Below are 72089 nucleotides of genomic sequence, written 5' to 3' on the forward strand. Positions count from 1 at the left end.
AGCAATATGTTTCAAAACAAAACAAAAACCCATGCAGCTCCATGCTAAAGGAAAATGAAAAGTAAGGTAGTCAGCCTCACTGAATTAATTTCCAGGTAAACTTCCTTCAGACACCTAAATGACAGCTCCAAAGAAAAAAAAGGCTTTCACAGTCCTGTGTGTAAGAGCATCCAGACACTCAGGAGCATCTGGGAAGGTAGGCTGTTCTGCAGATGCTTACACTCTTTTTCAGCTGGGTAACACTGGAAGAATTTCAGATAAAGAATTATGATGGAATTATCTGGTTAAATACAAATATTTAGTGCAAGTACTTAATGTTTTATTTGTAACATATTCTTTCAGATTTTTACTTCCAAACCTGACTTATCTTGTAAACTACATTTTGGCTTTCTTCCACTGTTAATTTAGATCATAGGCCAATCCGCATAAAACTGGTAAACTCAGGGTATAATATCTGGATATAAAGGCAGAAACAAGAGTTCTAACAGAACTGCAAGGAGGTGCAAATGCAAACCAGCAGATAAATCAGAATCTATCTAATTTTTAATTAAGATTTTTAAAATTAAAATTAATCTTAATCTTAAAAATTAAGATTTTTGAAATCAGTATCAGGCTGTTCTATTAAAGCCATGCAATTTAAGCTTGTCTTTGGTAAAATATGGCTATAGTGACAGAAGAATAATCTATGTAATTTCCTCCACGTGCAGAACTGTAGATCTGAATACAGCATGAGAGCATACTCCTGTGGGCACTGTGCAACTTCCTTCCTCAGTAAGGCACTTAAGCACTTAAACATTAGTGTTTGTCATAGGTAAGTGCATTGCAGAAGAGCTTTTTCAGCAATAAGAATAAAGAAGGTGAATAACTTCTTTGATTCTTTTAATCCTAGCATGCCAAACCTAAATAGTAAACGAAACATTCATGAAAGATTTATGACTTACGAAATTAGTATCTTCTTATATTTCAGTGAGTGAAACTTCACCAGCGCCACCCGCTAAATGACAGGCAGGATGATATTGTGGTATGCTTCATCTTGAACCACCCAGCCTTCAGACGCTCTCCTGTATATCCAGCACCTGCAGCAGCCCTGTGAAACACCACAATGACTAAACAGGACAAGTCGACAGAAGGAAATGGTAATTGCAAAAATAATTATGCAACTTTAGCACATATTCATTTTCTGCATGTAGCTCAACAATGTGAAAATTCTATTTTCTTTTACTTCTTTTTAATATAAAGTCTTGTTGGTCACACTTCATTATCTTTTGTTCAGAAATGTGTTTTATTTGGAAGTTGATTAGTTGTAGCATAGTAGTGTGGCTTTCCATTGATTAGTAAATCAAAAGATTTTGACTACATCCGTGTTACTTGTCTTACACTTACATGTAGTTTGCAGGAAATACTAAGAAAACAGTGTTACTTTGTGTCTTCTCTAAGGTGGATAAAAAAATGCCTCTTTTTCTTACTGCTTTCCACATTTATTATGAAATGTCAAACATTTTTTATAGTAAGATTAACACTATTTCTATATTAATACTACACTGTTCTGGATGTAAAAAATGTTTTTTGTAGGATAATAATGCCTAATGGCTTATTCTGGGGATGTGCAATGCAAGTCTAATATGGGAAGAGTTTTCAGTTCTCATGAGCAGAGCTACTCTTTCTAAAGCAAAGATCTCTATTGTATGCAACAAGCATGGTGTTTCTTGTCTTCAGCATGGGAGAAAATTGCCAGGGACCTTATTCTTTAGGTCTTGCTAAGTACCAGGGCTGCTACTACTAGACAGAGCTTCCTAGATTTTTAATCCATAACTGTAACTCTCAATATTAATAAAATATGTTCTACTTAAATAGAAAACATCAGAAGGGGCTGCTGAGAATTTTGACAGAATATAACAAGCAGTTAATTTTAAAAGTCCATCCTATTTGATTTCCTTTTATTGTCTGAGATCCTCTTATTTTTCTCTGCCTCAATTTTTTTTTCTACAACACCCTTTACTGACCAGTTTAATTTTCAAGCAGTATATGTTAATGGAACTAATTTTAACACAAGAGAATCACAGAATTTAGTGTAACATAGGCAAAGTACTTAATGGATACAAAAGAATTTTTATCTCCATAAGAAACCTTATAAGCATGACCACAGAACATGCACATTTTTATAAGCATTTATAATGAACAAATTCTAAGACTAACAAGGTTCTAAATTTGCCATTAACATCTGCATTTTGCTTGAAAATACCTGACTGCATTGACTTGTATTGTGATTCGGTGATTTTGTTATTAATTTGTATTATAGGGGATATTATTCCCATGGCAAGCCAATACTGCACAATTTTTATCTGGAGAAGGTAAAGATTTTGGTTGCTGAATCATGAGCACTCTTTGGCACTTCTTTTTTTTTCCCATGAAAATTTATCTTGTATATATAATTTACAGTAAAACCTAACAATGACAGTTATGTGTGTATTTGGAGATGAGATCATGTGAGTAAGCTTAGAACTGCATTATGATTTCAGAACATTTGAAAAGGCGAACCTCCATTACAAGAACTGAGACACTTCCAGAATGTAGTTCTCCATCCACTTCTAACTTAAAAAGTCCAGGGGCTGGAGCTATATAGCACAGAGTTCAGAAGACAATCTACTTGCAGTTTCTTTACAGGAGATTTTGTATCATCACTGCTGACAGTCCTGAGGAATATTCTTGCAACAGTTTCAAATAATGCATTTTTGCTTCTTGGCATCTTTGTCTCTAGTGAAACCCTTCTTGGATTGGTGATTCTTCTTGTTTCACAGCAAGTCTGCTGCAAAGTCTAAGATAGTAGGAGATGTATGGTTCATTATGACGAGTTAATGAATGTGAATTCATTGTTCTTGGCATCTCATACAGGAAAGGACAACCTAGGTCAAAAATCTTCAGAGTGGGTTTTCAAAAAGGAGCAGTTGGAAAGTGCCTATTACCCTCTAAATACAGGAAAAAGAATATGTGGTCATGTCTAGTTATCAGCCTTAAATGACCTTTCTTCTCCTGATATAGTAAAAAATATAATTGACTTCCTATCCACTAAGAACCCTTCACTTTTAACTTGAATGTAAACTCTTTTCTCCATATATGAAAGTGTTCTTCCCATTTTAACAGCATTATAAGTGAATGACAATGAGCTAAATGCATCCAATTTCAGAAATGGAAAAGGCCAGATTGGTATGGTTTAGTGCAGTCTTAGACTTCTCAAGGTGCACTGAACACAAAATTCTGATCCTAATTCTTGCAGTAAAGCCTGCAACAAAAATGGAAAATTGCCCACCACTGTCCCATTGTATGATGAAGACCAAGTGCAAGTGTTGTGTCTTGTTGTTTCACTGCAGTAACCACAGTGCCCTGCAAGCTGCTCAGCTCTCTAGCCTTGGATGAGGAGAAGCACCTCAACGTTAGGCCTTTGTAGGGCTAAGTAGGAAAACACAGCTATATCCACAGGGATGAAGTAAGGTACAGAGGCTTGGAAACTTTTACACATTTTCCTGGAGGGAGTGAAATACTGAGGGACTTCTCACTGAACGGTCTTCCCCCTCTACATTTTGTAGGCTTTATAACAGTAATATCAGATTTTAGAATCCTTGCACTGAAATAATGCAATAAACAACTTGTTTATCCCTGAGAGGAGGATTAGCCTAGAAGAAGTCCTGACCCTCAAACTGAGAGAGAGCTACCAAACCTTGCCATGTGTAAGTACAGCCCAGAATGAAGTTGGGGAGAAAGAGGAGAGTGCAATCAGGTGATGTATCCTCTGCTAGCTACAGTGTCAACATGACCTATGCAAGCTCAGTCTCTGACCTTTCAGTAAGAAACCAGTAATTTTTTCTTAGCAATGGAGAAGATATGAGTTCTTTATGGATGTGAATTAAATGGATTACTTTGTTCTCTGTGGTCTTCAGCTGTATTTTTCAAATATTGATTTCAAACATTTAAAATATTAGGTGGGTAGATTTTCTTTACTGCAGAGAGGGAAAACCCATTGCCCCAGAGACAATTTCTGGAAATGATTCAGGCATATAGTCCTGTAGGGCAGAGCATTGTACATTAAGACCAGTAAGTCTTCCAAGACCTTGGTGTCCTTATGCCATTGATTTCATAGCATAAATTTTTATCTACTTTGGTATTTATGATATGCCAATTTAGATGGAAAAAACAAACAATATATTAACCAGTTTGTGTACAACTGAATAATAATTATTATTTTACTTTATAAATTTATAGCTATTGCTGGTCAGGATACATTTTTTTGAGTTGTGTGATTTTTATGTTTGTTCATTGGAAGTAGAATTTGTGACCCTTACTGGGAAAAACAGAGGAAAAATAAAGCATGGTCTGAAATACTGAGTGTTGTGGTTGCTCTATAAATGTAATTTTTATTTGAGGTTTCTGTGTTTCAAGCTCTCTTCTTTTATGTGCAAGGCAAGCCAAGGTGTTCTTCCCAAAGTCTGGAAAGAGACTAAGAGGATAGGGTCTCTTGTGCTAAGGTCAAAAATATTACATGTTGAAGCCTTCACTAATTCACTTTTCTAATAGACTTTCTGTGATATCTTGATGTTTTATTTCTGGTGTATTTCACAGGTGTTACTTCCAGCGATATTTATTGTTAAAGGACTGTTGTGAGATAATCTCATATATCCTAGATTAGAAAGAATAATATGGAAATGTATGTAAATATACGGAACTGAGTGTTACATAACAGTACCCTTTTTGACTAGCAATTGCCAGGCATTTATTGTCTAATACAATTTTGCATTTCTGACATTTCCTCCTGTTGAAGGCTTAGTTTATTATCTAAGCTGATGCCTTTCCAGCACTTAAAGTACATGGTCCAGTTCAGAGGAAAATATAGTACTTGCTTAAAAGGCTCTGTTGGCAGATGATCCATTTCATTGGCTTGACAGTTAATTAAGTAGAAATTTATTTTTATATCATATACAAAAAGTCAGACATAATTTTTTATATACAGGTTGCTTTGCATTCCACTGAATTTTTTTGTAGTAACAAAATGCAGAATTGCTTAGCAGCAGTCAGCTTTACACAGTAGTAGTGGGAGCACAGATATTGCAAGAGTGAGCCATATTCTATGAGTTAGTTTCAAGAATTATTATTCCTCTCACAGTGAAAGACCCATAAAACTATGTCAGTATAGAATAAGTTAAAAAAAATCCAAAGCATGGAATCTGGGTAATAGCTTCTGAGAGAAGATGTAAAACCAGCTCGGGAAATCAAGGTAAGGGTAAAACTACTCTTATGATCTGCTAAATAGACACCTGATAGAACAAATGCTACAGTGTTATGCATTTTTTTTCTGCCCTTAGTTTCCTAAGCAGCCAACATGTCAATGTTTGGAGCCCTCTCCCTGAGCTGTCTGATATTCTGCCTTTTGTCTGTAACTTGCAGGTTGGTCTAAGCCCATATTCAGGACACCTTCTTTAAGTCTTATAGTCTTATTTATGGCTATAGTCTAAATAAGACTTCGGGTAAAACGATAGCTTACTTAGATTACATTATCACTGCCCTTAATCTAGAAAGATGAGAAAGTTTCCCTTAAACTACTTGGAAAAAAAAAAGAATATTATTGGATTCCTAGACTAAAAGGAGTTATGGACTATATCTTCAAATATACTTAATGATACATATGCAAATATACAGTCATTAGGACAAGATGATGTATCCTGGAAGGTGTAGCAGTTGAGCTTTTGCTCTGGGTCAGACTAACTCAAATTAGCTGAGTCAAAGGCTGCTATTAGCCCTATGAATATTAACACTGTGAAGATAAGAGGTTCTATCATGACTTTTCTGGAAAAATTGGTAATTCTAGACAGTGCTTTTGTGACACTTAGTTGCTTTTACAGGAGGATTCATTGAACTTTTGATAAGTGGGACCATATGATCTGTTTAAAATTCCCAGTATTAGTTTACAAATTTCTCATATAGTGAAGATTTTTCTCATATAGTGAGGATCTGCAATGAATACTACAGTTTAACAAACCGAAGCATAAAAAATACATTTTGGCTCCCTGTAGGATGCAAATACAGTGCCTGAGGAACGAACTCTACTGTTTGTTGATGTTGTGGTTTACAGTAGAACATCTAAATTAAGTGCTAAACTGCATTTAGATACAGTGTCATCACAAAGTGTTATTTGTGTTTGAACATTGTTGAAATGTTTCTCCGGTAATTCATTGAGAGAGGCTTTTACACAAGCATCTGAATTGTTGCATTGTGAGCTGCCTAGCCTGTTCCTTTCCTCTTTGAAAAGTATAATGGAGTTTATAATCTGAAGTAGTTGTTTAATAATAATAATAATAATAATAATAATAATAATAATAATAACAGTAATGTCTATTTTCCTCCTGTTACTTAAATGCCCAGGCAACTATCAACACTGGTCGTTCAATAATAAGTACAAAACAATCAGACACAAAAGTTATTAATGCAGCTTGTCTGAAATACAAGTTGCCAGAGGTAGCTGCAATGTGGGTGCAGTGTGGAGTGGTTGTGTAGCTTACATGAGCCCATACATATATGTGGTTCAGCACACTTCTCAGGGGTGACAAAGCTCTTCCATTCCCTCTCCTCTGGGATTTTTTTATCTTCTAAACTGCACCAACTGCTATCACTGCTGTGACCATCAATAACTTTTAGTTCTACCTTGAGCTTCAGCAAAATGCTCTCTGCATGCACCTGTGATGTGAAAGAGGTCTCTTTTTTGTAGATGTACCAGAATGAGAAGGGCACACCTCTAACAGTCTTCATATTAACACACTTTGTCTCCATTTGAGGTTCGGTTTGGAGATACAATTTTAAATCTTTGCAGACATAAATTTTGAAGGTGCACTAGTGCTTGCTGGGCAATCTGTAATACCCATTTCTAGATGATAGTCCCATGTAATCACTGGTCTTGCTTTCTAGGTTTTGTTTTATGGCAATATCTATTTTTGCTTGATTTTAGGCTTTTTCCTTATTTTTCAAAAATTGTTCTTTATCACTCATGTTCCTGATAATTCAGATGAAAAAAACCCCATGAATTTCTGAACACCCAGAACTTAATATTCAGATACACTCATAGCAGTGTTTTCAGTGCTTTTTCCAGGGAGTCTGAAATCTGTAAATTAGATTTTTATCTCAAACTTTCAGTGTAGAGAATTTGCTATCCTTATGCTACTAGAATTAAACAGATTCCAGCAGCTGTCTTCTACCTTGTTGAAGTCTCTGTGTCTCACAATCCCTTGTCACTGTCATTGCTATGTCTATATGATGTCAACTCAAGCTTGGTAGACTTCACTGCTGATGCATGTTTTAGTATATATGAGTTGTATGGCCCCATCAGGCTGCACTGAGGCAAATCTCTAATCAGTAAAGTGCTTTCCTTGGAATTTCTGTTTGGCCGGAGATGATCAGCCACAGCATTTGTTTTGATAAGAGGCAGTGCCTTACTGTTGCATGCGAAGTATCTCTTTAGAGGTGTTTGTTTTCATCTTCACAAGCTTTCAATAGCAGCACAATGGTCTTTATCAAAGGAGATCCCGTTACTGTCAGCAGCAGAAGGCATGTGTCCAGGCAGAACAAAGGGGCACTTATTTTCACATTCCAATCATAATATCAAATGACAACATTTTTTCATAATCTTAAAATTGTGGTGCAGACACTGTAGAAGTATAGAAAGTGTTAATTACAATTAGATGCTTTGTGTAGGGAAGTTAGACTCAGTTTTAATATGCCAGTTAAATTCTGGCTAATAACACTTTGCCTGTTACTACACATAGTGAAAGAAGACCCTGGATTCCTCCTTGTTTGCAGCCTGACATTCCCTTCATTTTACTCCTTTTCTTTGATACTAGGCAAAGTCAAGAAGTTAGCCACAGCAGTCCCTAAATAAATCAATTTGTGTATAAATTTTCGATGAATTGGTAGTGGCTTAGTAAAATTTATAAAAGAAACTGGGCAACCAGGCAATATGAAGAAAGAATATAAAGAAAAAATCAGAAATGTTACAGATGATTAAAAACGGAAGATACCTGCAGTTTGTTACCTAAAAAAAATGCAACTGTAAGGATCAGCACCTATCACCTGTCCAAACTGGACAACAGGGAACATACAGATTATATGGGAGTGGAACAACTACTAGCTACTTCTACTATTTCATGGTAATCTCTATCAGTCTTGTCATTAATTTCCTATTACCACCTATTTCTATAAATACCACCAAAGTGTCTAAAGTGTTTAGCCACACACAGAAGCTCAAAAATACCTGAAAAAGGCCCATTAGAACTTGGCTTCTCAGATATTGCTTCTGAAGAAACTTTCCTAAGGAATATCAGTAGCAGTTTCAGAAGCAGTTTCACATTACTTACAAGTTATGTGTTCATACCAATGTATTCAAAGAACACATTAATTAGATACCATGATGAATATAATATGTACAAGAGTATTTTTATTATTTAGTTTATTTTCCATAAACCCATGATCATAGTTTCAAAGTGCACCAGGCAATTAAGTGGATAATTTTCTGCTTATTAATAATAGCACAGACATTGTCTCTAATTGAGCTTATTGAGAATGTTTGAGAATGAAAAATTAAGCAAGGTGTTTCTAAAGATAAGCACTACAATCTTCTTAAAATAGACTATCCCTCTAAAGCCTTTAATGTTAAAAACATCTCATGTGGTAGAGTGGTTGAATAGAACTTTTATGTGGTAGAGCATACAAGTGAGCTAGATCAAGTTTTTTCCCTGTGTTTAGAGATTTGTCTGCTGGAACTGAGAGTAGGTCTGCTCTTTCTTTGGGATTTGCACTCTTCAGGTGTGCTGCAGGTCTGGAGCTTCATGCCCTCCAGTCAAATCAGAAAATGACTCTTTTAGTATTTTTTTAATTTCAGCAAGTTATTTATATCTCATGTTTATGAAAATCTCAGAGAATTGTTTGAGAAGTGTTTCCATCCTTGTTCTCCAAATTTTAGCATCCTTCTTTCCTATATATTGCTTCCATAAGTAAGAGTTCTTCCCTTTGAGGAATATTTATTTGAGTGCTGAAGGAAAGTGTGACTGTTTTTTCTGTCTTCATCTTACCTCTTGAAAACTGTTTGCCATGTTCCAAAAGGCTGGGTTCGTAAAATATTATAAAGAGGTACAAAACAGAACCTCTTTACCAATAATTTCTTGAAACCCCTGAATTCCTAATGATTGATCTACCCTTCACATCCACTGGCCTTCTTTTTTTTCATTTGACAGGTGGCAGTGATGACAATGAAGAAGGCAGTGCAATTGAGAATGAAGAAAATGCCAAAGGAACAGGTCAGTAATGTGGATTACTTTGAGGGCAGACACAGATGCTTTCTGATTATTAGTAAGAATGAAGGAGGGGGAAAGGTCTCCTTCTAACATATACTCTCCTCTAATGTGTTTGTATGTTTTTTAATCAATCACAGATAAAGGGAGGAAGAGAGCAACACCAAGAACCAGAAGAGCACATGCCAGAGGGAGAGACAGGCATGGTGATGAGGAAGATGAGGATGATGAACATGGGATGAGGAGAGCTGGGCATCGCAGGCACAGAAGCCGTAGACGAGGACGAGCAGCTGGAAATGAGGCCAGTGATTCTGATATGGAACCTGCAAAAGCCAGGAAGAATCAAGAAAATCAGAAATCCAAGGAAGATGACGAAGAAGATGAAGATGAGAAAGAGGGTAAAAGTGGGAAAGGTAAAAATGAGAAGAAAGGGGACAAAAAGTCTGATAAAAAAGGGAAAAAAGAGAAGGCCAACAAGAAGAAAAAAGACAAAAAGAAATCAGGATCAGGGTAATTAAGTTTTTTTTTTCTTTCCTTACAATAAAACCATAGTTATCTTACATAAAACTTGTTTTCACTTGTAGCTGTGAAATACCAAGAGTCAATATGACTACCTTACTTGTGACAGTCACATTGGAGCTAGACAGATATTCTTTGTCCTGCAATGAAGAAAAGACAGCTGAGTGAAATGGAAACTTTCCAGAAAGTCATATCTAGTTATATTCCAAGTATATGAGCTGTTTTCTAGAGAAAAGGAATGAAAATGACATAGGAGAAGAGAAAGTGGTAGAGGGAAGTTATAACATGTGAGATCTGCCCCGCTCTTTTCTTTCCGCAAAACTAAAATGCCCCGAACTCCAAGCTGATTACTTTCCAAGAAAGCCAAGTTTTATTTCCAGTAAAGAACTAAAATCTTGATGCTTCTCAGAAGATCACATTATTGTTTCCCTGCCAGTTTTGAGCCAGCTCTTTAAATTTCAAGAACCTGGAACCAAAAACTAGAATGGGATTTTCCAATCTGTCTCCCACTCACTTCCTCTGAAATGTCACTTTTCAATTTTCCAAAGTACCTAATACAACCTGGGGTCTTTATAAGACTCCAGTGACAGGGAGCCCTTTAGAAAAACATTTATTTCTCTGCCATCCTAGCATTCTCTTGCTCCTTGTCCCTTCTTGTACTTCTGAAAGGAAGCAACTCCTGGGAGCTGTGTACAAGGGAGCAAATGGAGCTGTCTCAATGGAGAGGGAGAGAAAATCCCATTCCTCATTCAGCACTTGTTACAGCTGTTTTTGTTCCCAGAGGCATCACTGCACAGCAGGACTAAAAACAAAGAAAAAAACACACTAAGATATGCTGTTGTATTAATTTGTCTGTGATCCCATTTCTATATCTTTCTACTTCATTTCCCTTCCCAATGAGAATGAGAAGGCTTAGAATCTTTCTTTCTGCTGGCTTTTCACTGTGCTGGCAATTATGCTCCTGTCTGCAGTTTCCTGTACTCACAGAGCAACAGCCCTGACTGTGTAAACCTATGTTCTTTGCTTATTTTTGTCTTCATTGTAAACATTTACCCAGTGTTAATTAAAAAAGGCCACTGAAAATAGAAAATTGAACAAGGGCGCAATGTTTTTAGTTGTCTTCCAAAGTTCTTAATATTAAAATACATAATTTTGGACTACATAACTTGAAATTGCTGCCTGAACAAGACATTGATCTTAAAGTAGTAAGACTAACAACATTTGAGGAAAAACTGAAGACATTCTCAAAGATAACTCAAGAGTATTATATTTTTAGACTCACAGGACCTTCTGAAAAGACTGCAGAATCATAAGAATATTTTAAAGTATTTTCAAAAGGAAAAACAGGATAATGTAAGAATGAAGGATAGCAGACTGGTGATCAGTTTGTCTGTGATTAAGATAAAGGGTTTGCAAAGCTTCAGAATGGAAAATAAGGTTGGTGGTATAGAAATATAGCCACTCTAGCAAGTCCAGGAGGACCTATAACAACAACTCTCTAGAGTTTAGACATAGACCTTGATGATGCAGTTTTTTAATTGCCAAGGTGTTTCAGCATGAAATAGCAGGAAAAGAGCATAATCAGAAGTTGAGAAAGAAAACACAAGAAAAATTTCCCTAAATGAAAAGTGGAACTATTTGACAGAGAGATAATATTGTATTTATCGCTGTCTTGGTGGCTTTTGCTAAACTCTAGAAACATTGCCCGTTTTGGTGAGATCACAATGCAAGACAATAGAATCTGCTGCAGTTGCTGTCTTCCCCATCTGTACTTTTCATTTAAATCAGGAAAATCTCTCCATCCGCTACTTATTCTACATAAAGGACATGAGGGAATCCTAGAAGAACTCTGCATTGATTTTCTGGTTTAGTTGTTTTGTTTTTTCAAGACTTAAATATTCTGCCCTTGGTTAATTTGTGGTAGTGAGTTTCCCAGGGTAATGCCATGGTTCAAGGAGTTGTTTCTTGGTGCGTTTTAAATCTTCTGTTCTTAGATGTTAACGGTTGTTGATGAGGCTGACTGTTGCCTGTTATTGAGGGTATGAAGACAGCCTGCTCTAGTGTTTATAATCATCAACCCCAAAATATCAATGATAAATTGCTCCTTTATTCTCCCTGTGGAAGTTGGAGATGTTCATGGGTTAAAAAAATGGTTTAGTTCTTTACTCCCTTGTTTCATTTTGTCTGATTGATTTTAGAAACTCTGTGCTGTCACATGGAAAAAAAATAGGAAGGAGATCATATTCTTCCTACTATTTAGCTCTATCTGTGAGTAAATTGACTTTTGTTTAGTTCACTTGAGAGTATAAAACTTCTGTGAAAGCTTGGAGGTACATTGAAGATTAAGACACTACTTTTTTGTAACTGAATAGCATTAACTGTGAGGCAATGCTATGGGGATTATCTGTGTAAATAGAATTTACACACACAACACAAAAAAAAAAAACTAGAAAAAAAGATTTCAAATTTAGTCACATTGATTAAATTGTCATGCTATACCCTCAAAGTCATACCAGTCTTGTTGTGTAACGTCCTTGCTCAAAGAAAATATTTTCATCCTAATTTTTAATGCTACACACAGAAATAATGAGAAAAGTAGATTATATCCATAAAGAGGAGATGAAACTAAAACCAATACAGAGATGTATAGTAAGGTCATAAAACCAAACTAGAGGTTAACAGAATGAAGAAATTCATTGTGTGTTCAACTTGAAGAAGCACTTGATTTCAAGAACTCTACTGACTTAGATGTGTACTGAAATGGATCCAAGGAGGATGGGGTGTTTGCATCGAGATATTTATTGACACTTGATGCTTTATGTTAGCCTGCAGGTCACAGTGAACCCTTCTGGCCTTCAAATGTGTGAATAAAAACCTTTTATGAAAGGCTAAGACTTTTGGTTGCAGAAGACAGAATTTTGGTTTCCTGCCTTGAATAACATGGTGTTCCACCACTTGAGCTGAAGGAAAAGTCTGCTGTTACTCCGCCAAATTTGGTTGCATAGTGTAAACACATTAGAAAAATACTGCTTTCTTAAAGAAACTCTGAAATTTGGATTTTTTATTATTTTTCTGGTTCCAAAGGAAAGTGAAGAATGGAAGATGAGACATGTTTGTAAAGACAAGCCAAGCAGTAGCTGGCAAAGTGCACAAAGCCTTTATTATCCTGGCTTGACCTCTTGTGTTCTGTTAAGCCTCCTTTTCTCAGTAAGGTCATTAGCACAAAGCCCTCATGTTTCCCACTCTTTCTCTGCAGCATTCTAAACCAGGAAATTCCAACTTTGCATAACCCACCAATCTTCCATTAAAGGACACATTTAATGCCAGGCACATCACTCTGCTTAGTAAAATGGAGAACAGCTGATTGCAACAATAGACTCTGAGCTCTCTCAAATCAGACTTTTAATCCTTCTGTTCTTCATGAAGACATGACTCTCTTTGCATTTTCCCTCAAAATTTTATGCACAAATCACTTTGTTATCCTTTATCCATCTGACTTCAGTTTTCATACCATTCTCAACTTGCTATTCACAATACTGGTGTGACAATAAATAGACGTGGTTCTCAGTAGCAATTTTTCTTTATGTATCTTCCAGTTTTCTGTTTTTTTGTCATGTAATGCCCAACATGGTAAGACTGATGGGTACAACTCTCTAAGGTGACAGTCTATTCAGTATGGGCCACAATGATGCTCAGAGGTTTGAAGTATCTCTCCTACAGAGCAGGCTGAGAGAATTGGAATTGCTCAGCCTAGTGAAGAGAAGGATCTGGGGAGATCTGCCTTAGGGCAGCTTATGAAAAAGAGGGAGAAAGACTTTTAATATGGCCAGACACTCACAGAACAAGGGGCAAAGGTTTTAAACTGAAAGAGAATACATTTATATTAGATGTTAGGAAGAAATTTTTACTCAGAGTGTGGTGCAGCACTGGATCAAGTTGCTCAGAGAAGCTGTGGATGCCCCAAATCTGGGGAGTGTTCAAGGCCAGGTTGGATGGGGTCCTGAGCAACCTGATCTAGTGAATGGCATACTTGCATAAGGCAGAGAGGGTTGGAGAGAGAAGATTTTTTCCTTCCAACCCAAACCATTCTATGGCTCTACGATAATAAGTAGCATTTTAACCTTTAATGGCAGGGTGACCCACAGCCATGGAAGCCCCTTCTCTTTGCTGACTTCTGTGTGTCTGAAAGTTTTCAGCTCATCCCCTAATGTTTTGCTATAATTAAATAAAATTTATGAAGACCATAAGCAGATGATCAGTAAGAAACTTGCATTTTTCTGTGTTTCAGATAGTATTTTGCCTTTATTTTCTTTGTTTGTTTTGAATCCTGTAAGTATTCTTGCTGGTAAACTCTTGTGTCATTTATACCATTTAGATCCTAAAAAGACCTGTGTTATCTGTTTTGTTAGAAGAAAAGTTATATTTTTTAAATTATTCAGGAGATAGAACCTATACGTTAGGTAATGAATGATTCAGCATTCACATCAGATCTTGGACATCAAACTCTCAGAAAGGTGAAGTATGAGCAAAAGAGTCTGAAATCTACTTGCTTGATAAAGTCTGAATGAATTTTTCTCCAATCAAGCCAGAAACCATTAAAACCCCCCAAACAAATCTGCAGTACACTTTTAAACATTCATAAGACAAAGAAACAAGCAAGCAAATCAACAAAAGAAGCTAAAGAAAGCACAAGAAGAACAGACAGAAATGCATCAAACTGCTATCACCAAGACATCACTCAGTGGTAGTTGCCACTGTCAGCCTTTTAAGGCAGAAAGTTGAAGTCTATTGATTTCCTTTCTATAATTTTTCTGTTCACTGGCAAAAAAAGAGGAAACACTTGTTGCTGATGAACTGCTACATGCCATTATACGAGATGCAAGATTACTCACAGAAAAGGGTATCTATGCAGAGTTTAGGAAAGTGAATATTTTAATCAGCAAGTCTTTGGAAAGATGTATGGACATCAAACTGATGTATGGACAATATGTTCAGATCACAGACACTACATACCTGGAGATGCCAATACAATTGCACCTCCTTTCCTAGTATGCTTGCTGAAATATGGCTTTGAATTTTTTCCCATCTATGAAATGTTATTGCCTTGGTAAGTGCATAGGTTGTCATTTGTCTCTCTACTGTGACATACTGAGGTGAAGGAGTTTGCTTTTATGGCTGCAATTACAGCATGCTCACTTGACCATAGTACGTTTGGTGGGACTCTTAGGAGGCTGATTACAGCTGCAGAAAAAATAAGTGACTGTCAGATTTTACCCCAAGAGTGCTGTTCACTGTCCCCCAACTCTGCACTTTGTGTGCAAGCTTTGTCTTTCATGATCAAATTAATAACAAGTCTAAAGGAAGTATGTCCTCCCTTCTGTGAAAGTGTGAAGGCATTAATCTAGCCTCAAAATTAACAAAAATTAGCACAAATTATGTTTTTCTGTGGAAACTTCTATCCTATCTGAGTTTTGGTGATGTTTTTTGTTCCTGCTTTTGTTTGAAGCTCTGATTCTGAATCTGAGGAGGAGCCAATTACAGAGGAGGAATTGGCCAAGCTGAAAGAAGAGGTAGAAGAAAAAAAGAAACTGATTGCCACACTACGAAACAAGCCATGGAAGATGAAAAAGAAGTTGTCTGTCCTGAAGTATGGTTTGATTTCCATAATGAATATCTGTGGTCCTGCTTTGCACTGTTTTTCTGAATTTCCACTTTAGTTCTACACTCACAAAATTAATTTCAGACCACCTCTAATCTCTCTTCCCTAGGAGTATGCTCACTGTAAGTGGAGGTAAATGGAGTTGCAGATCACTGCTTTCTTGTCCCAGTGGAGCTGAAATCAAATATGGAAAAGCTAATATGGAAAGCTAATATATTTTCATTCTCAGAATTTCCATTCCATTCCACAACCCAGCAAAAAATCTTTTCCTTTTCTTCAGTTAGGTTGATGTTGATGAATTCTCCCATTCGTGAGATTAATATCTCATTAATATCTCTCAGAAAAATGATGAAATTGCAGGATTACCTCAAAATTGCTAGAGAGAAAGGAGAGGATTTTTCTCTCTAATTTGACTTTAAAGAAAGAAAAAAAATAGTTTATAGAAACACAAACTCTTTGGAAGCACAGCTTGTACTTTCATGCAATTTTATTTATGCCACATAGAAAACTGTATTTTTGTATAACATTCCTATCACTATATTTACTTGGAAGCCAAAAATTAAGTATTTCTTTATATTTAAATTACCACCAAGCACAGGAACTGAGTAAATAGAGAGAATTTTATTCTTTTGGCAAAACTGCTATGCTCCCCTGTTTTGGATAACTAATTTGCTGCAGCAATACCAAGAGAGCAACAAAACATATCTAGCAGAAAAGGATGGCCTGTCCTGCAGAGAGTTTTTGGTATGAACAGAAAACACAGATATGAAATATGGTGTGGAAAGTCTGTAGATTTGTCCTTTCAGAAGGTAAGGTAATTTTGGAAAGGACAAACTTGCAACCAGGTAGTGAAAAGAATTCAAGTACATAAAAGGGAATAGTATCTAGGAGATGCAGAGTAGAAGAATTGTGAAGGTAAGAGAACTTTCACAAAATATAAATGAGCAGATTAGGTTTTGGATAGTCTACAGCTGAAGGATCCCCATGTACATAAACTTAACATTTGTTTGTAGTCTTTCTATGGAGAAAGCTTCTATTTTTACAACCATTATTCTCTCCCATAATTCCTAGCAATTCCAAGGAAACTTCATGACTTATGTACCTTAGACTATTTTCCATTATTGCTTTTCCATGGGGGTGGTGATGATGCTGCAACATGTAGCTCAAGGATGATCAAGAGACACTTCTGGGCCTTGGGAAATCTGTGAGGAAAGGTGGAGCAGAAGTTATTTTTCCTGCTATACTTCCAGTTGTGAGCACTGATATTGGAGGAAACAGATGCACCCAGTCTATTAATACAGTAATTCACAGAAAAATCCTCCTAGAAACTCTGCTAAGGCTCTTGGAAGATGGGGAGGTGATTTGAGACAATAAGCAGGGAAAGAATTACCTGAACAAACCTTCTTTGATGAAGTTACTACATCAGTGGACAAAGGAAGGGCTGTGGATGTCATTTAGATGGACTTCCATAAGGCCTTTGACAGAGTACCCCACAAAATACTTCTTCCCAAATTTTAAAGATATGGATTAAATGGGTGGACTGTAAGTTTGCTAAGAAATTGTCTGAATGGTCACACCTAGGGAGCTAGTGGTCAATGCCTGCTTGGACAGACCTTTGGAGAACTTGGGGGTGCTGGTGGATGGAAAGTCAAAGGAAAGCCTACAATGTCGGTTTGCAGCCCAGAAAACCAAACCCAAAGCAGCATGGCCAGTAGGGTGAAGAAAGGGATTCTGCTCCTCTAAACCACTCTAGTGAGATGCCACCTGGAATGTGGGGTCCTCAGTAAAGGAAAGGCATGAACCTGCTTGAGCAGGTCCAGAAGAGGGCCACAGAAATGGTCAGGAGACTGGAACAGCTTTCCTATGGACACAGGCTATGAGTTGGGCTGTTCAGCCTGGAGAAGAGAAGGCCCTGGAGACACCTTATGACAGCCTTTCCATGCTTAAAGGGGGTTTTTAAGAGAGATGGGAGCAGATTTTTGCAAGAAGATGTGGTAATTAGACACTAAATAATAAAACCTTAAAGAAAAATGGTAATAAAAACTTACAGAATTTAGATTCAGACTATATATAGGGAATATATTCTCTACAGTGAAGGTAGAGGGACACTGGATGAAGTTGCCCAGAGAAGCTGTGGATGCCCCATTCTGGAAGTGTCCAAGGACAAGTTGGATGGAGCTCTGCTCAACCTGACCTAGTAAGAGGTGCTCTACTCATGGTAGGGGATCTGGAAATAAGTGATCTATAATGTTCTTTACATCCTAAACCTTAATTATTTTCTGATCCCAGGACATACATACCAAACTACAGTAATAGAGTGTGTTTTCTAGAGCCCTGCTTTTGTAATTGTTTCTTTGGAGCCTAAGTTCAACTGAATTTCAAGACAAGACCTGGAATTTTTATGTTACTTGAAGTAAAAATTTTATCCTATAAATGGGCACTCTATTACGATTATAGTTACAATAGTATCAGCATATTTTAAGGTATCTATGTTCTGTATTTTAACAAGTAATTTAAGATTTATAACCTAATCATTAGTCCAATAGATTGGCATTGCTGGCATTGCTCTTGTAGTGAAGAAAAATGGACACATGCTTGCTGTAAGTGCCTTAAACTTTTAAATCAATAATGTGACTTTTGAATAACCTTGTGTTAGCATTTCTGGCTCTTGAAACTCTTGGTGAACCGTTAGTAATATGTATTTCCTCCTGTCATCTGCTTCTTTCCCTGTGAAGGATTTAGAATATTGTGGGATTTGTGGTGAAAAAACCAAATTATCTCCTTACAGGTAGAAGAGCAAATTGCCCTATTCTTTGTCTTCCAGCTTTCACAATTGAGAGATACTTCATTGGAGGATTCTTCTCAGCCTTATGATAAATGTTATGTAATTATATAAGCCAACTCCCATTTCCATGTTTATTTCGTATTAGCATCTTTATTTCCAAGAATGGAAAAAAAGTGCTATCCAGTAATACATGACAAAACAAGACCAAAAAATACTTTTTTAATATTATTTTGAACAGTGAATATTAGTACCAGTTAGGACTTTTAATTTTAAATATAATTTTTTTAAAAGAAGTGTTGTCAAAACAAACATTTTTGGAGGAAAAATTTAATTTCCAATGAAATGTGTGTTTTTTAAAAATCAAGACATTTTAAACAATTAAAAAAAATTTAAGCATTTTCAAAGGAATCTTTTTTCATGGCTTAAACTGTATAGAGTGGGAAAGATGATTTACACTTAACTCTAGTGATTACTTTGTAAAATGGTAAGTATTTTCCTTCATTCTTTGGAAAATGCATGAATGAAGAATCATTTTAGAACACAGATGTAGAACTAGTTCTCTGCAGAAGATGCCTTCTGTCAAAAAATGGCTGAGATCTCATTGGGAAATGGCATTCTTAATAGAACTACACTGGCAATTTAGATCAACTCTAACTTCTAATTTACATCCCTGTGTCTAAAAAGATGCATTTCAAACAGCCCATGATTATTCTCTGGAGAATTTGATGAGGATACTGCTCTGATACAGTGTCCCTCTGCAGCTTGAAGTTGAGTTGTATTGATACTGTCAAACTCTAAGCTCACCTTGAGACATCATGGTCAGATCTTCACAGGTCTGGAGATGTGAAGAAAGAGAGGAAGAAGACATTGCGAGGGGTGAAAAGATGTTACAACAGCATCCCCACTCTCCTAGGCCCTAAGCAATAGACTTGTTAGGCTGTGGGCTGGGGACATGCTGGTCTGTGCTGCTGAGTATATGAGTGTGCCTAGAGTTCAGACTTTTTGTCATTTCAAAGACAAATATTTCCTTCAGAAGAGATTTCTTGATCTAGTAATTTTCCTTCTACTGGTTTACATGGCTTGTGAGTAGTGTTTCTCTGCCTTTTCTGTGAGAGATGAGAGCTTGTGACATTTCTTCTTGATGCTGCCTACTCAGGTCAGCACAAAGTTACCTGAAGATCTACCAGGTGAAAATGACCATTAATTATTATTTGCAAGACTGAAATTTAGAGAGAGGAGTAAATTGATTGATTGATTGACAGAGACCATTGGGAGTCAGTCCTGAAGGGCAAAGGAGTCCAGGAAGAATGGATATGCTTTAAAAAGTAAATTGTTAAATACTCAGGAACAGGCTGTCCCCATATGCAGGAAGACAAATCATTAGGGAAAAAGGCCAGCCTGGTTAATATTAGGCCTGATCTCAGGAAAGCAAGAGAATCTATTTTTTCTGGAAGGAGGACAGGTAATTTAGGAAGTCTACCAGGATGTCACAAGTTCATGTAGGGACAAGATTAGAACATCCAAAGCCTTATTAGAACATGATTGGCCTCTACTTTAAAGACAATAAAATTTTTCTATAAATACTTTTGAAGTAAATGGAAGGTCAAAGACCGTCTCCATTGCTTGTTGAATGTGAAGGCAAGTGTAGTGACAGGGAATGAGAGAAAGGCAGAGGTACTTAAAGCCTTCTTTGTCTCAGTCATCAATACCAAGACCAGTTTTCCTTATGATAGCCAGCTCCTTGAGCAGGAAGTTGGTGATGGGGGAGTGACACCCCCACAATCCAGGAGGAGATGGTTAGTGTCCTGCTATGCCAATTAGACGTGCACAAGTCTGTGTCCTGGTGGGATCCACCCTACAGGAATAAGAGAACAGGTGAAAGAACCAAAACATATTCGATCACCTACCAGCAGTCCTGGGTAACTGGAGAAGTTTCTGCTGACTAGAAATTAGCACATGTAACACGCGTCTACAAGAAGGATCAGAAGGATGATCTGGGGAGCTACAGGCCTGTCAGCCTAACCTCAGTTCCGGGCAATTTATGGAAAATGTTATCCTGAGTGCCTTTATCCAGGACAATCAGCAGATCAAGCCCAGATGACATGGATTGATGAAATACAGGTTGTGGCTGGCCAAATTGACCACCTTCTATGACAAAGTGACCCGCTTAGTATATGAAGGGAAGCCTGTGGATGTCATTTATCTAGACTTCAATAAAGCATTTGATAGAGTCTCCCAAAGCATCCTTCCAGAAAAACTGGCTTGGATGGGAGCACTAGGGTAAAAACTAGCTGTTTTTCTGGGTCCCGAGAGTGGTGGTGAGTGGAGCTAAATCCAGCTGATGGCCAGTCACTAGTAGTGCCCCCCACAGCTGTGTTTTGGGGTCAGGATTGTCTAACATTTTTATTGATGATCTGGGCATGGGAATTGACTGCACCCTCATTAAATTTGCAGATGATATCGAGTTGGGTGGGAATGTTGGTCTGCTTGAGGGCAGGAAGGCTCTGTAGAGGGACAGGCAAAATCAGTGGCCTGAGGACAGCTACAGGAGGTTCAACGAGGCCAAGTGCTGCACTGGAGTTGCAGCAGCCCAGTGAGGGGTGAGGTCGCTCAAGAGCTGTTCTTCAGAAAGGAACTTGTGTGTTGCTGATTGAACATGAGCCAGCGGTGTGCCCAGGGGGCCAAGAAGGCCAGTGGCATCCTGGCCTGTGTCTAGAACAGCGTGGCCAGCAGTTCAAGGGCAGTGATGGTGCCCCTGTACCGGGCACTGGGGAGGCCTCACCTCAAGCCCGTGCTCAGTTCTGGGCCCCTCACTTTAAAAGGGACATTGAGGGGCTGGAGCCTGTCTAGCGAAGGGCAGTGAGGCTCCTGAAAGGACTGAAGAGCATCTCTCATGAGGGACAGCTGAGGGAGCTGGGCTTGTTTAGTCTCAAGAAGAGGAGGCTCAGGGGGCACCTCATTGCTTTTTGCAGCTCCCTGTAAGGAGCTGAGGTGAGTCGGGGCCGTATCCGCTACAGTGCCTGCAGTGAGAGGACAAGAGGAATGGCCTCAGGCCGAGACAAGGAGAGTCAGATTAGTCACTAGAAAAGAATTGTCACTGTTAGGGTGGTCATGCATTGGAATTGGTTGCCCAGGGAGGTGGTGGAGTCATGATCCTTGGTGTTCAAGAGGCATCTGGATCTGGTGTTTGGTGATGTGGTTTAGTGTTTTTGGGGGTTGTTCATAAGGTCTCTTAAAGGTCTCTCCCAACCTTGACCATTCTATGATCCTGTGATTTTTGGATTAGAAGAAGGTACAAAAAACCCCCAAACCAACAATGAATGGGCCAGAGGTTCAGCTGTTGCAAACTGGAAAACCTTCAAGGAAAGCTATCACAGTTTAAGCCTGAGGATTGGATTTTGAGAACGGCATTCTTGTTTGTGCATTTTTCTGCCTGAGTTTTGCACTAATATTAAGAAAAGTGAAGGGTTTAAATGCTGTACTACTGTGTTTGCCTCTGGTATGCTCATCTCACTTATGAGTGCTCATAGCACTTTAGATAGACAAAATTCTGTGCTATAAAAGCACAAATTCCATTAGTAACTGAGCAATTTGTATCCAACAGCAATGCTTATTATGGTAACATATAATTAGAGAACCAAGCTCAAGAACCCAGAGATGGGCCAACTGTGTTCTCTAAAGTTACACCACAAGACAGTACACTATGAAAACAAGTGAAATAGCAAGTTGTATTAAAAAAAGATAGTAAAACATCAAGTTTAGGCTTTTTGAAGGACTTCCAATTAAACACACATCATAAAGAAAGACTTGAGAACTATTTTTTTTCCCCCTAGAAAAATCAGAGCAGTGCAGAATCTGCTCTTCACTTAGAGTCATAGAACAGTTTTGGTTGGAAGGGGCCTTAAAATTAAATTTATTCCAACCCACCTGACATTGGAAGGGACACCTTTCCCTAGACCAGGTTGCTCAGAGCCTCATCCAGCCTGGCCACAAGCACTTCCAGGAGCAGGGCATCCACAACTTCTCTAGACAACCTGTGACAGCACTTCACCACCTTCATAGTAAAGAATTTCTTCCTAATATCTAATACAAACTTATTCTTTCTCAGTTGGAAGACTTTCCCCCATGGTCCGTCACTACAACCTCTCATAAGAAGTCCCTCCTTTTCTTGCAGGTCCCCTTCAGGTACTAGAGGGCTGTAATTAGGTCACCTTGAAATATTTTCTTTTCCAGGCTATGCAAACCCAGTTCTTTCAGGCTTTCCTTGTAGGAGGCTGGCTCCATCCTTCTAACCAAGTTACTCTAAGAACAACTTGGTGGCTTTCCTATGTACTAGCTCCACCAGGTTGATTTGCTTCCCTTTTCCACTGATGTGGTCACTCCATCATAGCAGATCACATGCTAAGGACAGGATACCCTATGGTAGTTTTTTAGTATTTTTCTATCATAATTAATTTTATTACAGGACTTAGACTTCCCATCAAGACAACTGAATTGGAAATATAAGAAATGGGAAAAATAAGAAATTTTATAAACATATAAACCCAAAGATGTATAAGGCGCTTATGTGAGATGGTGGAAATTTCTCATCTTTTGTTGCACTCTTTGTACTCCCATCAATCAGTTTTTCATCTCTCTTACTGTGGATATACTGACGGTCCTGGAGGCCAGACTGGCTGTCTTGGAGGCCAACTGGGTATTAAATAACAATATAATTTGCCCACTATTATTGTTGAACTGCTTTTCAAGTGAGCTCTGCCCGACAATATTTGTTTTGAAGTCTGTTTTCAACCAATCTTCTAAGACTTACAAAAGCCCTGGATGATCAACATTTCTTTTTATTGAGCTTTTAGTTCTTAGAGTCTGAAACCTTCCTGAAATATTACTGAAAAATGTGATCAATCCACTCAAATCCTATTCATTAGCAACAAGCTCTAAGAGCTGTAACGCATCCCCTCTGCAGCACCGAAGTGCCTGAGGTACTGTACACCTAGCACTCTGGAAGCTGTAACTCCACACCTTGTATTAATAATTAACTCGGGCTTCTCTGGACAATAATGCCTGGCCCCTGAATAATTTATTAGTTCTTGCATCTGTAATTCAATTAATAAGCTTTCTCTAAAGCTTCTTTAAATTCACAGTTAGCTAGTGGGGGACACTTTGGCCTATCTTGTGATACAGATAATTTACCTCTAACACATGATACCAGTGATTACAAAGCTTGGTTTTGTTGGTCTGCGTTGTTTTTGACACATCCTCATGTTTGTGAAATCGCAATACTTCCAAGTGGGCATGAATATGTATATATGTACTTTTAGTTTTTGTTGTGGTTTCTAAAGTATTTCTAAGACTTGCCCATTCTTCCTGCTATTTATAGCACAAAAGAAATGGAGGAGAGGACAAAATTTGACAGAAATTCACAGGGATGTACAAATAGAGGTATTTCATTTAGATAGTTTAGACATCAAGGTAGAAACCTTAATTAAGTAATCTGTTAAACTATATTTAACAAGAGCATGTGTCACAGACATGGAAAGGACATAGCAAACCTGGTCCCTGACTGAATGGTGCCAAGTTGATGCTGAACTTTTAAGGCCAGGATGTTTAAGTAACTTACAAACAGAAGTCAGGAGTAAGTACTCAGTGGAGTAATTAGTTAGTGGAATAATCTGCCGCAGAGCTGGTGGGGGAAGAAAAGCTGAGGAGAGAATGAACGCATATTCTGTTTGATGGCTCCAGTATTCATAAGCAAAATGAAAATGTTATTTAGAATGATATTGGTAAAACTACCAAAATGTAAGATATGCCTGTGGAACATCAAAGGTAACTTGATTTCTTTTATTCCAACAGTGAAAGAATACTTCCACTATTCTTTCACAAAGTAATTTATTTTCTTTTTTTTTCTTTTTTTTTTTTTAAATTTTGCAATTTCATAACAATAATACAAAACAATTTAGATTGGAAAAGAACCTTATGATCATAGAGTCCAGCCATTAACACAGCACTGTCAAGTCCATCCCTAGTTCAAGTGCCTCATCATGACATTTACACATTTTTTCAAAGCCTCCACTTCCCTGGGCAGCCTGCTCCAATGCTTGACAACCTTTTGGTGAAAAAATTTTTTGTATTATCCAATCTAAACCTTCCCTGGAACAATTTGAGACTGTTTCTTGTCCTGTCACTTGTGCCTGGAAGAAGAGACTGATTCCCTCTTCACTGCAACCTCCTTTGAGGAGATAAACTGACAGAGGGTGCCCTTGATCCCCTCCTCCAGATCATCAATAGAGCAAGACTGTCCTCAGTACTGAGCCCTGGGGAGCACCACTGCAACTGGATGACAGATGGATTTAACTTTATTCACCACTACTCTTTTGGCCATATAGCATGTGCTACTCTTTTACTAACTATGAGATGATTTTGGCCATTACTTCACAAGAATTGGAAACATTATTGCCACCATTTTTAATGCATGTTTGAAATATCTTCTTGTCATGGTCAGTGTGCATTAATGGTCAAAGCATTAATGCCAGCAATTCTATTAATAAAAAAAAAAAAATTAAAGTGTGTTGTTATTAGACCAGAGTAAAATTTGGTGCAAATGAAAATGAAAATGATGCTGCAAGTCCACCATTTGGACTTAGCATTTATACAACAAACATGTTAGTATGTGAAAGCAATCTACTAAAAAAGTGAAAGGAGTTGCTTCATGCTTCTATGATGAAACACGAGAATATCTTTATAAATGTTGTGCACATGCGGATCTAACAGTTTTTTTGGTCCAGTCTTTCTATTGCCACTCAGTTGACTGCACTTGTAACCACTCAGTAAGAAATAGTTGCTCTTGATGCAATAATGAACTTAGTCCAATGCAGGGAAACCAGTGACATGGAAATGAAATTAAATTTCCAGAGAAATGAAAATAAGTGAAAATTAGGTTATTAAAACATTTAGAAATGATGGGGTGCAAGGAGAGAGGAAATTTCAGCCACTGCCAAAGCAGAATGCAGGGAAACATTCACGAGCATCAGCAGCATAAGATCTGTAGGTCCAGAACACCACCTTCAAAAAGTAATTTTTTGGTTTGTCCTGGAGAAGAAGCTTAAATACTGGTAACACTTGAAAGATTGCTTGATAGGGGTCCAGGAGGCAGATGAGGATAAGAAAAACTAGTTTTAGTAGAAAACCTTAGATAATTAATTTAAAACAAGTGAAAAATGGGTTTAAGATAAAGATTTTTTTAGGAATTTGATAGTGGAAGTTTCCTTCCTGTTTCAGCAAAATTTTATTTTATCAGAACAAGTTTGTGGAGAGCTTGAGAGTTTCACCTATAGATGTAAAAATTACTCATATATGCTATCAAGGATTCTAAAATGTATTTATTACTGTTTTCGCATTATGTTCTTAAATGTCTAACTTATTGCTTCACTCTGAAAAGAAGCCCCAACTTAAAATGTGAAAATTTCATATTCTGCAGCATACATAATTAGTGACTGAAAACACAAGTTTTCTACTCTGTAGGTTTTGATTTCAGAAAATTTTCATTAATAAACCTGAATTAACCAGTGATAGAAGTGACAATAGAATATAGTATGCTAACCTTGGAGATTGACAGGTATGCAGTTTATTGAGTCTTCCTGCTTTTATGGCACCCTTCCAGCACTCTCTGCTGAATTTAGGAGGAAGCTGCCATCTGCTGTCAGGATACCCTTATATCTGTTGAAAGAGCAGTAAGATTTTGGATCCTGAGGTTTGGGTTTAAAGGTGACCCTTGGACACAGGTTTCCTGAAGCTGAACTAATCTGTTCTCTTTGACTTACTTGGAAGGGATGAAATTTAATTGTAGATTTTTCTGAGAATCAAAAGGATAAAATGATATGTGAGCAGTGTGTTGTAAAATCTCTGGAGGACTCAGAGTGGCTTGGAAAATAAAGAATCCCCAATCAGTGTCAGTGCTAGCTAAATACAGAAAGATCAGACTTAAAAATTCAGTATACAAATGTGATCTAGAAGCACAGGACTGGAAATAAAGGATCTATACCCTTAAAAGGACACTGACTTGATCCTCAGGAAACATGTTTGATGTGATGAATAGGTGGGCTCTGTGGCTGTGGGGGTGGCGGGCTATTTTTTATCTTTTCTAATCTGAATCTTTGTTTTACTTGTGCTATAGAGAGAAAAAAAGTCATTAGATTAACATTCATAATTTCAAATATTGGGAAAAGGTATGCAGAAGTCCTGAGAAGGTCAGGTGAACTTGCATTGGCCCTGATGTTTCATCAGCTGGGTTCGGGTGAAAGCACCAAAGGGAAGGAGAAAGTGCTCAGAGGACTCTCAGATAAGGAAAGCTGAAAATTAAATGACTGAAAATTAAATGACTGAAAAATTAAAAGAATAACTGAAAATTAAATTCAATAACTCAATTTTGCACTTATGGGCACTTATTTGGATCCTTGGTACTGCAAGCTAAAGCAGTTGTTGCAGTGCATGTCTAAGCTGTGAAAGGCTTTGGTAGATCTTCAGACTGAAGATTACCCTAAGCATTTGCAGTTACTAAAAATACACAGTTACTTTTATAGATGTTGAGATTTTTAACCATTAAATGAGAAGAGTTATGTCATGGTTAATGACCACACGTAATTTTAATTCTCCTTTATCTCAACTACCTTGCTATACTGTCATTAGTGCTGCCAGATTTTGCTGTTTAACACTATGTTTTTCCTTCCATATAAAATACATGAGCAAAAAATATAAGCACAATAATTAATTTCACTCGGTAAACTTGTTTGTAACAGTCCTGGAAAAAAAGAAAAGTACATCAACATCAATATGCATCACAATTAGTATTTTCCCAGTAGTCTACTTTCTCCCAGGTGCTTTGTGCGATACAATATAATAATAATAATAAACATAATATAGAGTGCTTTGAAGAGATATAGTATAACAACAGTTTAAAAACAGTATAAAAACAGTTTCCACTGAGAATTAAGAATTCTTAGTCTATTTTCCAGTGGTTTAGGACATTTAGCCTTTAGGGCACATTTTCTCAGGAGAGACATAGTGGAATGTCATACATGGAAATTGGATTAAATGGAGGAAACATTAGAATGCACACGATCTCATCTCTTTATTGTTTTAATCCATGGACTTTATGCATTTTAAAAATAGTTTAAAATTCTTCCTTTCATCTTTATATTATTTAACTTATATATCTCTATAGGAAAAATTTTAGCCTTTTGGGGACCAGTGAAGCTGTGTTTCAAAGAAATTACTCTGGGAATGGTACAGCTAGAGAAGATGTATGCAAAAATTCAGAAGGGCTAAATTAAATCTAGTATTGAGAAGGGTGGGCAAAGGGAACCAAAGCTCTAGTGTACACATCTCTCTCCCAACCTGGGAATGCATCCTAAGTTGAGAACACAGAGGGGAGAGGTTCAAAGGTATCCAGAGCATGACTATGACACAAAAGAGATCAAATGTTGGTAATTAAAATGATGATTCACTTTTATTCAGTGTCAAAGAAGAGAGCAAGGAAGAAATTAGAAGAGTAGGAAAAGCAGAGGATTACAGAAAGCAAGAAAGGTGATCACCACCAAGAGCCTTCAGTGTCCCACGAAGATCCTTCTTCTGTTGGGATACCTGTCAGAATAACAAGAGCAGAATAACAAGAAGTTTGTGCATCACATAAATGGGCAGTAGCTGAACTGCAAAAGTCAGTTTACTGACTTACTGTGATTAAACGTATTTAGTAATCTTGACTGATTAGGCAAATCTGAGCACTCCAAATATGTTTGTATTAGATCAGATGAATGCAGTTGCTTGTATTTTTACATGACATATACATTACATATATAGTCTTCTGCAAAATGCAAAAACTCTGAGCTTTTATTTTCAAACATTACTAAGGTAACAAGATTTTAGAAAACTCTATGAGGAGTAAAAAAATTACATTAATATGACAGAGACAATATAAAATTGACAAGACCACAATCTATATCTCTCTTTTGCCTTCATTTTCCAGGGAAGCACAACTTTTTGTTGAGAAGTTTGAAGGTGCTCTTGGAAAAGGAAAAGGAAAAAAATTCTATGCATACAAAGTGATGATGACCAAGGTAAATGGATTGTTTCACTATCTTCCTGTAAAGTAAATGGGAAGCCTTATGGAGATTATTGCCAAGGGTACTCATCTTCCACAGTGCATTCCTTGTCTTTTTATGGATTTTAAGCTTTTATTTTCACTGCTCTTGCATGAAAATATTTCTAATAAAAACTTATGGTTTGATTTTTGAAACTTATCAAAACAAAAATCATCTGTTTTACAGGAGCTTGCAAGAGTTCAATATCTTGTCAATGTTGATTTGTCTTGATGTAGATTGGGTATTTGTGTGGACTGAATCCAAAGTTCAGTTTTTCCTTTGAGACAGCCCTCTGTAAAACACAAGAGAAAGAGAAAGAGAAAGAGAAAGAGAAGAAAGAAGGAGAAAAAAAGGAGAAAAAAGAAAAAGAAAAAGAAAAAGAAAAAGAAAAAGAAAAAGAAAAAGAAAAAGAAAAAGAGAAAAAAAGAAAAAAGGCATGAAAGGAAGTGATTAGCTAATAATTCTCCTTGTGATAGACAGAGGAACTTCACACAAATCCAGTAGAAGACATATTAAAATAAACAAAAGGAGTTGGCTCTTCACAAACAATTACTTTGTAGACTCTGCCAATGGATTTTGTGGATGATTAAGGGGTTATATTAACTCAAGGAAGAACTGAGCACTGGGCACTGAGATGATGGTTTTTTTTTTTTTTTTTTCTTCTTTTCTGTGGCTCTTTCCAGAAATGGATGAAATTTCAAAGAGATTTTGAAAATTTTAAGACAGCCTGCATACCCTGGGAAATGAAAATTAAGGAGATTGAAAGTAAGTACGTAAGAATAGGATCTAGCATAATATTTCTGATGTCTGCCAAATGATAATTTTTTTTTAGTATATGCATCTGTATTCAATGCATAGTTTAAAATCAATGAGTATTTTTTCATTAATATTTGTTGACCTTGATAATATAACTAATTGAAAATTTTCTTCAGACAGTATCACTTTGCAGATAAAAATTGTTACTATACAGGTAGCAGTAAAGACCCAGTGTTGAAATTAATCCCAGAAAAGTGTAATTGGGATTTAGCCATTCACTTTATTCACCTTCACTTTATTTTGTCTGTATTTATTTTATACAGATTATACTATATAGGTTATACTGCAATTATTTGAATTATTTCAGCCACTTTTTCATTATCTTGAGCTTCATGTAAGTTGTCTTTCTCTCATTGTCAGCCACATAATAAAACACAGAGAGAGCAGTATTGGTCTTGGATGTCCCATATATAAATGAGACAGTGTAGTTAGTACTATGGGTGCATTTGAGAGTAGGGGTCTGTCACAATTCAGTTTTGTGCTGAAGTTCCAGTGACAAACTTAAACTGCCCTTTATTTGAGGGAGATTTGACTTAAGTGCATGGTTACCTGAATGAAGGTCTGCTGCTTAGATTCCCTTTTCAACAAATGCTTCCCACTACAACATAAAGAGCCTTTCTCAGTTGAGTCTGACTCTTCCAGTCCTCCAGCTATCTAGAAAGATCAAGTGATAGTTTGTAGCACTGGGCTTCAGGTAGGCTCTCTTCTTCAAGATGTGAGTCCCTTCTAGCACAGGGAGACTGGTTTCAGAACACAGAGCATCAAGCTCTACTGTGCTGTACCCTCATGTGGACAATAGGTGAATCTGATGCTGGGGTTTCATGTTTAAAAGAGAAGTTGACTAATAGATGAAGTATTTCTATTTACAAAATACAAATGATTCTTTTGTTTACAGAACAGATATTCAGTATTATCTGTGCAAATGGACTTTATGGGAATCACTCAGACCTTTGTTGGGACAGGGTGACTCCTATGCCACTGATGAAATTTATAAAATGCACACCAATCTTCATGCCAATGTCTTGTGTGGTGAGGCTGTGGATGCAGAAACAATGGCTAAAGTCTACTTAGAACTCTTTCATCAATACCCAGAACATGTTGTACCTCAGAGTGGGTTCAAAATACTGGTGAAACTTGGACTGGTTTAGTTCACAGCTAGTGCAGTCCATTTGTGACATTTTCTGTGTTCCCTGTTGCAGGCCCCTGTTTGCACCTGCCCACTCTGAAAATGCAGCTGACAGCAGTCATGGCTAAATTGTCCTCATACATAGTTAAGCTTTTTACTTACCAGAGGGGTCTGTTCTTGCCTGATTGGTGAAAAAGAATAAAGCACATGAGCGGTCTGTGCATTGGCTAGCAATAAATATACTGATGCAGGTAATTCCAGTGCATTGCCTCACTGCAGATGTTCCAGATGCATGCATAGGAGAGGTTTCATCGGGATAACTTATACAAGAACTATAACTCAGTGCATGAAAAGAAGGTACTCCCAATACAACGGGGATATTAGAATTTGAGCACAAGAAATAATGGGGCATGAAGAGGTCTACAAAAGTAACCTGAAATCAGAAATATTCGTAATTTCCTGCTATGTATTTTTGTAGTATCCGCCAAGGCCTGTAGTTTGGTTATAATTGGGTGCTCTGCATCTCACAACCAGATAGACTAACTCAAAGTTTCTTGATTTATACCTCTCCCCAGACTTCCCAGTATGTTTACTTCCCAGCTGCTACTAAGATTGGCCACTTCACATAAAATTTCAAAATGCTTGATTAATTCTGAACCATGAATAAAGCAGATTCAAAATGCTGAAATCCTTGACAGAATGGCTTGTTCCACACTTCACACACCTGTGATAAATGTCTCTTACTTGGTCTTTTTTTTATATTTCGGATTATACATATTTAAGTGTATTAAATTTTCTACTGACTGAGCTGTTACAGTAAAATATGAATATATGCATCCCAAATAATACAAGATATATTAACTTCATAATACAGACTGAAAGAATGTGCTACATGTCTGCAAAGGAGTTTGGAAATAATGACATAAATAAGTCTCTCAACAGAGAGATTTACTTTTCATTTGCTATTATTGCGCTCCAGGCTGCCAAGCTAGACTGCGTATGAAAAATCTATTGAAAGATCATTTTTTCCCCTGCAAATGAATGATAATGGAACTGAAACCTAGTACTTTTATAACTGACAGCTCTCCTGTAGTCAGCAGAACTGTGCTGAAGCAAGCTGGGGTTGAATCTGAGCTTTTATTTTTGTTTGCCCTGACTTGCAGAGTATGGATCAAAGCAGGCTCTTGGTTCTCAGTGCTTCCCCTGCAGCCTCTAATCTGTGCACAGGTCTGGGTCAGGGTCTGGAGTGCGTGAGGTCAAATCCTTCACCTAGAGATGGGACTGCCTGTACACCTGGCTACAGATGGAGCACATAGACAGAAGAGTGAGAGAAAGAAAGGGTAAAAACACTTGCAGATAGTGTTTTTCATCTCTTGTGAAAAAATCTGGTCAGCACTCTTATACCAGCACTGACAAGTGTTTTATCATGGAAAGACTTTCCCCGCTGGCTAATTCTGTGCTGCTTCCCATTAAAATTGGGCTGGTTCTGATTTAGCATGTCAAGAGTGCTTAAAATCCACTTCAGATAGAAAAAAAAAAAAAAATTGAAAAATACTTCTAGAGATTACTTAATAATAGCAAGCATCACAGGTTTTGTATGACCCTAGAAACTCTATTTAACTAATACTTTCATATTTTTGTTCTTGTTTTTTCAGCCAGCTCAAGATATACTAGTATGCAATATGCAAAAAATTTATTAGAATTATGGTAATAAAGAAAAAAATTAAATTTAGACTTAATTAGAATTTTAAATTAATTAAAATTAGAATCAATCAAATGTGTAAAAGCCTCTCCTGATTTTACTTCTTTTTAATAAATTTTGTGCATCCTTCAATAAAATAACTTCAAAGGACCAGCTTATCTGCCTTTTAATTACATCTCATGTTTTCACAGGTCACTTTGGATCATCAGTAGCTTCTTATTTCATATTCTTGCGTTGGATGTATGGAATAAATATGATTCTCTTTGGATTAACCTTTGGTCTTGTAATGGTGCCTGAGGTGGGAATCTCTTAAATTATCTTTGAGGATTGCCATATGGATTTCTGTCTTTGCAGTGAGATTTCATAGGACTGCAGCTTTAAACAGGTTTTTAGTCTCCTTATGCTCCATTTGCAAGTATTAGACTGTACTAAGCCTGTAAAAATGAGCTTCCTCTGTGGACAGTTGTCTCTACAGAGAGATGTCTTGAATTAAACAGAACAGGAAAATGTAAAATATATTTAGGGTTGTCTTCTGAAATGGTTTTTGAAGTCTGGAATTACGTAGATGTGGGAATTTTCTTGTCTGGGGGAGTGGACTTGTTTGTGTGTTTGTTTCTTTGTTTGTTTGTTTTTGGTGGTTCTGTGCATAACAAAGTAGAGGAACTGAGACTAAGAAAATGCCAGGGCCACTATTTGGACTAAATGTGCATTGCAATGGAAAGATGAATTTTCATGAGGCTCAGAGGATCCTTTCAGATGTAACACTCACATGCTGATAAGGCATAACAGGGTTGTTAAGTCATGAGAGACCGCTCATATTTCGCACTGTGCAATATCTCTGTTAAGAGTGGTACTTAGAGTAGATATTGGACTCAGACATACATTACTTCTATGAAACGTAATAGTTCCTGGGTTTCTTTGAGCCATCATATTGCCCTTCTAAAAGCAGGGCTTTTATGAAAGTAAAATTACTGTGCCATCTCCCAGATTTCCATATCCCATATTCCTCTTATCTTTCTTGTTTTGTAGTAAGCAGATTAGAAAGAACTAGGAATTTCCAAAAACTTCCCAGCCCAGCATTTCAGTAGCATGATCTCTCCAGCTAGATCAGTACAAATCTATAGGGTTTGATGGGATTCATTATCTGATGTCATTGCAAAAACTTCTCTCAATGATTTTTGAGTGGTTTTGGGAGTTAGGAGATGTCCCAGCTGACTGGATGCTGACAAGTGTTCCGATTTTCAAGAAGGGCAAGAAGGAGAACCCTGGAAACTACAGGCCTGTCAGTCTCGCTCCAGTGCCTGGTAAAGTTAATGGGAAGTTTTTTATGAGAGGTATTGAAAAACAGCTGAAGAGCAACTTGACTGTTCGTTGCCACCATGGCTTCATAAGAGGAAGTCCTGCTCTTCAAACCTCTGATCCTTTTATGACAAAGTAACCCAACCAGCTGATCAAAGGACGTCAGTGCATGCACTCTTTTTGGACTTCAAAAAAGCTTTCAGTATTGTCCCTCCCAGTATCCTTCTGGACAAAATGTGCAGCACACAGCTGCATAAAACCATCATGGGGTGAGTGAGCGACTGGCTCAGGGGTTTGGCACAAATGGTGCTAGTGAATGGGGTGACATCAGACTGGTGATCTGTCACCAGTGGGGTTCCACAGGGCTCCGTTCTTGGCCCTGTTCTCTTCAATATCTCCATAAATTAACTCAGGAGTGGAAGGGATACTAAGCAACTTCACAGACTGAGAGGAATTTCACAAAACTGAGAGGACTTGTTGACTCCCTCAAAGGCCCTGCAGGGAGATCTCAGCAAATTAGAGGAATGAGAAATCACTAGCCATATGAAGTTCAACAGGGGAAAGTGCCAGATTCTGCTCCTGGGGTAGGGCAACCCTGGCTGTACACACAGACTGGGGAATGAGATGCTGGAAAGCAGCGCCAAGGAAAGGGACCTGGAGGTTCTCATCAGCGGCAAGCTGGACATAGCCAGCAGTGCCCTGGCAGCCAGGAGGGCCAAGTGTGTCCTGGGGGGCATCACAGACAGCATCACCTGCTGGGCAAGGGAGGGGATTGTCCCGATCCAGTCTGCTCTAGGGTAACCTCACCTCAAGTGCTGGGGGCAGTTTTGGATGCCACAATATAAAACAGACATCAGGCTGTTGATATTGTGAGAGTATCCAAAGGATCCTGAAGAACCTCCAGGAGAAGCTGTATGAGAAGAAGCTGAGGTAACTTGGTCTGCTCAGCCTAAAGAAGAGATTGAGGAGAGACATCATCACAGTCTACAACTTCCTCATGAGGGGAAAAGGAGGGGCAGCATCTCTGCTCTGTGGTGACAGTGACAGGGCCCTTGGGAATGGCCTGAAGTTGTGTCAGGTGAGGTTGAGGTTACATATCAGAAAAAGGTTCTTGCCCCAGAGGATGGCTGGGCACTGGAACAGGCTCCCCAGAGAAATGGTCACGGCTCTAAGTCTCACAGCATTCAATAAGTTTTTCAAGTGCTGGGGGCAGTTTTGGATGCCACAATATAAAACAGACATCAGGCTGTTGATATTGTGAGAGTATCCAAAGGATCCTGAAGAACCTCCAGGAGAAGCTGTATGAGAAGAAGCTGAGGTAACTTGGTCTGCTCAGCCTAAAGAAGAGATTGAGGAGAGACATCATCACAGTCTACAACTTCCTCATGAGGGGAAAAGGAGGGGCAGCATCTCTGCTCTGTGGTGACAGTGACAGGGCCCTTGGGAATGGCCTGAAGTTGTGTCAGGTGAGGTTGAGGTTACATATCAGAAAAAGGTTCTTGCCCCAGAGGATGGCTGGGCACTGGAACAGGCTCCCCAGAGAAATGGTCACGGCTCTAAGTCTCACAGCATTCAATAAGTTTTTGGACAATACTTTCAGGCACATGATGTGACTCTTTGAGATGATCTTTTGCAGGGCCAGGAGTTGGACTTGATAATCTTTGTGGATCTGTTTCAACTCAGCATATTCTGTTATTCTGTGATCTTCCTTAGAAGCCAAAACAGAATAAACCAATAGTTTTCAGGGTGAGCCTGGAAAGGACCCCATGAGGAGATGTACTGTGCCTGAACAAGCATCTTGCCAGCAGAAGGGAAATTGTCAGAATCGAAAAACTGATTCCCTAGCATCTTCCCATACTTTTCATTTAAAATATCCCAATAAAATCCATAGTGCAAGTAAAAAAAAATATTTTTGTTTTTTTTTAAGATAAACACCACTCATTAGAGAAATATGGATGAACTTCTGTGTTGCCTTTGAATGTAAGAAGCACAGTTAGCAATCCATTGTTACTAATGGAACTTAAAATTTAGAACACACCCCAGAATGCATATGCTAAGCACATTTGCAATCAGTAACGTGAGGAGCAGTGAAAGGAATTGTAGAAGTAGGTCTTTCTCATTAGGGAGTTAGGAACATAAAACCTGTCTTTCAAAGTAATTACAATTCACTGTCCATTTTCTTTGCTGCTTTTTTGCTTTAAAATATAAATGACTCTCATTTTTTGGTTTCAGGCTTTGATGGGTAAGCCGTATGGCTCTTTGCCTAGAAAAACTGTCCCAAGAGCTGAAGAAGCAACTGCTATGAATTTTGCTACCCTCTGGGATTTTAGTGTAAGTGCATAATTGCATATCCACATGACTTTTATTCACAATTACTTCATTATTTAATGCTCAGTTATTTAATATTAAGTGTTTCAGGAGATAATTCACAAGAAAATTAATTTCTTGTGAATTATCTCCTGAATAAAATAGTTCATATTAAATGTTAAAAAATATTTTTTCACAAGCTCTTTGTACAGATGTTTCTTTCAGACAAAACACACAATGAAGCTTGATATTCACAAGCATGTCCCAATATATGTAGCAATCCAAAGACACATGGAGAAATATTTCATAGCTGTTTTGTCATTCTGGGCTACTGGGTTTCCATTTCTGAAGTGTGAATTTGGTCTTCTGCTTTTATATGATTAAGATCCTGAATTTTAAAATGCAGTATGAATTAGGAAAAAAAAGATAAGAAAATACATTAAAAATAAGAGTGAGCTCCACACATTTTATCCCTTTGATTACATACAGTGCCAGTGATGGATTTTCCTTGGATAAAAAAAGGGTTGGAAGATCTTTCTAAAAATATATGTATGTAATATTTTGCAATGACTACTTCATGAAATGTTATTTCATCTAGTGCATTAGAGGTTGTATATTTGAGTGACAGTAAGAATATATCTAAACATGTGGCTGGGGACTTGGATAATGATACTGAAATTATAAAATGAGAAATAAAAATATCAGGGAAATATTGGAGAAAAAAGGAATTACAGCAACTTGAAGCTTTTGCCAGGAGAATAGGCTAGAAGAGCTTTATATAGAAGATCAGAACAAAGCTTGTAAAATAAATATGTTCCAGAGAAGATGGATGAAGGCATGGTGGAAAGACAAGAAAAGTTGTTAATAATTGTCAGAAACAGACAGGTGTGAAGAAGGAAGTACAATAAGTAACAATGTAGCAGTTAACAAAAGGAACAAATGCAAACATAATAAACATAGAATAAGGCAATGAAAGAGATGGATCCCTTGAAAGAGTGAGGGGAAAAAAATTTTCTTGAGGCATGTCAGATTATCAAATATTGCCTGAAGACAATGACATTATTGTTTAAACAGCACAGGAAATGGTACCTTTCATCTTCTAGCAACACTTGTACCAGGTAGTTTAGAAATAAATGATCACACATCACCAATCAATATTTTATCCTAAGTAAAACTCCAACAAAATCCAAGAACTCCAAGCCCTACGTAAGGACTTAAAAAATGCAGCAGGAAACACTGTCCCCATAAAATAAGCCAACATAATGGAACCTGAGATAAGCACAGATGCTGCAGTAGTTAATTCCAGGTCTAACAGGGGTGAAGGCTTGGTTAGCATCTGGACAAAATTCCCACTGTGGCAAATTGTGAGAAAGGAAGCAAGTGCTTATCCACATGCCATCTCAAGTCACGGGAACCTTGTGGACACCTGGAACTTGGACTGTATAAAGGTGATACCACAGAAGAAAATCTTGGGACTCCTCCACTGAGAAGACCAGGGTGAAAAAGGACTGACAGGATGCCTCATGAATCCACGCCATGATAGTGATATCTTCATCTTTCTACTTAACCTCTCTGTCTCTCCATCTTTCTCCCTCTCTGTCTCTTACACCCTCTCACTCCCATTTCTTCCTCTCTCACCCTCTGTGTCTCTCTCCCCCTCACACATACCATTAAGCAAAATCTGTGCTGTTGAATTCAGAGTGTGGTCTCTTATGGTCACCTTATTTTGGGCAGAGACATCTCTTTATAAATGGATCATAACACCTAACTACTCTCTAAGACAAGAAAAGATGAGCTCAACATGCCCATTCTGCTTTCTTTTGTGCTTGATTCACATTACTGACATGGCAAAAGGAAGCATATTTGGATTTTGATATAATCTACTTGGAATTCACTTTGAACATATAGCTTTCAGATTATAATCCAGTCATAAAATATTAGATCTAGTCTCAAGTCTTATTGCAATAACACATTCAATCAGTAATCTTATATGTTAGGCTCAGAAAGGAGTGAAAGACATCTTCTATGCACACCTACTTCTACAAAGTTGAAGTTATTTCTGATCTTATGGTGAAGTGCTGTGGAATCAACAAACTGAATCATAGTGCAGGAATTACCCCTGACTTGCAGAACACAGGGACTAAAAAGGCATTTAAATAATTTTGGGGACCCAAAAGGCTTTCCAGAGCTTCATTAAGCTGTATTGAAACCTGGGCTAAAATAGGATGGTATAGGTGACCAAAAATATGCAATATAAATTCTGTTGAATTTGAATGTGTCTTGAATGGTGTAGATGCTTTACTTAGCAAGAAATGTGCTCCATTAGAATACTTGTCTTATTAGAGATGAGCATATTTTTATCCCTCATGCATAAGCACATATCTCAAATCTAGTCAGAGATGAAGAAAAATGAGATATGTGGATCAAGATATTTAAAATAATATTTATGTGTGCCATATATTAATATTTGATTTTCAGCTTGGAATTGTGAATTAGGTTCTTCAAATAAGCCTGTGACTCATTTCACATATAGTAAAAGCTCCAATAAATCAAGTGCATGTTTTGAAAAAATAAACAAGAGAAAGATGTTATTAATTTTAAGGAAAGTGGGCAACTGAAAAACACAAAGGTAGCAAATGGTTTTTTAACTCACCAACCCTTTGTATTATTGTATTACTGTCAAAATTACGCATGGTTTATCCTCCAGCTACACGGTGAAATACTATATATTGCACTTGGAATTCTTACATCTGGCTGGAGGTTTGCTACTGCTGTGCATGCACTGAGCTGTCCTGGTAAAGGCTCTGGCTTTGGCCTTCTAGGAGATGAGTCCTTGCACTAACCTGAGAATTACCAGGCAGATTTAACTGTTTGATGCCTGCAGACACCAACAATTTCTTACAGTTAATAAGGTACTGTTGAAAAATCATCTGTTGACCAGTAAAAGAGAGGGTAATTCATATTAAGACATTTAGAAAAGAAGATAGACTTTGAATTGCAGAGAAAGACAGTGAATTTAAACTGCATTTATTACAGCCTTGGAATCGAGTCTAAGTGTGCAAAATATTTATGCACTGAATAATCTCCTGTAAAATGCCCCTGCCAATTGGTTGTCATATATACTGAATGATCACCCAATGAACAGCAGACAGTTGTTATTAGACAAAGAAGGCATATGAGATTTTCATATCAAATTCAAGAAAATGAATTTTAGAAAGGTGAAAATTAAGTTAAAAATATGGGATTTTATCTGCATGTAACCTGAAAAACAATTTTTGTAAGAAAATGTGCTTCTTTCTTTACAAGAAGTGTGATGATGAAGTTTTGACTCACTTAATCATAGAGGGATTGTTAATGACCAGTTTTAAAAGATTTTGAAGTGGCTATGAAATATTCTATGTATTTTTAAAATAAAGGTACACATTTTCTATCCTGTGAGCTTTATTACAGTGATACTTGCAATTAATTTGAATTCATTGAAATGAATGTTTTAATATATTGCTATTGACACACTTACTGATTATTAAGAAAGTAACCATATAATTTTTTTCTGACTTTTCAGGGCTTTGCACAGTATTCTGTACTCTTTTATGGTTATTACAATAACCAGAGGACAATCGGGTGGCTCAAGTTCAGGATGCCTCTTTCATATTTCCTTGTTGGAGTTGGGTCTATTGGCTATAGCTTTATGATTGTCACTCGAACGTAAGTTCTCCTTGGCTCTGGAAAAAAGTACTTTCAAAAAGGCAGGTAATTCCACTGAAGACTGTCTTTTTAAAAAATGCACTAATTCTAAGTACGGGACAATGCAAGATCAAGTTCAAGGTCAAAGTTATGTAAGACTTATTCAACCTGTATTTGTTTATTGTTCTTCTGCACCAGAAGTTGTTACAGCTGTTACAGTGTTGTGAAAGTGGGAATAAATCTTTACTGCAATAACAAAACACTTCTCTCCAGAACTTCAAAATTAAAAATGAAAGTGTTAAGTGAGGAAGAGATCTGCCAGCCACTCTTTCCATAATACTTGGCATCCAGTAGATTTTCAGCTAAAATCCACAAAATTCCATAATTCTACCTTCAGTGGTACTTTATGTGACTTAAACTCCTTTATGAGGGAAGAACACAAGGAAGAAGCATATAGCAAATAATTCTGCATGTAGCTCACAGTCCACAGTAAATGTTGATTAATATAATCTTTAAAACCCTTGGTTCAAGCAAGATGACCGCCTAACACAATAGTACACCTCTAGCAGTGGTTTTATAAAAAACCTGTAGAGAAAAAAATCAGAAGCTTGCAGCTCAAGACTCAAAGTCACTTTTAAACATAGAGAAAAATGCAGTTATGTATTTCCATTGTTTTGTTCTGAAGTGTTTTTCACTTGCATGAGCACTAGATTAATTCATGTTCTGTTTTCAAAATGGCTTCCTGCATAAGGCAGCAATCATTTGAGAAAAAAAAAATGTCTTCAGTCATTACATATATGTAATTTTGGAGAGGAAATAAACTAGTGCAATAAAATAGCAATTGATTTAGTTCAAAAATAGATTTTAAAATATTTTTGATAAAACAACTACCAAGATTAGAAAAGTCTTAGTCTCAGACAATTTTATTTCAACGACTCTCAGTCAGACAAAAAAATATTCCTGACAACAGGAAAACCCTGTAGCTCAAAACAAAGGAATATCTTTAAGAAAAAAAAAATACATTGTATATGCCAACTTTCCATCTAGCCATATGACACTAACGATGACCAATATTTAGGTAATCATATGAGAGTTCTTGCTGTCTTCCCCTCTTTTCTGTTTCTCCAAAAATAAGCACAGTGAGCACAGAAACTAAAAGCAATGTATCAGGAGGCACTGTCATTTTTCTGCTGTTGACTGAGAACTGAGAAAGGTCTATGTGAAAGAGATAGTGAGGATTACAAGAACTGTTATTTTATTTAGGGGAAATATTTAGATGTAGGGCTCCTGTCTTCGGCTCTTGCAGTGTATAACATAAAACTGAAACATTTTTGATTGCAAAGAAATTATATTCTTATCACAATGTTCATTATTTCATTAGAAACTCTTGAGAAGGAAATGTCTTAGTTTATAAATCAGAAGCAGGGCAGACTAACAAAAACCTTTTGTGATGTCTGACTCTTATGGGTAAGACCAACCCTGGTATTGATTTTTGGCATCTCAGAAAGGTTTTCTGTATTTACTCACTATTCTCATCCTAGATTTCAGAGCATGTATTTTACTGGACTTTTAAAAATGTGACACATAGAATGCATTAATATTAATAACATAGCTCTTCTGGATTATTGAAATTTAAAATAAGTGTTACCTTTTCCTGACCAGAAATACTGATGACTAAGTTATTTGTGTCTTATCAGTGCACTCTTTCCTTGTGTTTAATGACTTCTTGAATTAGGTGACAAAGTATGCAAAGTAATACCACGGTTTTTACATGAATGGAACCCCTTTAAAACAGAGAACTTTGAAGACAAGATTAAGTTTAATCTGAAGAAATATTTCTCTGAAGAAATAATCTGATGTTTCTGGACACTGTAATAAACATTCTTGTATATGCATAGGAGATGACAGGAAAGATAGTTGTATGAGTGCTATTTTATGTGTTTAAACCACTTTTTCTTCTGTCTTGTCTTATTTTAATTATATTTTATATTTATATTTATACTTCTAATTATACTTATATTTACAATTCTATATTTATTTTTATTTATTATATTTTATTTATTATTTATTTTATTTCTTATATTGTTTGTTATATGTTTTGTTTTATTTATGCATTTATTTTGTTTATTGTTATTTTAGAATATTTTGCTTATTGGATTTTTCTTCTTTTTCTATTTGTGAACTCTCTAATAAAGTCTATTGCTGTTCAGGATGCCCTGCACCTTTCTATTTAAGAAATGTTCTCAATATTGTTTTTCTATTAAGCTTCTTATCCAGCAGAGTTTCTCTGAGAGGTTAATGAAATACATTCGTTCTTCTCACCAAAATGTTTGCAGTGAGCTCATAAAGTATCTAAATATGAAAATCTCCATATTGTTCACTTGTTTCAGAAATAAAGATTTAGTGAAGCATAACTTGACAGCAGTAATGATGTAGAGTTTTTTCAGGAAAAAAGTTAGAAATTAGGAACCATTTAAAAGTCATGCTCACAAAGCAGAACTAGTGTTAACAAGGTCTTCCTGTATCTTTGTGTTTTCTGTAGAATGGCAAAGAATGCAAATGATGACGGTGGTGGGGATGACACTAGTTTTAATTTCAGCTGGAAAATGTTCACAAGCTGGGACTACCTGATTGGCAATCCTGAGACAGCAGATAATAAGTTTGCTTCCATTACAACAAGCTTTAAGGTAAAACAGAGTTTACTGAGGAGAGGCAACACAATTTGACTTCCACACTGGTGTGAATCAGGTGGAATTAAGGTCAAGAGTAAGGTGTGCTGAGGCTGAGAAATATGTACTCAAATTGGCATCTGTACGCACTTCTGGGTCTCTGTGTCTTGCCATCAGATTTTTTTCTTTCTAATTGTGAAAGAAATAACACTAGCATCTTTTGTGTCCTCTCTGCTGACAGTACCAGTTTTAGAAAACTGATTCTATTGTAAAAATAATATTTTCCTTTTTTCTCATCTTTGACGGCTTCCAGTTTCTATGGTATTTGTCTGAAAAACTTTTTTTTAAAATGTTGCTCCCCTTTTGGGAAACTCACATTGTCAACTTCTTTTGTTACAGAGAAGAGATATCATAAGACAAAATAATAGAATAATCTGTATTGGGCTATTTATCAGAAGAACTGACCTCAGAATTTTGAGTTTATACTTTTTTTTTTCAGTAAGAAAATGTCTCACATTCAAATTAATTATAAAATATAGCCCAATATGCAAGGCAATGTTCTTAGGTCTCTTTCCAGCGTATAGGGTATATTGATTTCAAGAGTAGTAGTGTAAGGAATCTGGGGCAAGACGTAAAATGCAGGGCTGTGAAAACAGTGGAGGGATATATTCTATATGTTGAATGTTAAAGAATGTATTTGTGCTGTAGGTGGCTGGGACACACTAGTGTAGCATGCAAAGGAAGATTTAATTTTCAATGTAATAATGTGCAGGGAACACATAGGCGCAGTGTTGTAAGACAATGAAGAAGATGCCAGTCTCGCAGTCACACTGACAAGTGTGACACTGTGAGCACTGGCTGCTCTGCTCAGGTGCACTTTTCCTGTCCACAGTAGTGCCACAGCCACCACACCCCCTTCACCCTGCCCACCTCCTCAGCTGCAGGCATAACAGAGAACTGCCTTCAAGTGCAAGTCATCAAGAGAAGATTCCAATAAAGCAATTACGGGAGAAATACTGATTGAAAGCACTGAATCTGTAAGAGCTCCTCTGCCTGTCAACTAAGAGCAGATTCTGAAAGCTATTTGGGAAAGAATACAACTCTGTAGAGAAAATGGCTTAATTTAGAGAAATAAACTCATGAAGCTTTACTGTAATTGCTGTAAACAAGCAAGGAACCTCGGAAAGAAAGGGAGAAGTCTTGGCTTGGCTGAGGTCATGGGAGTTTTGTTTGAAAGCTGTTGCAGTCTCCTGTCATTTATGTGACAAACACATGCTGTAAAAGGAGCAGAGCCATGAAAGGCAATTATTACAAAGCTGTTCAGCTTCCCCTCGGGGCAACAGATCTCTAAACAAAGTCAGAAGCTGTAGCAAAACTTCCTTTCATGAGGACACTCCAGACAAAAAGCTCTTTCACCTGGCAAGAGTAAAAAATGAAGGTTATAGTTGCCTCAGAGTCTTAATATTTACTAGTTAGTATCAAGGGTAAATGTGGGGCAAATATTTTACATTTTGTTGTGCAGTCTGAAACTCTGCACTGTCCAATTTTTTTTTTTTTTGGATTCCCACGTCTCAACTATCTTTGCATTCTTTCTGAGTTGCTGACTTCCAGAGTAAAACATTTTCCTCTTTTCTCACAAATGCACATTTTAAAAACATGACATTTCCTTTTCTGACAGACAATCACACATTTTTTTCTGCTGTATCACTTAACCTTGTACCATGTTGCAAGCTGAAAGAACATGCTAGGTTTTTTTTCACACATGAGTACAAGTGTGACAAGACTCATTGTGGGCACACTCAACAGGGGCAAAGGAAACCCTGGGGAGTCAAAACCCCAGAATCTTCCAGGACCTGAACAGGATTTTATGAGAGAATATACATTCATCTCAAAACATGAACCCCAGATGTCCATTTGCATCTTTGCAATTTATTTAACTGACTTCTGACAATTGAAGCAATGTCGGGCCTTGACCATTACAGTATTGATAATATTCTTTTCTTTCTAACAAGTGCAGGAAGCAATTGTGGAGGAGCAGGAGAGCCGAAAAGAAGAAAATATTCATTTGACTCGATTCCTAAGGGTTCTTGCTAACTTCTTAGCCCTATGCACACTTGCTGGAAGTGGCTACCTCATCTTTTTTGTTGTCAGAAGATCCCAGCAATTTGCCTTGGAAGGTCTGGAGAACTACGGGTGGTGGGAAAGAAATGAAGTTCGTGCTATTTCTATAATAGATGTGGTTTGAAATTGTGTTCCTCTGCTTTGCATGTTGCCTTTTCCCCCCCAGTAGTTTAAATACTCTGTCTAACATTTTCTGGGTGGAAAATGTCTAACATAAGAATTGCATAGGTCTCTCTGCTTCCTACTTCACCAAATTTCTACTTTGCTTCTTTCAAATATCCCTCAGTATTTAGCTTTCATTTAAGGCCTTCACATTTCCTCCTCTGTGCTCTTAGATTGTTTTCCAGACGCTCTGTGGATTCATGAGATCTCTTCAAGGAACCCACTCTCTTCTTGCTTTTCTCCTGTGACTGGCCCAAGCAGAGTGATGGAACTGTGGGCACAGAGAAAGTTATTTGAGACCTCATGGATGCAACTCTGCAGTGTAGCAACAGGTTGAAATGGAAGCCTTCCAGTTCCATGTGCCCTGTCCAAGTGTCCCATGCAATTCTTTTTGTGCCTAATCTGTGCCTAATCCTTTCCTCAACAGGAGATGCACCCTACCTGATAGAGGTGTATAGTGAAGAGAGTGATTTTGTTTGCTACGATAGTGTGCATATGCACCTGAAGTCAGAGTGCTGTTTGAAAACCTGGGAAGGTTTTACTTTCTTAGCAAAAATGCTACTGTGTGTGTTGTAAAACTAGTTTGTTATTTCAAACTTATCTTCTGAGCTGGAGTGTAAAGTGCATACCTGACTTAAGTACAGCAAAAAGCTGTTTGCCTCACTAGGCTGATAAGATAGGTGATGATGGAACAAGGAAAATCAATTCAGAATTTTCAACACCAAAGGCTGACTGAGAAAGAGACACTAAAATATCAAATAATCCACTTCTGGAATCCAGAGAAATAGGGCTCTTGAGAGTGGATTAAGTTACTTGTTGTCGCATTTTAGTTTGATAGGAAAGGAAAAATTGTGTACAAAATGTCTTGATTTAAGGCAACACAAGTTCTGAGACAATAGAGCTTGGAGGAATTCAGCTTTCTCTCAGTTTAAAGGTGTGGTAACAGATTTGTACTAACAAGAACTGAGCTACCAAAGGCTGTTATATTAGTTTATGCTCTAATCTGGAAAGTAGGTAACATTTGTCTTTATGTTCATAGATTTGCTTTTGTTTCTGTAATAAAAATATACTTCAAAGGTGACAGAACTAAGATTTGGAGCAGGTGTGTCTATAAAGCAGAGTGGGTAAAGCAATACTGACATTATTTGGCTAAAATTTTTTCCTATTGACAGGTAATAAACATATTTGTTGAGTACAAAACATTACCCTTGATTGGGTATTAATATTTAATTCCATAAATATATTTGGCTTCTGAGTGACATTTTTCTTATTCTATAAATCAAATTTTCTTATGTTTGCATCATTAATATATGAACTGAGGATTTGATCAGAAAAAAATCCCAACACCTAATGTAGAATTTTGAGTAAACAAAAGTGCAGCTCCTATGTGCAAGGAAGAAGCAAGATCTAAAAATTTACATTCTTCGTGAGAGTATTAAGCTGCTTTTGTAGAAAATTTCATTACACTAGAGTCATTAAGGAATTGAACAGTTTATATGTGATGGAGAAATCCCAGGTAAATATATTTTTTGTCTTGTGTTCCTGAAGTTCACAGCATAATAAAGGAATGCTGATGACTTTGTGGAAAATATATTTTTCTCTCTGGCTACCCTTCTCTCTCTTTAATGTTGTAAATTTTTAATCTCCCTCTCCATATCAGCAGTTTCTAGTTCTGTCAGAACACAGTTCAGATAAAATTGTCTAGTGTATCATGGAAGGGGGAAATTAGTGGAAAGAGGCAGATTGGGACTGTGTATGGATTTCATCAAGTTGTGATACTTAGAGTGGATTTTGGTTTTTATTAAATCTAATACCAAATAAAAAGTAGTAATGGAAATACATTTTTCACCCAAATCAGAATTAATAGAATAATTTGTCTCTAACTTCACTGTAAACCTGTAAACTTTTTTCCCTATCTTCAGGTGAACACGGTTATGTCACTTTTAGGAATGTTCTGTCCAACTTTATTTGATGTAATCAGTTCTCTGGAAAATTACCACCCTCGAATAGCTCTAAGATGGCAGCTGGGAAGAATATTTGCTCTTTTTCTTGGCAATCTCTACACTTTCATTATTGCCCTAATGGATGAAATCAACCTCAAGGCAAGATATTTTCTTCCTTTCACTATGTTTGACAGGTTGCTAGGCAACACTGAGGCACTCCCATCAGTCACAGATATATCAGTGAAAGACATTCTTTTATTTCTGTTCTGCAAATTACACTTACCTAAGCTAGTAATGGGTATCTTTGAATAGACAAGCTTGAGGGTTCATAACAAGCTCATGTTGATTTTTAACCCCTGATTCATTTCTTTACTTAGTTGGAAGAAGAAAAGATAGTCAAATATAACATGACAATATGGGAAGCCAGTCTGTACAATGGTACTATTCCAGAGAATTCAACTGCTCCTCCAATACAGGTGGATCCTGCTGATGTCCCCAGAGGACCATGTTGGGAAACAATGGTAGGACAGGTAATGTAGCTGCTTGGAGCTCAGATTTGAAAATAGGTCATACAATCTCTTACAGGATATGACATCTAAATCCTCTTTATTGTGGCTAACAAGTGAGACAATGTGAGGAGAAGCAGGCAGGGGACTTTCTCTTGAACTAAAAGTTTTTCAAAGATTATTTTATTTTCTTTGAATCTTGTCGAACAGGAAATTCTTTCTCCTGTCAGTTGACAGAATTGAAAGCATTAATTTTTTCTCTCTCCTGTCCTCTATCCTCTTAATTTGTTTTCATCTTCCTGATGCCATCTTTGCCTTGCTTGTCTACTAATTTTGGAAAAATAAAGGAGTAGCTCAAAAAGGACATGTATGTAAAACAGCTCTTACAGCAGTATGCTTTTCATAAGGCATCTCTGTCTTTGGCCAAGCAAAATAATGCCAAAGGAGAATAAAAGTTTGGTGGAAAATTTGCTCAAATATTTTATTGGATTCAGTTGAACATTCATTCTTATTGACCCACTAGTATAAAATGTGGTTTCCAAACAATTTTCTAACATATCCTTTCCCCCTATTTGATCCTACTTCATTGTTGTTGATTTGTCCATGACAACAAATTCAATGTTGAAACAATTTTGCTGTTTCTCCATCATTCTGACAATCTGTCCTCCTGAATGAATAAATCTCTAGCAGGGACCATATGGGCAGAAAAATTAACCCCTCTCTTTTCATTGATGCTGAAATAAGAAGCTAAGAACACCAAAAGCTCATAACTGAAATAATTTTACCCTTAATTTCATATAAGGGAGAGTAATAGCTTTCTGGGCTCTCGGGTTAAGGTCTGAGGTTTTAGTGAAACATAAAAAGTCTAAAATAAAAGTAGAAGCATGAGCATTTGCATTTGGATTTTCTTCCTTCCTCTCCATATCCAGTGGTTGTTGAAACTCCTTGAGAAACAAGCCATTCACTTTTTTTTATTTTTAATCTTCTCAAAGTCAAAGAGGTCAAAAGCAGTTTAAGAACTCTAGGAAATGAGGGGCAGTAGTTCTAGTTCTAGCATATTACAGAATCAGTGAATGTAGAAAGGTCTAGAGTTTTATCCATGTTGAAGCAGGATAAGCATAATTACAGATCTACAGTATTTAATTATTATTGTAACTATTTATTGCTTAAAAGTATTCTTAAAAGAGAATATTGCTCTAACAGGAATTTGTGCGCCTGACAGTCTCCGACATGATGACAACATACATCACAATTTTAATCGGCGATTTTTTGAGAGCCGTCTTTGTTAGGTTTTTCAATTATTGCTGGTGCTGGGATTTGGAGTACGGATTTGTAAGTATCTGATTTCAAATGTCTTTGCTATCCATCACTTCACAATTTGGTAACAAAGTTAATTTTCTTTTCAATGCTACAGAGTTAACCTTTGGTTAAATACACCAAATTCAAAATCCCTGAGCTACATGGTGTTAGTTTTTCTTGCATTTTGCTTATGTCTAATTATCTTTCTTCTTCTTTAGACTTTGGTAACTTTAGGACTTTAATTTATTTTATTTTGTAAGAGTAAATTTTATTTTCTTTTTAAGAACACACATTTTACACACATTTACTATTTCAAAATGTCACAGAATAGAATCTCATTGATTGGATAGGGTCTTCAAGCACATAGTTCTTGTGGAGAACAACATGAACGATCCTGTTCTAGAAGTATTTATATATATATATATAAATATATTTATGTATAAATATATATAAATATGTATGTGTGTGTGACTTTGTGTGTGTGTGTATGTATGTATATATATATGTGCGTGCATATATGTATGTATGCATGCATATATATATATATATATATATTTATATGTGTGTATAAATGTATATATCTGTATTTCATTACAGTTAGTTTAGCTGATGTAAAATTAGTAAGGCCCATAACATAAGCAGGCATAGAACTCTTCACTTGGGAGTTAAGACTTGCAGCCTCACGCTGACCTGATCCAAGTTAAATTTGCCAGCTACTTATGCTTTCAGGGGTCTGACGCTGTTTTTCATATTTTAAGTAATAGTCATGATATTGTCAAAGCTTATGAAGCTCCCGAAGCCTCTTTTGTACTTACTGTGAAGTACAGAAAAGGGCTATGCAATTTAAGACTATCAAGAGTACCTCTGCATAAGCAGTCATTATAGCTGTAATTTTCGCCTTCTTTTGTCAAAATTTTATCTTCATACACATAACAATTTCTTGCATTGCTAAGAACTACATCTTGGGAAATCCCAGTTTTCCAGAGGAAGTGAAAGTTTTCATGTTTTCTGTTAAAAAACTCTTGTTTCTGGTGCAGCAATCTCATTTTTACTTGCTGATTCCCATGAAATTTCAGCATTATTTTTACATTTTACCTTCTAACAGGACTAGTGTGGGGATAGAGACAAAGACTATCTGTTAGTCAGTTTGTGGTCAAACAGGTAATAACTATTACAATATCAAAATCAAATGGAGGAGTTTGAATATAGCATGAGCAGAAAAATTAGCAACAACATACCTGCTTGTAGGGGATCCTGAAACCATTTTATAATTGACATTTTAATTTGGCAGTATATAGGAATGTCTGTAATGGTCTGGTCCATTGTAACCCCCAGGTCCAGTAAGCTGCCTGAAACAACAGGTGGAAGTGGAAGTTGAAACTGGAAATCACTGAATTTCTGGAAATAGCTCATTTGAAAACCTTCCTTAGGAAATAGCTATACCTATGTCTCTGTGGTTAGTCGCCATGGATATATATCCATTAATTTTTAGCCTTTTGCTACAAGAAAAATATTTTTGATGATCAAGATGTCCTTTGGTGAAGAATGCCAGAGATTAACATTCATGTTGTGTGGGAAGAACTTGTTTTTATTTGTTTAAAAATTGGATTGCAAATTATTTAATCTATTAGTGCTAGCACCTATGTTAGAAAAAGCAGTCATACATTATTTGTTTCTGTATGATCTTGCTAATATCTCCATGTTTCTTTTGATATTCTAACCTATACAGTGTAAGTGATTAATGATTTGAAAAATCAGAATGAAGGGTCAAATTATTAGTCCAGAAATAAAAGACTATTAAACTATTTTTGTGGTATTTATGCATCCACACTGGAAATAAAAATGTATGATACAGGGCTTTCTTCAGCAAAGAAAGAGGTAATGAGACCCCATGAAATTCTTAAAGTTCTGAATCTTAAAGGAAAAATTAGAATCAAACACTTTAATTAGAAATAAGATATTCATATTTAAAAAAAGAAAATGATTGGCAACTTCTATCAGTGTTAAAAGGAAAACTAAAAGTACAATAGCTGGAATAGGAAAAAAATGGAAAAATAGTGCAAGAGTTCCATTGGGTGTTAAATCAATTAAATCACATTCATTACATGAAATTTCACTGCTGCTGCTGTACTGGAGTACAAAATATTTTGACAACCAAAGTACACTCCAACGGAAATTTTCTGAATTGTTGTTTTGAAATTTACCCAGTATCCAGAATGATTTTTAATTTTCTATTAGCATCTGCCTCTGAAAAAATGTCAGAAAGATTTTCAGTAAAATGTTGCAAACTATATTAGAGACTACCTTGTAGCCTTGAGCTACATAATTTATTTCATGATTCCCTCATAAGATGCAACAAGAGGCCTTGTAACACAATGCCAGTGTACTGCTACTCCTCAAAGTGAGAGTTTTCTTCTACTCATTTAAGAACCCTTTGTGCAAACCTAATGAAAACATCTGTATCATTTCTTTCAGCCATCATATTCTGAGTTTGATATAAGTGGAAATGTGCTGGGATTGATCTTTAACCAAGGCATGATCTGGTAGGTGTGGAAAAGCATGTTGTATCTGCAGGATGGTGGGATTTACCTGTATCTGTGAAGGATTTTTCTGAAATCCTGATCATGTCCCATGTCTTTAATTTGATAGAAGTATATGCAATATATACCAAACTCTGGTACGCTGCAATCAGTTGGAAAAATTCAAAACTAGTTATGGACTGAAATTATTGCACCACATACATCAGGATTTTCCACTGAGTTGATAAGACCAACCAGTAAAAATCTGCAGAGATTATATTTATGCTTTTGGTCACTGACTGCTTGCTGTAGTGTTTTGCTTTGAAATTTAGCCTTTCAGTGAATCTTACCATTCTTTTCCCATGTTCCTGTGCAAAAAGGCCTTTTTGCCTTAAAGCAAATGTATTTATATTTATCTGTGCAGTCACATTCATGTGACTGCACAGATAAATATAAAAAAAACAATTAAAAAACTTTAAAACATTTAAAATATTTAAAAAACAATACTACTGCTTCATCATTAGTCCTTAGATGCAGAGGAGGAAAGGTATATTTCATTCTATTTTTGAACTTCACATGACTGGTAAAGAACACCAGCATGCAGAGTCCTCATGCAACACACTCAGTCTTCCTCAGGAACTCATCTCGGCAAGCACTTGACTTCTCAGTTCTTGCTGAGGCCTAATTTTATGCATTTAATATGACTTGGCTGGTCAGGCTTTTTGTGTGGTAAAAGCCTTCCCTTCAGCAAAGCCCTTTATCTTTTCATTTAAGATACAGGAAAAGAGGAAGGGGATATATTAATATAATAAAGCCTGTCATTTTTCTGTAGCTCAGGTGGTCTTTCCAGCCCTAATGTAAATGTATTTCCTGTTTCCAAATAGAATGTCTGAGGCACTCGGAGACAAAGCAGCTTAGCTTGATCACCTTGCACCTGATCACAAGGGCAAGGATTAAGGAAGAAGCAGGTTCCCAATCTCTTGTATTCTGTACCATTTTGCCAGAAAAATTAATTTAGCTGCTCTTCAGTCAACATGACATAAGAAACAAGGTGTGATGAAAATAAAAGTGTGCCATATATTTCAGTGTCATAACCATGCAACCATATATAATAAGGAAAAAAACATATTTAACAGAGTTAATAAACAGATTGTTGGCATAAAGCACTAAATTTCCCCAGCAACAGCAGCGAAAATAAATGTCAAGCAAAAATATCCTTCCAAAAAAAGTGCTAGTATACCAATAAAAATAATAAATTATGAATGAAATTATTTTGTTTATACCTAGCTGTAGGAATTGGTAATAACTAGTTTTTTTTAAAAAAAGGCTATCCTTTTATGACACAACACAAGTAAGATGCTACCTGAAAAATTTAAGAGTGAATAACATTCACCAAGTCCTCATTTAATTTGCAAAGAAAGAGGACTTTGAAACAAAAAGTTCACACAGATAATTCTCTTCACACACATTTAACCTTTTTAAAAAAAGAACAAAGACCAGATAAAAAACCCCATAAAGTTGGCTATATGAATTTCTGAGTGCACAGTGTGCAAAACACTTTGACAGAGGGAATCTGTGGCATGCTTGGAAAGACAAAAGTCTTACAATATAGTGGTTATTTTATTTATTTGCGTCTCTTATAGGATGGGATCTTTTTATGCTCCATGTCTCCCAGCAATCAACGTGTTCCGTCTTCACACATCGATGTACCTGCAGTGCTGGGCAGTGATGTGCTGCAATGTACCCCAAGAACGGGTCTTCAAGGCTTCCAGATCCAATAACTTCTACATGGCCATGCTGCTTTTCATCCTTTTTCTCTCCACACTGCCTGCTGTGTACACCATTGTCTCCATCCCACCATCTTTTGACTGTGGTCCTTTCAGGTTCTTGGCATTTTACCTCCATCTTTCGCAATTGTTGCAATGAACTGCTTCCGCACATCACAGTGAATGAAGCAGTAATGAAAAAGTGCCTTTATAATAAGCATTAGCACCTGATATACTGAGAGTTTAATTGTGATGTATTTCTCATTGTGGATAATTCCTGAAGTGGGAATCCTGGAAAGCTGACTAATTCTTTAGGAAGTTTTATCTGAGGTGCAGAACAGAAAAACTTTTCCTTTTGTCAATTTCAATGAAAAAAATATTACTGCTGCACTGAAGAAAAATTATTCTTATGGAGTAGAGCAGTGACCTGTTGTGTTTGAAAGAGATGACTTTTAGGAAATGTCTGTATGCCTTTTACAAAGGGCAGATCAGAATGCATGAGGGTGTGATAAATGCACTGTGGATCAGTCTTTGAATGCCTCGACTCCCTCCAGCTCACAGAATTTCATGTGTCTGTACTAACACTGTGAAGCTGAATTTGTTTCTGAAGTCTTCAAGGCCTCCATAGTGGTGGATCTTTTTCTAAACACCTAGGCCTGCCCTGCAAGCACATCTTGAATTCAAGGTAGTTTAGACTTTGGCACACTTTATCCTTCTGTGCGCAGTACCTGGAAAGTCTAGGAACATTTTAATCATCTTTACCTGCCAGGTAACATGAGATACAATTATAATGAGTTGTATCACTTAACAACAGACATGAAATTAAAAATTTTGAAAGTCTTTAGCCTTTGTTTTTGAACAAAATATTAACAAAGCAAGAGTGGGAGAACCATAAAAGAGGCATTCTGGTTGCAAGGAAAGGTTTAAATAATATATTACTTTTGTAAAATGATATCTGTGTGATCCCCAGTGCACTTTATAAAGGAGCAGAAGTCTCACCGTATTAAATTTGGTGAAAGGCAAAATAACAGAAATTGTCATTGCAATAGTCATAGGTACCCGAAAGAGAGAACCACATGACAAAAATTCTGATTACACAGAAAATTGTTTGAATTTAGAGAAGAATTTTCAACTAAACAAGTGATACAAATTAAGATTTTTTTGAGTCCTAGAAAAAACATATTGAGGGAAATATTTGAGGTCAGATCTGAGTAGCAGCAGTTATTGAATGGGGTATTAGCTAAATGGTGAGATTACTGTTCAAAATGAGAAGGACAATTCTTGCCATATTTTCTCCGTCATGTGCAGAGATATGTTGTTTCTCATCAAAAAGTGAAACCTTCAATGTAACTTTTAATGGGGAGCACTTGAAACTGATGAAGGATCCTTCAGCCTCAGTATAGGTAATGCTACAGTTGAATAGCCAGTGAATAAATACTGGTAGAGCGTGCCTCTACATTCAAAAACCAAAATATTTTCCTGTTGGTAGCTCAGTGTTCCATCCTATTTGGAATTTGTGAATCATCTGGGGTTTAGTTTTGGTTTGGTTTCTTTTTTTTTTTTTTTTTTTTTTTTTTTTTTTTTTTTTTAATTTTAGTCCATTCATTAAAGCAACATATGCAATTTAACAGAGACCTACCAGGCGTAGGGAAGACAGGACAGAATTAGCAATAGTGCAGCAGAAAAAGCTTTATGTATGCTGAAGAGCATGAGGAGAGCAGAGGATAGAATTTCTCATCTACTGGAGTGGTGGGGCAAATAGAGAGAAAGAACAGAAGAATTCTACCTGCAAAATTTTTATATTAATTCAAAGGGTGTAAACATTAAGAATGAGTTAAGAGAAAGACCTATTTTAACAAATTCTTTACCAGACTGAAAAGCAGTGACAGGAAACTTCAATGACTGGACAATCATGTGGCAATTTGGTGACAATTCCTACAACTAAGCAAAACTACTAATTAGAATTGATACACAGAGACCCATTTTGCCAGTCTTGTCCAGGTTAAAAATGACAATCTTCTGTGCCCCAAGGCATAGAAAAGGCAAAATAAACAGAAAGGGATTTTCAGAACATCTATTGATACACTTCAGAAGGAAAACAATCTAAGGAGAAAATAACTTTATAAATAAGCTGGAACAGTTACATATGAAGGTAACAAGATTGCTGCAAAACCAACAAAAATATCCTGAAACACAGTCACTGACTTGTGTAGCACTGGTACACACGAAAGAGAGAATTGGGTGGAAAAAAAAATAATTGCAGGCAGACCACTTTTGCTTGTCAAACATAAAAAACAGAATTTGAATTTTTTCCCCCATGTCTTCATAGAGCACAAATAATGCTTTGTTTGTTGGTATGATGGTATGGAGTTCACAACTGATGCACTGATTCACTGAGGAATAATTTGGGTGGTAACCTGGCAAAATCTATTAGCATACAATCAGAATTTTGGTGTCTTGCTTCCCCCTTAGAATACATAAATACTGCTTTAGACAATATTCCCTTCAGAGTGTAAAGTTTTAAATAACATTAACATACCATATATTATCCTTTTTCCAGGACTGTTATGGTGTGATTAGCTTATATATTTATAGTTGCCATAATACTTGTATGTGATATTGTTAACTTTTCTGTTTAATAGTGGGAAGACTAGAATGTTTGAAGTCATATCAGAAACTCTGGAGCATGACTTTCCTTCCTGGTTTGGGAAAGTATTTGGTTATGCCTCTAACCCTGGACTTATCCTACCCTTTATATTGCTGATGGTGTACGTACAGAATATTCACTCAATGCTTGCTGCATCTAAGGTCTGATAAGTTTCTTTCACTCTGAATCACCACTTCCTGAATATCTAAGAAATGCAGTGCTAATTGTGCAATGATGAGAGACTTGAACATTTAATGAGTCTTTTCTTTGAACGTACTTAATGTGCATTTGCAGAAAGGTAGATATCTCTTTTTTATTCAATGGCTTTCTTTTTTGTCTAGCTATGCTTTTAAAAAATGTTTTTCCTGCCACAAAAGATAAAAGAACTATTAAAATGCAAAAGGCGCATAGGGAATTTGTAATGCTGACATTGATCATCTTGTCCAGTATGCAGAACAGCACATCATAAATCCTTAGCGAGCTCAACAGAAAAATGAACATCACGGAGCAGAGTTATTCTCAGTAACTTTCAGTGAATCTGCTCTTCAGTGCCTTAAATTGATAAAGACTGTACTCTGTATTACTGGGACAGGGGCGTGAGACAGGGTTTTGGAGACTTTGTGAAACAAGGCTAGTAGAGGTTTTTGTGAGTAAACTCAGTAACTAGTAAAGAAAAATGGCCCTGGAATATTTGCTCTTGGAGATTGTATTGAGTCCTATTTTATCAAGGCATTTTAACCTGCTTGATTGTGTTACTTTTGTTGGGTATTTAGCATACTGCTGAACTAAAATTTAATTCTATATGAAGATATGCTGGAATTTAACTTTGCACTGCAGAAGTGCAAATAAATGTAGACATTACAGAACACAATAGAAATGACAAAAGGATTTTATATGAGCAATATGAAATATTGAGATGAAATTTTGTCAAGGTTCACTTAATGCCATATTCTATTTTAAACTTTAGCTATAAAGGGTAAGGACACTAAAAGTAAACAGAAGGAAAAAAAAGAGAGAGGAGAAATACAAGGCAAAATCAGGCAAAGCAGAGGAAACAGCATATGCTGATTAATTATTTACTGCTTATGACAACTAAAGACTTCATAGCAGATATTTTCTTATTAAATCAGGATAGTGAAAACTCCTAATTTCATAAAGTTGTCACAATAGTAATTCCATATACTGAAAAATGAAAATATTACGTTTTTCTTAGTAGAAGAAGGAAGTAATAACTGTGAAAAAAAAAAGTAATGTTGTTTTGGTTGTTTTCTTCACAGTATTTCAGATTGTTTACTCTATTTGTTCAGGAGCTTTCATAAATATGATTTATTAATTTTTAAGGTATGTCATGAGGATTAACTTCTATAAGTTATTCTATAGAAGTAATTTCACAGTTAAACACTACTTAATGAAACATATTTCTTAAATACTGTAAGATTGAATGTAGAATATTAATGGATAGAATAATTTCTTTAATTTTATCCCTGAAATAACCGTACCTTCTTCATAATGTAAGGAAGCACATTGTTCGTTATAATTTAAAATATTAGTACTGGTTAAGAACAATAAATGAGAAAAAGATGCAGACTTTATATTATCACGATAGCAATGGTTTATATAGGAGTGTTCTGAGTCTTTATATTTCAATCACTGTCTAACAAGAAACTATTATTTTTTAAATTTAGCCTGAGCATTTATTATCTCAATGCAACATCCAAATCTTACAAGGAAGCTAACTTGGAACTTAAAAAGAAGCTACAAAGTGTAAGAATAGAGAATTACTGATTTTTTGTATTTTACTAAATATTACAGAGACTGTTTGGGTCACTGAAAAATGCCATCTCTCTCCTTATCACTAGCAAGCAGAAGAAAATAAAAGGAGAAATAAGCAAAAGGCACAAAAATCAAATGAACAAGAGGAGAATCCATTTGAGACAGACCCGCCACCGGCAAAGCCCAAAGGAGACAAGCAAGATGAACCCACTCCAAACAAAGGTAAGAATTGGTCTGAATATCTCACGATGAGTAATTCATGTATGTGTGATCCTAGACTTCCTCACTGGCTGGACTGCTTCTTCTGCTATGATCTTCTGAAACACCTTCACGATGCTGAATCACAAGTATTAGCCTATTTCTTTCTTTGGCTTGTTTAAGAAATATTGCAACATTATTCCATACCTAGCAACACTAAAGTAAAAAGCTGCACTATATTGGATTGAAGGTCACAGCCCTGCTGAAAAGAGCCTCATCTAAGTGCCAGTGATCCTTCTTATCTATCACACACCAGTCAAAGTCCACATCTTCTACCCTTCTGTTGTATTTTGTCAGCACAGGAAAGTATTTGTCACCTGTGCCAGGTTCACCTGGAGAAGGCGTGGTAAGAACACAATAAGGAAGTCTTATCAGAAAGCCTGGCTGGGGCAGGTGAGTGTCAGTCTGTCCTGAGGGATTTTGCTGGTTGTTTCCTTTCCCTCATCATGTGCACATGCCCTACAGCCACTAAACTGCCTCAAGCCTAGGAGGGAAACCCAGGTGAGAGATGATTGTGTTTAGGAAGAGCCATGTGTAGTTACTGCCTTCATCACCATTGATAGACGATATCTAAGTGCATCTTGGGAAATTGCCCACATACCCACATGGGAGCCTCGCAGAAAAAAATGGATGGAAAATACAGCACAAAGGTCATGAAGGTGCATTAGTTCCCTTCAGGTTTGGGCAGGGGACGCCCAGACTTTCTACTGCACTCAAGGATCCTCAGGCCTGCTGGATTTCCCTGTCAGGGAGCTTCAGACTGGCATGATCATTTGTTAATTCTATCCTCCAAACACATTTCAGATAGCAAGAAAGGACAGGATGGCAATGGATCAAAGAAGACAGGCCAGCCACAAGAAGCCAGCTCCTCTCAGACACTCCAACACCCTGGCCCTATCCTGAATGGCCACTATCCTCCACAGAGCCGAGGAGGAAACCTTCCTCCACCATCCATAGCTGTGACAAGGCCACCGGGGCCCAGGAGGCCTGGAGTGCCAGGCTATCCACCTGGAAATGAATGCCTCCCAGGGATGCAGCCAGGAATGCCCAGGGGCCCTCCCATGTATAGATAAAGAGCCTTAAGGATACGTAAGAAGACACTGAAGGATAGAAGCGTGGTTCTAAACCCAAACACTCTCCTGTAAGCACAGAACCTTGCTGTTCGTCGTAAATCTTCATGTGCATAGAAGTAACCCATGTGCTTCAGTTTTTTGCAGCATAGGAGCTTTAGAAGAAAACATGGCACGTGTCTTCTTGCATTTGAAGGCATTGTGAAAATATGCTGTCTGTATCAATAAATTGCTAAAATTACAGATTTTTATGGGGATACTTGTTAGAATAGTGGAAAACAATTTGTATTAAAAGCTTGAAATTTGTCCCTAATATATTTTTCTTTTCCTAAAAAAATTTCACTGAAAGCACAGCTTTGTATAAAGTTTATGAGAATCAGTTAAACCTTGAATATATCTTGTCCTCTGCAGCTCAAATATGCCTAGCCAAAGATTTTAGATTGTACATGGGGAAACTAGGACCAAAACTAGGGAAATCCACATGATTCCATCTAAAGTCTCTGTAAAATTTTTGAAAGGAAAAATAAAAGCAGTGGTTTACCTGTAACTATGAAGAAAATTTACACTACCACTTTCAGCTAGTAACTCCTATTACACAACCACTTTAAGCTATGTGTTTTATCAAATTCTTGAAGACTAGAAATACATTTTAAAAATCAGAGTGGTAAAGGAGTATCTCCCGTGCAGGAAAACATATTTGGGGAATGGACATAAGACAATTATTGATTAACTTCTCCTAAATGCCCTAGTAGCATAGTCACACTTAATATTGCATAAGAATATGTACTGCATAATCTTCTCTGTGAATCTGACTGGATACCTGTATTGGTCTCTATGTAGTACAAGGTGGAACAAGTTATTTTCCTGACAGGTCTTGTGGAAACACAGGATAGATATAAGCCCAGGGGCAAGCTAATGTTACCTAATTCAATAAGATAGGTTGATTTTTTTTTTGTTCTGATCTTATTTCCTTTTTCAGAACATTGGTCTTAATAATTATTTTAAGACTCACAAGCTTAATAACAACAAAATTAATCAACTTACTGTCTTCCAAAAAATAAATGTAATTCCATCGAGGGCCTTCTGTATAACAGAGATTAATTTTGTGTAGTAAAAAAAATCTTAACCATATCCTAGTACAAAACAAGTCTGTGACATCACAAAACAACCTCCACTTAATTAGATTGTGGATCTTATTTAAAAAAGGCTTACAAAACCCCCCAGCATAGTCTATATATCCCCATAAACCACAGTGATCCAGATACAACTTCCAGCTCAAGCAGTCTTTAAATCAATTGCCAGAGTTTGGAAGGATTAAGCAAAGGAAAGTTCATTTTATACTTGACTTGGCTGTTCTACTGCTTCCATGAGCAGATACTAGATGTATCTGTAACTGGGGTGCTGTGAGTCATATTTTAAGTGAGAGAGAGTACAGATCAGTGCAGCGCAAGTTGTCTCACCTTTCTCATCTATGAACTTCAGACTCATGGATAAAGTACAGTAATTCAAACTGTTTATTAACTGGTAAATTTTCTAATAGGATTTGTTTTAAAACTGTATATGTCTCTAGTCCAGAAGCAAAAGGTTGCCAGTTTTCTTACTGAAGCTAAGCATGAGACCCAGTATGGCGATGTTTTCATGCTTTTAACAACAAATTTTTTCCTACAAGCTGGGCTTGATCTATCCTGAAATATTGATTTACACAGAGATTTTAGTTCATTTTTTGTTAGCATTTCATAATAAGAAAACTCTGGGTATTCCTCAAAAAATAGATGATTTTTTTATAGAGCAGGTGAAGAAATTGAGTTTAAAGATATGTTATAGCTTAGAGAGTTTTTCAAGAGGTGTTGGAGTAAATTAGAATTGTAAAGTACTTTTAATGCAGTCTGGTTCCCTAAAATGTAGAGAAATGTTTACATCACATATACAGACCTTAATAAGGATTCCTTGTTCTGTCAGGAGTGAAAATTTCCTGGGGATGTTAAAGGCTTTCTCATTGTTAGTGGTTTTGGTATTTCATTCCTTGTGATTGCTCCACATTGTGAATGGAAGAGAGACACAGCAAAGAATCCACCAGGTGAAATTGTTCTGGGGAGCTTTCTGTTAAATCTGTATGCTGTACTGATTTTCAACAATCAATGTGTTCTCATAAAACACATGTATATGTAGAGATGATCATGTAATAGCCAATATGAATAAAACCAGCAAAGCTAGATGTTGTTATGTGATTGAAAATGAGATATTTATTTTTATTCTTTGGTACTTAAAAGTAAAGGTATTTCATCGCTCTGTTTTGTGATGCTCTTATTGCAGTACAACATGGAACTGTTGCTAATGTTAGGATGCAAAGCACTATCCGTATCATATTTGGGTGAAAACATTATCTGTGAAGCATTTTCTTGTACTTACATTATTAGAAGGTTTTAGATTAGTGTAAAAAGCTCAAAGTTATTTGGCATTAATAATAATTCAAGGCAGGAATAAATATAATCTCCCTGCATGTCTGGGGAACAGCTGAATGTACTGATCTGCACTTCAAAGGTCTATTTTGTTCTGCTTAGTTAGCATGAAAATTTAAAGAAAGGAGCTAGTATATGACATAAAAATATTTTGCTTTCTTTTGAGATGTAACATCCAGTTGCAGTGCATAGTCATAGAAAGTTATGAATCACATCTGGTGGTGTGTTAGTAAAATTATAATGAAGAATAGTATTACGCACTTTGAAGCTTGTTTGGTCATTGACTTTTTGTTGAAATGTTTTGTGCATTTTTAGCATAATAGCCTCGTCTCTTAATATCACAAGTATGTAAATTTTCAAAAATATTGGTGATTTAGTTGGAAATTGCTAAAGGAAAGAGAATTTCCAATACCTGTCACTGATTTTCCACTTTGATCCATTCTTATATGTCTACATTAGTATCATACACAACTAATGATATATTCAGAAAATAATGTTTATCACTTAACATTTGACTCCTTTGTCTGTGTCCTTGCCAGCTCTCCACTGTTGTGGAGAGCTGTTAATATTTCACATTCTTAATCCATTGTGAAGAACTTAATAAAAAAAAATAGATCCAGAACTTTTTTTCTGTCTCTTTCTTGGAAATAGATAAGAAAAAAATCCATTTTGTAATTTGCTGTCAATAATTGCTATAACCAGTTGTCTCAAAATATTGCATCAGTTATATTATAACAGTTATATTGGAAATATTTAATTTCCATAATTCTTAGAGCCAGAAGTTTTAAATCAATGCCAGTTTTTCCCATCAAAGTTATAATTTTAAAGTATTGAGCTTTCTAACTACAAAATGGTACATGTAGTTATCTGAAGTGTCTGATCCACAAGCTAAAAACTATTTTCATGCAATGAACTATCCAAAAGAGAGAAGCGGCTAACAGAAGATTGGGACAATTAGGTTGCATCACTGATAGGGAATGACTCTTGAATTTTTAAACAGAAATAAATAAAAATGAAATTTTTTTTTAAGACCTGGAAAAATTAGTAGAAGAAAGATAAAAACTGGTAAGTAATAATAATTATAGGAAACATAAGAAACATGAGTTGTCAAAGTATGAAGGCCAGTTCTTGAACAAAACACGAATAACCTCTGGAAAGATGAAATCAATCTAAACCATAACTTATTTGAAGTAGCAATCTGATCCTTACAGTGTGAAAATATGTAGCAATATTTCATTGAAATTAGCATGGGATTAATTTCTTGCCAGCTGAAAGTAAATATGATAATTCAAAACTTTTTTTTATTAAATTACCTAAGAACTGCTCTGCAGACAGAGCCATGGGTCCAGATATTTTGGAAAAAAAAAATTTAGGAAGTCTGCAAGCCACACTAACTTGTTTAAAGGAACCATGTTTAATACACTAAAGATATTTTCCCCAAAAGCTGGTAAGCTTGGTGAGGTGGTCGTTGTGATCTGATTAGTTAGAGATGCTTCTGCCTGAATTAAAGTGCAAATAAAACCATATGTTGAAATAAAGAATATCACAGAATCACAGAATAAGCTGAGAATATGGATTTTTTTAAACTCTAAATGTGAGGTAGAAGCACAAAAATTTATAGAAGAGGGGTCATGGGGGTGGAGATGGGTAGAGAGAAAGACAGAGATCAAACTGAGGATAGTCAGCATGCACAGATCCAGGGGCATCCCACTGGTTCTTCCTCACCCTGGGCTTCTCAGTGGCAGGTATCCAAGAACTGTTCTGCTGGGGATTTTTCACCTCTACCTTCCATGTTTTGAGCATCCGTGGGGTAGTAGCAGATGCTGTTGTCATAACTTGGTGTGGTATGTGCATGAGCAGTTGCTTCCTTTCCCACAGTTTGCCACACCGGCAATTTTTGTCCAGATATGTTAGCCATAATGTGATATTATGAGATTTCACCTCGCCAGGCCTGGAATCAGTACCTTCCTCTCCTAAATTTTTGTCTCACATTCCTATTGTGGTGGTCTATCTTACGACACATTCCTTCTGTGGCCTTAACAGTGTTTTGAGACATGCAACTGTGTTTTTAAAGTCGTTAATGTGTAAATACCTAGAACTGAAAGACTCTAAAATCTCTTATACAATTTTAAAGGCATGTTCTGGTTGCCAGTGCTAACATTCTGGCACCTTCCGGTATCTCTGATGCCCACACACAACAATGATGCTGAAGGACCATAAATAGCTGTGTTCCAGCTGCAACTAGATTAAAAATAGAGAAGTTTTTTAGTTTGTTTAGTTTTTTTTAACAAGCAGTTTCTTACTGTCTGTATTGGCCTCAGTCCTACCACCTAAAAGCAGACTGACAGTATTGTCTGTGCCATTGCTGCTCTTGTGTGCTTCACACAAATGGGAATTCTCAGTTTAAGCTGTGCTCTCTAATATTATCTGCCAGAATAAGCTTCTTGGCACTTGGTGTTTCCTATCCTCAAATGAACTTTGCTGCACAGTCGTATATTTTGTCATTTCCAGAAACAGAGGAAAGTGGCACAACATGTATTGGAGGTGAGATACTGTAGGGCATGCTGACAATTTACTATAAATAACAGCTTTCAGAGAATTTTAGTGCCTCTATAATATGATGCTGCTTTTATGACGAAGCAAGACTAGGAGTAAATCCATTATCTATCTATCTATCTATCTATCTATCTATCTATCTATCTATCTATCATCTATTAATCTATCTATCTATCTATCTATCTATCATCTACAACTGATGTCCTAAGTTCCAAAGCATGCTATGTATTCAAATCTGGTCTCTTCTTCTGCTTCAGTATTGCCTCCCAGAGGCAATGAAAAACCTGTGACTAAGGCACATTGTCCAGGCAGCTCCATGTTGCCTGGAATCAAAAGAAAAACTTTCCAAACAATATTAAAGTGGTCATATAATGAACAGTTCTTTTATGAAAGCTTTAAAGTACACAAAACATAGCTGTATACGCATGCACATTATTGGATTTCCACACTTTTAATGAGTTTAATTAATTAGCATATTTAGCAGGTACATTGAGTACTGGTTGTCCTGGTAACCTAACCCAGCCTTGGACCTGCCCTATTGGAAAGACTCCAAGGGATTCCTCGTGCCATCTTTTGTTATTTCTCCTAAATGCTGGTGCAAAAACTGGGTGTCCTTGTTAGAAATTTTTTCCTTGAAAATAAGACTAAACAGAATTTCAAGAAGATGACATAAATGTGTGAGAAAGGGTTACCTCCAAAGCACGAGAAAGTGTTAAAAACTACACAGGTATATTAAAAAAAATCCACAAAGATACAAATAGATAAAAAATTTATAAAAAGCAAAAAAACTTTAGGCATCATCCTCTCTACCCAACCATTCCCCCCACATCAGGATGCTGAAGACACAGGGAATCCTGGTCAACAACCTGTGGGCCCTCATCTTCTAAACATTGCCTCAAATCAAGGAGGACTTAGGTCTCTGAGTTGTCTCCTGCATGTTCATTCAACAAACTTATCATTGTCAGTATGGAGCTGCCTCTAACCTTGGCTTTGGATTCCCTGTGAACCAGGCTTTTACTAATACTTCCATTGAAGACTGCAGCAGGATCATTGAAGAGCAGACAGATACTGATGAGAAGAGGGAAGTGACTTTCCCTTTTCTGGGCAGTATTGTTGTGGTGGCTGTAGTTCCACTTCCCTGGTGGCAAGCTGGTCCAGCTGTGTCCCATGACCCAGTCTGACACAGCAGAAGCAGGATCTGTATCAGCTTGCTTGAGAGGCTTGCCACCTGCAGCTGCTGCTCCTTTATGCCCCATATCTGTGACAGGAAAGGCGCAACACATTTGCATATCCTCTCAGTTCATGAAACATTATTTATATATCCATTCTCTCTTGGTGAAACTGGCAATCCCTGTGTGCTAGGCACTATTACACTAGAGGCACTGTGCTGGGATGGTCATGCCATGGCTGAGGCAGGAGGAGAGTTTTTGTGTCTAACCAGTGCTGTTGAAAGTGCAGACCAGCCAGGCAGTCTTTTTCTGACTGCAGGATTTCTTTTACACATGTGCTTCATCATTTAATTCCTCTTCCGAGGTACAGATGAGAGAAATCCCTGTGCTCTTCCTTTTGCTTTTAATCAAGTCAGAGGCTAAAATTATATTTGCTTACTTAATGTATGGGTTTATCTTATTATCCTATACCCATAGGATATTTTGAGTATTGCATACTTTCCATATGCAATTTTGCAGAATACCACTAGACTGTCACTAGTTGTATGTATGATTCTTAGGCCTTTACCTGAGTGAATCCAGGCTGGCTGTACTTACTTTTAAAGATTATATGGTATCCCTGATAGGACTCTAATGTTTTTAAAAGGCACTCATTAACTCTTTTAATCCCACCTTTACCTTGTCTCTTTATTTGAAGGTGCCTCTCGCCTCAATTAAATTTGGTTGGTAAATGCTTTCTGTATTTTTATATTCCAGAGTGTTTGAACTAGGAAATAGTTTGTGTCAGTAGTTCCCCAGTTTTAACTGAAGACAGACAAATACAGCACATTTTTCTTGTCAGTGTATGAACTTGATGAAATTGTCCCTCAATTCTTCCTTGTCTTTCTCTCTCTCCTGAAATCTTGCTCTTTGCCTTTCTTTCTTGCTAACTATAGACATCACTTTTAGCGTAGCTTCTCTCCTATCCATTCTATCACATAAAAATAGATATAAAAGAGATCATAATCCAGCACTTACATTCATTGTCTGCAGAAGAACGCCTGGTGTCCTCACTTCATTAATTGCTGAATTTAATTGAATGTAACTTTTCTAAAAAAAGTCATCTGCCTAGCCAATTCTTTATATCTATCATTTTATATTGTGAAATTTACTGGCTACATAATGTCCTGAAATGCATGGGGACATTTTGAGGTAGTTTAGACTTTTTTTTCTGTTTGTGAGACTCCCACTGTAAAGCTGCTCTAAATTGAACTAGAAGCTACTAATGAGTGATCATCTAAGAGTGTGAGTACCTAACCATTAATTTCACAATGATGTGGGCCATCAGATATGTATTAATCTATTACCTGTATGCATAATAAGAAATGGTTTTAAAGCTTACATGGATGTAAAAATGTTTTTTTCTCTTTGTATTCCACTCACCTCAAAAAAAAAAAAAAAAAAAAAAAAAAAAAAATTAAATTATATGTGCCTTTAGTCCTCTCTCCAGTAGAGGTCAGAATAACATAAGACAATTACCACCATCTCTGTGACTAATTGCCTTAGGAAAGAATAAATCCTTCCTATTTGATCCCATAAAATTTGACAGAATTAAGGCTGCTAATAGTTTCAATTCAACTGGGAATTTGTGGAAGTGCCAGAAGTCTGCTGATATGATGTTTCAACTGATGCCAGAGGTACATGTTTGCTGTTCTGTGGCTATCTGAAAGAAATAAAAAAAAAATAGGACATTTGAAATAGTGCATGGGAAAATTCAGGGGGAAAAACCCTGTCCAACATTAATGTGTTTTTTAGAGATAATAACTGTAACTGTAACTGCTTAGGAATCGGTCTTTTGATTTCTGCTTTTGAATCAACATTGCTGAATCATATAATCTGACCTATAGTTGCTTTTCAGACCAAAATAGTCCATCTATTCCCTCACTAAAAATATGACAAAATGTGATGCTTGTTCAAAAAGCTAGATTTGAACATTATTTACAAGTATACATAAAAGGCAAACTCCAAACTCATAAAAAAAAAATTCATTTCAGAATCTTCTATTTGGTCAAAAAAACCAATGCCCTTTGTCTTACATGTCTTGTTTAAAATAACTAAGTATAGATTATGTACTGATTTTCATTTTCCTGGATAAATGCATAGATGTGTAGTAATATTCAGATAGGAAAGTTTTATGGAGGATAATTTGGGAAACATTTTTGCAGAGCAAAGATGTTCAGATAAACTGCAAACTGTAGCTCCTTCCATAGAGGTAGCAAACAGCTCTGCAAAGAATTCATATCATGGTGAATCTCTAATGGCTCAAACACCACAGGGATGAGAGGTTACATGCAAAGATATGATTAAAGAAAAATCCACAGCCTTTACAAGCTGTGACAAAATAGGACTTCACACGAACTGTCCATGGAGGTAAATACAACACTCTTTAAAAAAGCTGAGACTCTTTCAGGAGATATATGAAGGCACATATTCCTTCATTTTTCACATCATGAGTGAAAAAGTTCAAGGATACTTCAGACTTCACATTTCCATTCTGTAACACAAATATGGAAATGCTCTGTTCTCAACTCAATCTAAGGCAGAACAGTCAGGTGCCATGCACAACAATTGTATATCCAATTCACACTTTGTTTCTTAGTTGACTACAACAAATAAATTTACATCAGGAAACAATACTCCCTCCAGGCAATGTCTGCACCATAACAAACCCGAGTAACCTAGGCTATAGCTGCCACTATGCTGTGTGGAGTAAGTTTGTTTTGTCTTTTGTAAGTCACAAGAAAACTAAAATGGTATGGGAATCTTGCAGCAAGAAATCAGGAAAACAAATTCCAGCAAAGCGTGAATATAAAACTCAGCATCATCACAGAATTACAGGATCACCGAATCACATGAAAATTCAGGTGGGAAGGGACCGCTATGGGTCATCTGGTCCAATCTCCCTGCTCAAACAGGGTCATTCCAGTTCACATGGCACAAGATTGTGTCCAGACAGTTCTTAAATAGTCTTCCTCCAGTAAGGGAGACTCTACAACATCTCTGGGCAATCTATTCCAGTGTGTGGTCACCCATGCAGTAAAGAAGTTTTTCCTATTCAGGTGGAATTTCTTGTGTATCAGTTTCTGCCCGTTGCCCCTTGTCCTACTGCTCAGCACCACCAAGAAGAGCCTGGCTCCACCCTCTTGGCATCCTCCCTGCAGATACTTACACTGATGAGATTCCCTCTCAGTTCTCTCTTCTTGAGGCTGAACAGGCCCAACTCCCTCAGCCTTTCCTCGTAAGACAGATGCTTTGGACCCTTCACCATCTTTGTCCCCCTCCCCTGGACCCATTCCAGAAGCTCCGTGTCCCTGTTGTGCTGAGGAGCCCAGAACTGGACACAGCACTCCAGATGTGCCTCACCAGGGCTGAGCAGAGGGGCACAATCACCTCCCTCGAGCTGCTGGCAGTGCTCTTCCTGATGCACCCCAGGACACCACTGCCCTTCTTGGCCACACAGACACACTGCTGGCTCATGGACAACTTATCCACCAGGATCCCCAGGTCCTTTTCCACAGAGCAGTTCCCCAGCAGGTCAGCCCCCAGTCCTCCCTGGTGCATGGAGTGGTTTCTCCCCAATGCACGATCCTGCATTTGCTGAATGTCAGAAGGCTCCTCTCTGCCCATCTCTCCTGCCTGTTAAGGACCCTCTGAAGTGCTGCACAACACTTGGGTGTCGGCCACTCCTTCCAGCTTGGAGTCATCAAGGAACTTGCTGAGGAGGCCTCTGCCCCTTCACTGAAGACATTGATACTGGGCCCAATACTGGACTTTCACTGATACCTACAATCACAGGCCTCCAACTCTTCCCTGTGCCACTGATTACCAGACTTTGGCATCTACCATTCAGCCAGTTCTCCATCCCTTTAATTTTTATCATCAGGATAATTTTTTTTCAGAGCATCCTTGCTAGAAATATTTTACTACTTAGGATGATCTGTCTGTACTCTTTTTTGGCGAGCCAAAGATACATACCAGAATCACACATTTTACTTTTCAAGTGATGGCATAATCTCTGCACCTCTGATGAGCTTTGGATAAATTCCAGCAAGGCCATTTGAATCTGCTCTTTTAGTTTGGCTTCCCTTGCTAGGGTTAGTCTACAAATACATGGTCATCAAAAGTGACTCAGCCGAGACCTCTCTGTTAGACGGTCAAGGAACTGGTGATATTTTTCCTGCACCAGTTCCACCCAGCTGAGAGATACAACTGAGGGTCAATACCCAATTCCACAAAACAGGCATATAACTTCCACGTTCATGGCTTACATTCTGAATAACAGAGTAAAATTCTTCCTCTTCCAGCTAGCTTGTCTGAAATTAACTGAAGTTTCTGTGAACACATCTTTTCACTAGCAAAGTTACTCTGGTACCCATATGTCTGCTAGAGTATTCCTAGATGTGTTTAAAACTTGATTGTTTCAAGTGACAAAAGCCAGGCTACTCAATACATGTCTAAACTGTACAAGGAGTAACCAACTCAGTTTCAGGCTGAAATCCTGTGAGCTGTAAGCTTTGCACACCATAATGTGAACTGTCAGGCTAGGGCTCCCATTTTTCTGTCCTAGGGTCCTGGTGGCAAATGGATTTTGTTGTGCAGGACTCCAGTGTCAAATCTCTGACCCCAGATTTTTCCCACTGTCTTTTGCCTCTCCAGAAAATGTCACTACAGCAAATTGCTCTGTAGATGGCACTTTCTCCCTTTTTCCTGTTTCACTAGAAGGAAAGCACCTGTGCCAGAGATAGACTCCAGAGCCCAGAGATGATAGGAGCTGTTCCCTGAAAATTTAAGAAACTTGCTGCTTACCTGTATGCTATGTTTAGTTGCCTATTGTTCATCAGTTTTGCAATTGTTTTCTTGGCGCTTAGCACACAAGATTTTTCAGATTTCTTTTCAATGTTCTTAAAATGCTCACTTGGATATTGGGAGCTCAGGGTACCTCCTGAAAATGTTTGCAGACAGCAAGGATGTATTACAGGTAGCATTTATACTATTTTTTTGGTCTTCTAGGTGTCTTCTAGGAGAGATTGCCACAAAGAGTAAAAAAATAAATTAAAAAAATAACCAGTTTTTACTGTAGCTCTGCATATAATTTATATGGGACTGTGACATAAAATGTATGATTTTCTTGCAGGCAGATTATGAAATAAAGAATATTTCAATTCTAGCTTAAAATGGAATCCTCTTGTGTTCTGCAGAATTTATTTCAATTCATGTGTTTCTTATTGCATTGACAGACAAGGCAAGTTAAAGTATTGTTGTGCCATCAGGTCCTTGAGGCTAGGAATATTTCCTTTATATAAATCCTTCTGCAGGTATTCTTTTGACAGATTATTTTGATTCATCTGTATATTTTTTCTTGCTGTTTTGGGGAAGTGTTTCCATTACATTATGGCAAAGGACGAATGTATTTACCACAAAGAGGAAATAAGACCAATCTATCAAAAATGTAATAGCAGCAGAAACAGGTTTCACAGATGTTAAAAAAATTCTTGAAATCCACATTAATAACTGCATCAAAGATTGAGCTGATTGATCTGAACAACATCCTACATATTAGTAGGTTATCTGTGGATGATACTGCTCATTTTTGCATCTATTTAATTAGTATTGGCAAGAAAGAAGAAAGTATAATAAAACACCACATAAGTTAAAAAACAATTTTCTCTACCTTTCTGCATAGGTTCACAAATGGCTTCTTCCCCTTTGGTTGCTATGGAGTGTCACTGACTATATTACTGATGTCTGCAGGCATTACAGCCTTTTGGACATGCCTTTCTTTTAAGTGTAATATTAGCTATGAATTCTCTGAATCTATTCATTATGGCTAGTGTAAATTTTTTTCTCAAATCTAAATTTTTCATATGTACATGCTGACCTCCAGTCTTCCTGGAGTTGTACTTCTTAAGGAGATATATAAGAAAAACCATAAATCTTAGGACCTGGATTTTTTAGGTGATGGCTTAAAAATATCATGGGGATGGAATGTTCAAATTTTATAACAAAAAATGTATTCTTACAAACGCTAAAACTTCATAGTTGACCATATTTTGCTGCCTGTTAAATAATACAAGACATTTTATTTCTGCCTCAGTGGTTTTCTGCATCAAATCCATATTGACAGCACAACTTGTCTCTTGACATAAACATATATCCTCCTTCCTCAGTAGAATTCTTGATTTATTTTATGTCCTTTTTTTCTGATTTCTTTTTCAAACTTTGGTTTTTTAAGTTTGTAAAGCTTTTGGGAGACAAAATATTGTCCACCTTCTTCCCTTGAGTACCTCTGCCTTCATCTAATTATTGTGAAAGAGATTGGACCTTGCAATTGTGGATTTTACCAGGTGGTTGTAGTACATCGTCAGACACATTCACAGCTTTGCGCATCAGTATTTTAAAGAAGCAAGATTTCTTACAGAGAGCACAATGACAAAAAAGTAAACAGATTATTTTTGTTTAATTGTTTAATGGCTTATTTACACAGTAAGAATTTTAGATTTAAATATTTAACTTATTTCTGGATTCTTTAAACTGATGTGCTCTTTTTTCTGTCCTCTCATTTCTTTTACATTTTCCTGGCTGAATACCGCTATTACTAGTTTCATCTTCAAAATAATTTATTCCATGAACAATTCAACATAAAGATTAGTTTTAAAGATGTGCATTTTCTTTCAGTATAAAAGAGTTAAAGTGCATCTTTCAGACAAAACCATATTTTTGGAAGTTAAAGCAGTAGCGATGCAAGGATTCCTGAGGGAGTAAAGCACCAGATTCCAATGAAGAACTCCTGCACGGAGCGTATCAATGTTCACAGATATTTGTCTGAATGACAAGGTTATCTGAAGCCATCAAAATTAATGCTAGTGACAGCTGACGTTCCTCGAAAATACTCTGTTTAAAAAATCTTAATGGATGGGACTGAACATTTTGTGTAGGGTATAGAGTGTTCAGAAGTGGTCTCTGTTATTCACAAAGCAGCGCCAGCTTGGACAATTCTGAATATTAGATTTAACAGTGAAAAATATCACACTTTGCTGGATTTGGTGGTGATGGAAAGTTTTGGACTCTAGGAGTCAATAATTTTAATACAAAACTGGCTTCTCCCATACAGGTCCTCAAATGAAATGAAGGAACTCCGAATGAGCAGTGAATCTCTTCAGATGCTTTACAGCTGCATTGGTGCCATAAACCCCCATAAAAATCTACATCAGACTGATTTACCCCATTCTTCTCACAGGCACTTGTTTGCTAGGGAAGTAGGCAAGGAAAGAGGCAATGAAACCACTGTGACCTTGACCTGGGCAGGCACGTTTGGTGAGACAAAGAAGGCATATGTCTCTTTCTTCCTATATGTCTGGTCTGTCAAATTTTTTATTTTTATAATTTCTTTCCGTGAAATAAAATTTTGCCATGTTTGGTTCTTGTAAATATACTCCATAATAAAATGACTTACATAGGAACTGATATTTGTGTTGCACAGGATTGGTGCTTAAATACAGGTTCTTCTGTCAGTAAAGTATGAACAGGGAAAAAAGAGAAATAAATAGCATGTGCAACAAACAAATCTCATAAAAATTTATTCATTTGGATAAAAAATGTAAAAGGTGATCTTCTGATGTCCATAAAGTCATGTACTTAAACAGCCCAATTTCTAGCATTAAAAAAGCCAGTGGAGGTTAGCTATAAAGCCTATATATTCTGAGAGGCAGTGAAAGATAAAATGCTGAAGATTTTAGAAAAGCTGTCTTAGTGGTAGCTAGTATATCACATACAGAAA

The 72089-nt window shown here is 36.8% G+C and overlaps 1 protein-coding gene across 1 annotated transcript; it reads left to right on the forward strand.

Moving 5' to 3' along the window:
• The first annotated feature begins 1102 nt into the window (after window positions 1-1102).
• TMC1 (transmembrane channel like 1) lies at window positions 1103-58092 on the forward strand. Its single transcript, XM_041458446.1, has 20 exons — window positions 1103-1136; window positions 9270-9332; window positions 9467-9836; window positions 15352-15492; window positions 28308-28398; window positions 29106-29187; window positions 32258-32364; window positions 35598-35696; window positions 39235-39377; window positions 41899-42043; window positions 44043-44237; window positions 46231-46410; window positions 46629-46781; window positions 47961-48089; window positions 50532-50599; window positions 52219-52458; window positions 54984-55109; window positions 56674-56752; window positions 56848-56983; window positions 57824-58092. Exons 1-20 carry the CDS (start codon window positions 1103-1105, stop codon window positions 58090-58092), a joined length of 2850 nt encoding a protein of 949 aa, XP_041314380.1.
• The last annotated feature ends 13997 nt before the right edge of the window (window positions 58093-72089 follow it).

The sequence above is a fragment of the Pyrgilauda ruficollis genome, unplaced genomic scaffold (assembly GCF_017590135.1).
Source record: "Pyrgilauda ruficollis isolate IOZ18807 unplaced genomic scaffold, ASM1759013v1 scaffold128, whole genome shotgun sequence".
NCBI lineage: Eukaryota > Metazoa > Chordata > Aves > Passeriformes > Passeridae > Pyrgilauda > Pyrgilauda ruficollis.

Coding starts and splice junctions, on each gene's coding strand:
- TMC1 (XM_041458446.1), top strand. CDS start 1,103: ATGACTAAACAGGACAAGTCGACAGAAGGAAATG. Junction 32,365..35,597: donor GTCTTGTAATGGTGCCTGAG/GTGGGAATCTCT, acceptor TTTTGGTTTCAG/GCTTTGATGGGTAAGCCGTA. Junction 46,411..46,628: donor TGGATGAAATCAACCTCAAG/GCAAGATATTTT, acceptor TTCTTTACTTAG/TTGGAAGAAGAAAAGATAGT.